Raw genomic sequence first — 72,089 nt, 5'->3', positions numbered from 1 at the left:
ATGGCAGTGATGCAGGAAGTTCTGAAGAAACTGGTACCAGAGGCGGTTTTTCCCTAGGGACTTGCGTTGACAGACGGTCGTCAACTCATAGGATTGCAGAAAGTGATGATTTGAATGTAAATAATAATCGTTAAATAAACATTTCTGTTAATCCAAATGTCCCTGATTCGTGTGAATTAGTACCGGAAGTGAATGTGGATAATGTTAGAACAGAAGTATTAGATATTATGGACAAGGTTAGGGAAGTATCTAATGGCTTTAACCCTGAAGTGAGAGGTAGTTTGAGACCTAACGGTCATAAAGATATCAAACTAAGAGAATGGGAAAAGAATATTCTCGTGCATCAGAACAGTGTTAATTTGGTTAAGAGGGACGACTGTAAAACCTCATATGTGAAATTTAAGTTATTAAACGGGATATATATGGGTTAGCCTTAGTAGATACAGGCAATTTAGTGAAAGGTGCTTTAGTGTCAAGTGAATTCTGGAAGATGATAGGAGGAAAAATGTTAGAGGAGAGTAACAATACAGTAAACACGGCGGAGAAAGGTGGGAAAGGACTGAGAGTATTAGGGAAGGGGAAAGGATTAAGTTCTACTTGGATGGACTGGACCGTAGATTTGAAGTAGAACCGATTGTGATACAAGGTCTGAATCATGCAGTGAATTTTGGTATCGAGTTTTTTCGTCAACAGGAAGTGTCTATATCCTGTACAGAGAAGGAAGTGAAATTAGTTACCAGAAGTAAGGGACAGGAACGGTTAACGAGACTGTGCAGTGCCTATGGGAAACCTTTCCCTTTCATGATTAAAGGCAGGAGAGTAGATAAGGAAACCAAGAAGTATGCGCAAATACTTCCAGTGGTGTGGAAAGCAGAGAGAAGAGAACCGGAAGTAAACAACATTAGTACAGCAGAGGAAGTAGTAGAGAGGAAGTTATGGGCTGCAGAGAAGATAAATATCCCTGCAGGAAGTGCAAAATTAGTCAAGGTGAGAACGGAAGGTAACTGGACGGCACAGTGGTGGTAGAATTGATACTGTTAGGAGATCAAGAGAAGGGGAGAAAAATTCTACTTCCGGAAAATGCCTATGATCTATCAGGAAGTGTACAAGCAGTATATGTAGAAAATCATGCAGAGGAGTGTGTAGAGTTGTGTGTAGGAAAGAAGCTGGGCTCAATTCATAGTATGTGCATAGATAAACAGGCCTGGATTAAGGAGGAATTGAGGGAAAGTATGGCATCAGATTTAGATGAAGAGGAAGTGTGCAATTCTCAGGATTCAGTCAATTCTCTGCAAGAGTTGGATTTCCCAACAGAGGAGAGTAGAAGGAAGTTTATCAAGGACAGTTTCAAGAAAGATGAGAACAAAATTCTGAATAGAGATGCAAAGCTTAAAGAGGAAGTAATCTACCTTTTCTTGGAGAACTATTCTACGTTAGCCCTCCACCCTAATCATTATGGTAAAACAGATTTATTGGAGCTGCGGATAGAATTACAACCAGGGGCAGTGCCAAGAGATCCAAAGTGAGGCCATTGAACCCTGATCAGTGTGTGAATTTGAAAGAACAATTGGATGAGTGGATCCAACAGGAGATTATAGAACCTGCAAATAGTCCCTGGGCATCGCCACTAGTTCCTGTGAAGAAGAAGGATGGGAGGACAAGATGGGTGACTGACCTGAGGCAGCTTAATGACGTCACAATCAAGGATGCTTATCCCCTGACATATATCCAGGAAAATCTGCAAAAGTTGAAGGGTGCAAAAATCTTCACTTTAAGCGACGCCTGCTGGGCGTATCACGCCATACAGATAGAAGAGGGGAGCAGGGTTTGTACAGCTTTTATCAGTCCTTTCGGCATATTTCGTTATATAAGAATGCCTTTTGGCCTGTCAAACTCTGGAAGCGTCTACAGCCGGATGTTGGACCTAGCCCTGTCGCACTTACCTGTGGAGTACTGGCTATCATATTTAGACGACATTCTGGTGTACTCCATGGACACCTGGGACCACTTGAAGCATCTGAAGAGTATCGTGGAGGCTCATACTAAGGCGGGGATCAAGATTCAACCTAAGAGGACCAAGATATTTCAGAAAGAAACCGAATACTCCAGAGTTTTCTTGTTCTCACTCTATTTATATGCTTTACTTGTATGTTTGTTTGTCCGCTTGTATCCATTAAACATCCAAACAGCTGAACCGACAAAGCCCAACATTTCTGAGGCAACTCACATGGCCCAACGGAAAGTTTAAAACTAGTTAAAAATTTATGCAGGAAAAAAACTCAAATTTTATTATTTTTTTAATTCACCAGTTTAAAGCCTAGTTTTTATAAACTCTTATTTACATGGTTCATTTCATCCCATCCTGATCAAATACGGAGGGGGAAGGGGGGGGGGGCATAAGCCTATCCGATGACCCTCTTGAAAACTAAAAACTAATTTGTCAAAAAAAATTGTGGGGAAAATGAAAACTGTAACTGTAAAATAGTCATGATGAACTATAGTGAAATATTTGTAAAAATATAATTGTAGAACTAAATGCATAGTTAATGTATGTCAACTAATAAGTTTTAACTTTTAATGTTTTAAACAGGAAAAATTTACAGTTTACAAAATGGAAACTTGAAATTTTAGGGTTTCCATTTCGTAAACCAAAAAAATTTCTGGATTACTTAACATAAACCATAAACATTCTGGTTTCCATTTGATCTGGAATTATCCCAAAATTCCGGTTTACGCAACAGATTTACAGATCAATCCATTTCCAAAATGGAAATTTTTTTTCCGAAAAATGGAAACCCTAGTCTTAAAGCTTTTGACTCTAGTTTGACCTCACAAATTAAATTGCATTTTTTGTAGCTCAAATATTTTATTCATGCAACACACTTGTTTCTAGCTTAAGTATTAAAGTAGTAATTGTCTAAATATTGCTTGATTTTTGCGTGAGGGTGTGAATATTTTGGTTTGTAGTTTATATTTCAATTTTATTCAAAGAACATATTTACTTTTCTTAAATTCAACAATATTTAACCCAACATCTATGGAGTTTGTTTGAAACTATATTGTTAGTTTACAATCCAAGTTGAATATTACTACATTCTTCAGTATAAGTCGTTTTTAACAATTTTCTCCTGACAGACTCAACAGATAGAAGTTTGATTAGAAGCAATTAAAAACAATGATTTTTCACCGTAAGCCTATACCCCTTTTCATTTTTTGTGAAAACTCCATTTAAGTCTCAAGAGGGGGTAATTTTTGCCCTTTTCATTGAAATAAATACCTTAAAAATTTATTTTTAGAAAAAAGTATATATTCCAAAAAATAGTTGATATTCCATTTAAGGGGGGGGGGGGAACTTTTTTCAGTTAGAGGATAAAAATAATAAAACCTGACTTGATTTCACCCCCCTGTTGGTCCTTTTAGGGTTTATTTGAAAATTAGATTAATTATTTTTCCTAGATGGTTCTTGCTGAAACTATGATGTCTAATAATCACAAGTTTTGGGTGTAGTCCAAGTTTCTTTATATATTCCAGCACAGACACCTAGCAAATAGAATAAGTCATAGATTTATTAAAATAACAAATAAGACACTGTGGGTTTCACAATAACCCTGAGGCAGAAACCGACAGGAAATACACATAGTCAGCATAGAACAGGCTCTGTCTGTCTTGTTTTACCCATACTATGCGTAACTCCTTTGGGCTTCTGCCTCAGGATTATTTAGAAGGAGACACACTGAAATCTTTTAATGACAACATCTAGTGTTCTATAAGTTATTTTAGTTAATCTATGGCAAAAAGTGTTATTTGACATTTAAGGCAATTTTGTATTAAATTAGAACGAGGATTTCCGCACTTGCTTTTTTTAATAATTCAGAAAATTTTATTAGTTTTTCTAAATGTTTGCCAAAACTTTGTGTTTAAAGATTGACTATGAACAACTATAAATCTTTAAACATCAAAAATGATTTCTGTTTCTGCAAAAAAGTTGAGTCTTTGCCAAATTTTCTAGTCCCTATATCTTTGAAACTTAAAGGCGTAAACCCTAAATATTTAAAATTTAGATTATTTGATATAATAGAATTGAAAGTCTGAAATGTCTAAGGTGTGTTGTAAAGATGTGGGAATTAGAAAATTAGAGTTTAAAAAAGACTCAATTCTTTAAGTTCCTAAAATTACTTGAAACCCTCGATCAGTTAACATAATAAAAACTTACTTGATTGGATATAATAATGATGCATCTTGTAAAATCTATAGTTGTTTTGTAGTACAATAATTCTTTCCCATTCTCCAGAACTAACTGTTGATAATCTTCTGAATTTATCAACTGGGCAAATCTAAGAATTTTTTTCATGTAAATTTCTTGTTTACCATTTATTCACAATCTATTGTTATTTTTCAAATCAAATTTAATTACTAGTTTTTTCAAGAAAATGAGTATTTTCTGAAAGTACATGAATAAACTTTAAATGGAAAGCATTTAGTATATTTATTCATAATTATTACAATTTTATAATCTTGTGAAAAATAAATTTATCATACCCTATATACATTATCAGGCATTTCTCTTGTCCCTCTACTCTTCTGCAAAGGTGTACTTTTATAATTTGTGACAAAAAAAAATATTAAAGAAATTGAGCCTTTGCCACAAACTCTGATTTTCTAATCCCTATATCTTTGGAACCAAATGTTGCAGACCTTAGATATTTCAAACTATGAATTATGTTAGATCAAATAATCTGAATTTGAAGTATCAAAGGTTTACAACATCGAGTTCTTAAGATATTGAGGTTTAAATATTTGATTTTGTTCCATAGACTCAATTCCTTTGAGGGGCAAATACAATCCAAAATTAATTGATTACAAGATAATGTTTTTTTTTTTGCTTAAAAATAACGTTTTGGTAGGCAGCCCCATCCAAAGGAAACCCCCCCCCCCCAATAAAAAATTTTCCTGATGAGCCATTTCATAGTGTTTAGGCTATACTGATCTTCCATCTCAGTACAGCAGGCCAGTGCAGGTCCCAGATATGCCACCAGGATACCCAGCACCACAGCTGAACCATGTTTCATTCTTTTCCTCTAGAAGAAAATCTAGATGTAGGGACGTACATTGCCCATGAAAAATAAAACTTGGAAAAACCATAATTAAAAAGAAAAATTTATGCATTTTCTTAGCCTAAGAAAAGAAAGGTGTCATTTGAAAGCTCTATATTTCAGTTATTTCATGATGTGAAATTTTTCTTTTTATGCCTCATACTTTTTTTTGTTACAACCAATTATTTGAGCGTAAAACGAAAATCGATTTCCCGGATTTTTCAATTTTTCGATTTTTCCTGTCTCATTTTCATTAGTTCATAAAGTATGGAAAAATTTAAAGATTTTCGAAACTAAAATTAAAATAATATGATAAAAAAAATTTCGAAAATCTTAAAATTTTTCCATACTTTATGAACGAATGAAAATGAAAAAAAATTGAAAAATAAGGGAAATCGATTTTCGACTTACTCTCAGATAATTGGCTGTAACAAAAAAGTATGAGGCCTAGAAAGAAAAATGTTACATCATGAAATAACTGAAATATAGAGCTTTCAAATGACACCTTGATCGTAAAAAATGAACGAAAACTGTTTCCTCATTTACTAATACCCCTACTGCACAGTTTTTTTTGAGACACCCTGTATATATGAGTAAAGAGCATTATTATAGATAAGATATACTTCAACTATGAACTTTGATATCATTTGAAAGAAAAAAAGTATTGGCCTTGATGTTATTTTAAGTAAAAAAGGTTAAAAATATAAGTGATGATTCCAAATGAAAAATTAACACGCAATTATTACAAACCTCTAAAAATTTCCTTGTTTCATAATATGAACCAGAAAGTTACTGTCTGATTTATTACATACAAAATATAAAATATTGGAACTGGAAATAAGTAACATCATTTTTTTCTTTCATACATTTTTGGGCTTTCCAGAATAATTTTAGAATAATGGGAAAAATAATTTTTCAGTGGAAACCTTAGCTGATGATTCTTTTTCCAGTCATGCACGACTGACCCTTCAGTGAAAGTAAATTCAACCCTAAAGTCAGACCTTGTCAACCTTGTTGCATGAGCTAGCCTTATTGAGTGTCTGCTTTATTTACTCAATACAGTTCCGGTTCCAGTACAAACTGGAACCGGAAAGGTTGACCAGGCTCGGAAATTCAAATGTACTACGACTCCCTGTGCTGTACAGTTAAAGATTGGGCAAGAACAAAAATAAAGTTTAAAAAAAATGTTTTGGGCTGAAGCACTAATGGTTGTGATATCAAAAAATATAAAGTTATTGATTTCTGATCCATGGTGATGCCTGATCTGTAGTTTTTAATCTGGAGTATTTTATTTCTATTTTAATTACATTTTTTTAACTTTATCAATTTACTTATTTATAATTTATTTATGAAACAAATTAATTGATGCATGTATTTAATGCAGAATGAAGATACTCATTTTTTCAATCTTCTTGTTTCTTGGCTGTCCTGTTTTGCTCATTCAATTAGCTGCATATCCCCCCCCCCCAGGGGGGTTAATATGCAGTTTCAAGAGCTGATCAGGCCATTTGTAGTGTTTCAATATCAGTTCTTGATTTTCCATATTTACTCCAGTTGTTTTTGATATCCGCCATCTATGCAGATTTATTGCTGACATTGTTGTATAATGAGAACTTCTCTTTGTCAGCTGCATTACATGTATCAGTGTCTTGCAGTAATTTAGAAAGAAATTAAAAGACCTCCTAGCCTTAACTGCATTCGGCTAGGTTCAAGGTGATTTGGGTGTACCCCCTAGGAAAGGAACACCCATGATACCAATGATGATTTCTCTCACAGAAAGCTTTGATTAAGATTCCACAGCAAAGCAGTTTTTGAGTTCCACTATATCTGCTTGTGAAGTAGGATAAGGTTGGAATTTAGGAGTTAGGCGGATGAGGATGGGGGTGTAAGGGTAACAGGTATGAGATCCTCACTTTTAACGTGTATTCCCACATGGAAAGACTTTTTAAAGAAAAAATAACCCGCTAAGCATGCTGTCCCGTCACTTTAAAACACGGGGAGTGTGTCTTTTGCCTATCATTGTCACAGGTCTTCATGAGTAATCCAGTTTCCATTTTGAGAAGGGTGAAAAACCAGTTTATGGTATTTGATTTAAAGTCTATTGAAGGCTCTGTTCCCCCTTAAAACCTGCATCAGCGTGTACTTCATCCCTAATGTTTTGAGTTTCTGTATTCCTTCTGTACTCTCAACAGGCTTAGAAAGCTCTGCTGACACCCTTCCTCTGGGAGGTTTGGATACACACTGATTTTAATTACTTTGTTTCTTAGGTTAAACCTCTAGATACCAAAGACTTTGCTAATTATAAAGACGAGGCGTTGGAAATTTATCCGACTATTGTGTACGCCTGTACAGCTGTATTTTGACGTCATTGGTTATTTTGGTTATTTGAGAGTCTAACACTCGACATTAAAACCTTAGTTATATAACATAATTGTGAATGGTTTTTGCTAAAAAATAACTAAAATTAACGATATTTATTTGCATTTCAAAATTTATTTAATCATTAGTTGGATATGAGGATCGTCTGGTGAATTATAGCTGAATTTGTGATAAAGTTACGCATCTCTTTTGTATTAAAAATAGCCAATAATTGTTAGTGACAATTTTCAGATGTCTTCAAATATTTTTCCTGAGGTTTTATGGAATGGAATTTTAGGCGATGAAGAACAGAAGGGACCAGAAATTTCGAATATTATAAACAGTAAATAATTTTTTTTGTAAATGTCGTCTTCTGTTTAATCGTAGGCAAAGAAATGATATCGCATAAATTAATGTATTAATCTTACTCTTCAATTAATTTATGGGAATTTTGATTCAAAATATCCACCATTAAAGAAAAAATATCACAGAAAGTTTCGTTAAGAATGCGAATTAAAGGACGACCTTTTACTAAGAAGTCTTTTAAAGTTTATTACAATAGTTTTGAGGCATGAATTATTGGAGGATTTTATAAAGGTTGGAAAAAATAAAACTGGGAAATATAAAGACGACTTTTGGACTCAATTTTTGATTAAATAGTTCAATGAACATAAAATACTGCAATTGAGCAGTGAACATGGAGATTGTCTAAATTTCGTCTTTAAATTTCGGAGTATTATTTATATAAATTCAATGAACAATTCTGATAAATTCAGGTTCGTCGGTGCCACTGCCAAGCAAAGTGTTTATGATACCCAACTGCCAAGCCAACCAAGAATAGGAGAGTCTGCGTTTACAATACCATCAGATCCAAAAAGAAAAAAGTTTGGACGTAGGCTCTTTAATTGGATCATAGGAATTCCTTACAGAGAAATATCCCGATTTTGTAAAAACTATTACATTGATAAATAAATATTATGAAGTTATATTTTTCAATAATTCATTTAAATCAGGTAGAGAGAGAATTCAATCTTGAATGAAAAGTAATGAAATAATTGATTACTGTTGAAAAGTACATGGTTACATGCATACAAGATACGTGACATTAATTTTCTTCTTATAAACACTCACTTAATGTACTTCAAACCAAAAGTAAATGTTCTAAAGGACTGATAGATGTAATTTCAAGTTACCAACCCATTACAGGTCCTATCAACAACGGTACCATTTAAACATTTATCTGGGTAACAATGAGGAAGATATCGTCGTTATTTCAACTTAAAAAGTGATGAATTCTGTAAATTATGTTCATTGTCTTTCCACTAGTCACTTTTACGCAGACTATGGACAAATTAAATATTTCAAGATAGAAAAACTAAAGTTGTTTCCTTGTTTTGTTTTTAAATAATTATTTAATTCCTTACAATTACAAAAGACGACATTTTGAAATGTCAGCATTTCTGGAAAAGACGACCTTTGTTACGATCTTTTCAGTACCCCAGAAAATGCGTCAAATTTGCGTAGATTTTCTGATGCGCTATCTTTAATTAGCAAAGTCTTTGCTAGATACTACTTTAACTTTAGTCATAATAAACACAGCACAATTCTGGTATATATATATGAAAACAGGTTTCAAGGCTTTTAAAGGGACTTAAAATGATCATCCATGCAAAGATGGCTATGACTGATTTATCAGATAACTTTTTTCTGATTAATATTGTGGAAGATTATGTTCGTTTTTCTAGGATTAAAAGCATATTCAGATAACTCACAAATAGCACAATTGAAAATAAACAATTTTTAAAATTCAAACATTGATATCTAATTCATGATTAGTGAGGCAAAGCTGAGAATCTGGGTTCAACATCTTTTCAGGCATGGAGGGCTGCTTGAAATTATGCATATCGTGTTATTAACAAGGTTTGCAATAACAAATGCATGTATAGCCAGGCTTATTGATGCTTCTTGCTGGAGCAACAATCTTCTACTCTTTCAAATTCACTGGTAGTCTGCTTCCCTCGTAACCTAATATAGCTAATTTAAATGCACTTAGTTTGCATTCATATTCAAAATTTTTAAATGCATTTTTTGCATCCTTAATTATAATTTGCAAATACATTTTTATGTTTATATTAATAAATGATAATAATTTTTATTATTATTAAATTTTATAATTAATTCTAGATTTTAATGTTTATTAAAGTAATAATTTTTTTTAATTTTATAAAAAACCAGTGAATTTTTTCTCCGACTGTTGTATCTTCTGTTTATCTGATCATACATCTGTTTTAGATTCTTCTCTTTAAGATCTACACATTCTAATCTTTTGTAGACAAGGGAAAAATGCATTTTGACACATATTTCTGATTATTACCCTCTTGTTTATGTCTGATCTGATTAAGTATTCCAGCATTTCAGGATTCTGCATTCTCAACACTTCTGCTTAACTAACAAGGAAAGCTCAAGAGACATATTTATTACATTCTTACAAAGTTTAAAACTAAAGAACGAGAAGTTTTGACTTAAATTTTAAGTTCATGGTTAAATGCCACTTCTGACCTAATTTAAACCTGAACTTTAACCATGAGGTTAAATATTTAGCCCCGTGGTTAAAACACAGGGTTAAAATCTTGAAATCCCGCAATCCCTATTTGTCATATCATCATTCAGCGGTAAGCGGCATTCAACTAATTACGATATATTTAAAAGTAAAAACCTTAATTTATTAAATTTCACGTTTTAGATTAATTAATGTTTGCACGTAAACCCAAAATATGGTTGTAACTGGAAATACATTTTGTTTTCAGTCACGTAAATAATTTTAAATTTAAAGAACAGTTGATTACCAATAATTACATAATAATTCTCCGTAAATCCTTTTCTCTGATTGGTTCAGATTTTTTCCCAGGAAAAAGGGAGATATTGTAACTTACAAGAAATCATCTTTATTAATTCAGTTTTTTACAGAATAATTGGTGAGGTAAACATGGACTTATCACAAAGTTTTTGAAAAAATGCCCGAAAAATGCGGGAAAAATGAGGGGGGAAATTATTTTTCCTACATTTTGTTGTCAAATTCAAAAACTAGATCACAATTCAGGTCTGCATGCAATAAATCAGAGAGAAATCTCTAGTTATAAAGTCAGAAGGCTTCTTGGCCTTTAGGAGAGGAAAAATGCGGGAAAGGGGGGGAAATGGTATAAGGAGAGGGGGTAATGGATTATAGAGTCCAGAATTGAGTTTCCCGACCCCATGTTTATGACATTAAACACCCCGCATGGACCTAACGCAAAGTTTTTGAAAACTATGACCGGAAAATGCGGGAAAAATTATTTTTCCCCCATTTTGGTTTTTAATTAAAAAACTATCACAATACAGGCCTGCATGCAAAAAATCAGAGAGAAATCTCTAAAAACGAAGTCAGAAGGCCCCCCCCCTTTGTATGGAAATGTGGACATTCCCCTTTAAAATTGAGAAAGTTTAATATTTAAGTAGCTATTCATTATTTTACAGAACTTTTAACCTCAAACTTAAAATTCTCGCATTGTTTAGTTTTAGACTCAGGGTGGAAAAAAATAAGTGGGGTTTGTAAATTCTGATTATATAATAATTAATAATAATAATTAATAATTAAATTCCGAGGATGTAATAATTGAGAACTAAATTTAAATCTTAATAAAATCTTAAAACCCTAGCTTGAAGCAAAAAATTATTGTTTTTGTGGAAATTTTACTTGAGCAAATTTTCTCATTCAAAGTGAGGTTTGCAGATTCAAATTTAATTTTTTATTAAAATGAGCTATATGCTTTATAACAAGCTTTTTCATTCCAAGCTGATCATTTTCATTTCAAAACGATCAATTTCCATTTTTGAAAAAGATTGTTTTGAAAACGATAGTTTCGTTTTTTATTCTTATTAAACTATCATATTTTAGTTTTATCCCTTTTAAAAACGATGGTTTTCAAAAAGATTACTTACTTCTCAATTTTTTTTTTCATCATTAACAAAACGAGACAAATGTTTTGAAAAAAGTTATAATTCCCTATAGACAATTCATGGTCTGTAAGTTAAAGGATATTTGAACACCGCCCATGAAAAAATTGATTCTGTTATGATGGTATAGAGGACGCGAGTCAAACTCTAATAAAAAAACGCATAAAGAACTTGCAGTATATATATTTCTTATAACTTTTTACTAGAGGGTTTAGAACTTGAGTAAATATCGATATCACACGTGTGGATGTTTTTTAGTACAATGCCCCGTATCCGTTCTATCTCATTCTGTTGAATCTTGTGGGATTTGTTTAATGCGGCCAGGCATCGTCTTCCACAATGGATTTCTTGTTGCAAATTAAAGACAAATGGAGAAAGTCAAATATATCCAACAAAACGGGAACAATTTTTTGACTCTTTAAATATGAGAAAATTTTATCTGGTTAATCTTTTCATGAAAAGGAAAGCAAATCCAAATTTACCCCTAATGGGAATACCAAAATCGAACAAAATTACTATCTCAATTTTTTTCAATTTCAAATTATTTTTTAAAACTATCGTTTTTAATAATTGTTTCATTTTCATCTATTTTCCATTTTTAGCAGAAAGATCAAATGCCGTTTTTCTAGGCAGTATCCCTACTTGTATATACATATGTAGTTATAACACTAAAAGTTTTGATACTTATATTATTAAAATTCCTAGCATTAATCATATCTGTTCATTAAGTTTGAACTTTTTATAATAATTTTTTATTGAAAATAGAATAAAATGTCTAAAATGAATGCATTAATTTTTCTTTGGAAAATTTCTGTGTTCCATTCCGTAAATTGAATCGACACATAGAATAGACATCAAAACACATAGAATAGACAAATAGACACATAGCATATAATACATACTATAGAATGAGATACAGATTCATAAAATATAAAATATATATAATGACGCTGGATAGAAATTGAAATGCACAGAAAAGACATATAGACACATATACTATCTAGAGATGTCAACGATAGTGTAACGTAACGTAAAATGTAAGTTTTTGTTCGTTACGTTACAATGAAACATTTGGAAATATTCTATATAATGTGAACGTTAAATGTTAACCTTATGGGATCGAGCTCTTACCTAACAATAATGCTAGAGGAACATACCCCCAATGTTGTATAAGGGTATTCAAGTGCAGAAAATTCATTATGTAACGTTACTCTATGCCATACAATTTCAAAATGAATTTTGATAGGATTAACTATGTTTATATCTATCCATGTTAATCTTTTAATACATACATTCAACTTAAACTACACTGTAAACATGTGTTGGAGATAGCTTAAGTACATTATATCTATCATTGCTAATCTTATAAATGCATACATTAAATATATCAACATAAAACTTGTAATTAGGTCAATTGACCTTAACATAAGATATCTGAAATAAACTAGTTGATATAGAGACTCCTCTTTGATTACTGCGAGATAGTAATTTGGTTTTTGTTGAAACATAAGAGCTAAGATAGTGGTTTGGCATTGATTTGAGCTGGTGTCTGGTTGACATTCATAGCTCATGAAATCATGCCCATTGGATTGACATTTATTGATTACTAGCTAGTGTCTGTGTTGCCATCGATAGCTGACAAGTTCTTGTTGAACCATATGAGCTGACATCATGCCCATTAGTTTGACATTGATAATTTACAAGAGAGTGTCCGCGTTTAGACATTGGCAGCAAAGTGAAACTAAGTTGTACCTGGATAGATATGGATTTTAAGAACCCTTATGGAGTAGGGCATTTACTACATATGGGTTTATAAAATCAGGGAGTTAATATGTCGAATTCTTTGATAATATTTAATTAACCCTACCCGATTGGCCTATTTTTGTTTAATATGAATGGGTTGGGGTGTTTTCCAACTCCCCCCCCCCCTTATAATTCTGCACTTAGAGTTGAGATAGAAGAGTGTGATACATGTTCCGAGTCAAACTGTTAAAGGCCTGCACATTAAAAAATAGACCTCTAACCTTAATGCTTAAGGGAGGATTTTTAAAAAGTTAAAAAGTACAAAGGAAAAATTTTCAAAAATATTAATTTTCACTTTTGACAAATATTAGTTTGTGACACATGTTATTATATCCAATTTGCAAGACATTTTTTTGTTACACCGACCCGAAGTTTGACCATTTTAGCAATATTTGTTTACAACTATTAAGTTGAAAAATTGAAAAAGTTTTAGCGTTCTAATGTAAGCTGTTTTAAAGTTTTTTAGAAAAAAACCACAACAGGGTGGGACCCCCTTCTTTCCCCCCCCCCCCCCAATGGTGATAGATTTAAAAAAATTTATCTACACTATATAGAATGAATTTATTATTGTTTTGAAAATAAATGTTAAGAATAATAAAAATAAACATTATAGACTGGACGCATAGTTTTTCACAATAACATTTCGTAGATATACAAACATATAAAATCGACAAATAGAAACATATAAAAGACATAAAAAAGATAGGTAGAAATAAAGACACATAAATAGACACATAGAATAAACATATATAATAGAATATATAGAATATATAAGAATAGAAATATTACACATAAAATAGACATATAAACACGTATAAACCTTTAGAACCATTTATTAGACAGAATGGCATTGGAGAGACATATGGACGCATATAATAGACATATAGACACGAAAAATAAACATAATTATATTAGATAGATATAAAGGTCCATAAAGTAGACATATAGACACATATATACACATAGAAAATCCATATAACACATAGACAAACATGTAAAGCTGCACTCCTGCTGCAGCTATTAACCATATCTCTGCTGGAGTACTTGAAAACCAGGATATGCTAGGGGGGGGGTCAATTTGACCCCCCCCTCTAAATCCCATGTTTGATGTCCAAATATGACAAATGATACATCATTGGAAAGCTCTTGTGCTCTACTTTTAGAATCTGCAAAATAATTTGCAAATTTGCAAAAATTGAATTTTTTATCGCAAAATCCAGTTATATAGTAAAAATCTTTGCAAAAAAAAATTTGTCCAAAAAATGAAAAATTATACATTTTTGAAAAGCCCTTGACCATGCCATTTTAAATATGCAAAAGTTTTTGCAAAATTTTTAATAACCTTATTCTTAATCAAGAAAAACTAATAATGTGCAAATTTCCTTTGACAGGTTGTTTGCAAAAAAATTGCAATTTTTTTCGCAAAACTTGTGCAATTCGTTTCTTTATGTCAAAGGGATTCCAAAAAGCTAAATTTTATCAAAATAAAAACTAAATAATACAGTTTACATGGATCACATTTTAAGTTTCGTAGTTTAGGTGACATCAAAAGCTAAAAAAACAATTTGTAAGATGAAAAGCTATAGGATAGAAAACGAAATCGCAGTACATTGCATAATTAGATATACAAACAACAACTAAAAAATTTAGGATTTTGAAGAAGTTAAATATTCTAATGCCTTCATCTTTGCAACCCAGGCCAACAAAAGGCTGGGGGGTCTGAATCTATGTACAGGCCCCCCCCTAGAAAAAGGCCTTAGAGAATAGGTATAAGGTTAAAATGAATGTTTATAGCCAAATTTTTCAAGGCCAGCTCAATGAAAATTTTTTTTTGTGATCTAGATATTTATTATCTCCGTGTCGAGATTATGTTAATTTTACAAAATTGTTTACATGTAACACAAATAAAAATATTTTACAACAATATCGTTGTTGACTTTAAAAGTCAATATAATAAAATAAAAGAGATCTAAATGGATATTTCTAACATTTATTTAATAAAAACGAAAGTTTTGAAATAGTTTCCCAAGTAGGGTTAAAATTGGTTGGTTAAAAATGAATAAAGAAACTATAAATTGACAAACATCAGTAGCAACTTCATGTGAGCTATGTAGAACTTCATGTTGGTAGTGCAGATCAACTAGAACTGTAACAACAGGTTTCTGCACTCTCCAGGCTCTCGTAGGATGTATAATCCCCAACAATATTTCCAGGTTCGATTAGTAAACTCTTTAGAGTTGAGATTATCCTCTTGTGGAGGAGAGTGGGTGAGTATCCTCTTGTGGAGGAGAGTTAGAACTCTTGGAACATTTTGATGGGCTGGATGTAGGCATCGTCTGCTGCTGCTTAAGTATCTATATTAACAACATGCAGGAGCCAGGGTAGCTCTCTGAGACTGAGTTGTGATCATCTCAAGTGTTTTTGGCTGACTGAGTACCGGGAGGTGTAGAGAGTGGCGGGGGAAAGCCGGAAAGGCGGGGTGACATGTGGACTACTGCATGTAGGAAAAGGATTCATAGATTTATAGACAGTATGGCTGCATATATATACTACACAGAATGTCGTCTTCCTTTTATTTCGAATTTGTGTTAACAATCGTGTACATTCATTTTTGAAAAACGAAATTAAGAAGAGAACAGTTAAGTTACGGATGCGTTTTTTTTCTTTGTTTTTTCCCGCCAAATTTAATGATACATTTATATTCAAGTATTGGTGAGGCAGCAGTTCAAGAGAAAAGAAAAAACAAAATACATTATTTATCATGTGATAGTATATCTGTATTCAATAAAACTGAGGGTTATTACTAACACACTTTGTGTTGTCGCATATTAGAATGTGCTAAAAATAAATTTGTGCATGTTTTCATAATACATGCACAGGAGCTAGTTTTCTTTTTTGAATAAAAAGAGAATTTATGTTAGCTCATTAGTTTTGAGACTGCATAAACTGGATAAATGAAGGAACAGTATAATTAAAAATCAAACCAACGAGGAACGCTTTTAAATTTAAGCAAAATTATGCTAACTCGTTAGTATTGAGGCTTCATAAGCAAGGTGAAAGAAGGAGCGTAATAATTAAGAAATATACTAAATAAGAACATTGATGGTTCATCGTTAATAATATTGAGGCTTCATAAGCAAGGTGACCGAAGGAACATAATAATTAAGAAATATACTAAATAAGAACATTGATGGTTCATTAAAATTAGACCGATAACTTTAATAGTTTGGGTGCTAGGGAAAGTTAAAAAAAATGCCTAAAAAGGGTCAAATAAGTAAAAAAAAAACCTTTGCTTAAAACAAATATCAAAGTGTGACACAAGTTTCTAAATGCATTTTTCAAGGACTTTTTATAAATATATATTTTTTAGATCTGTACCTTTAGTCACAAAAAAGTTATGACTATTTTAGATTTTTTTCACAGACCAGACTTTTTTCCGCCCTGTGATAGTGTCAAAAATGAGAGTGATGGGACAAAAAAAACTACAGGGTGGAGGGGGGGGGCTGTTAAGGGTTAAAATAGTTTTAATATTTCAAAGGATTCTTTATCAGGGTAACTACATAAGTAGTCGTAATCTTAGCAATATTCCCACTTTAAGGTTTTCAGATTGTTGTCCACTTCTGTAGCGCACCAATATTTGAGACCTTCCCAGGCTGAACAAGTTGTAAATAATTTTCCTCTAGTATCTCGGAAAGGAAAAACGCATTTATTATTAACCTTTTTTCTGTATTGTTTTTGACTACCGCATGTCTTAACAAACTCCAATTTTCTCAAAACATTGTGATTGTCAACATAAGTAGCACACCAATTATTATAATCCTTATAATAAATTGGACTTGTGTACCATTTATTCTGATACATGAATGGGAAATGGCAAAAATTGTTGGTAGTTGTTAAGCATTGGATAATTGGAGTTTCAGCTTGTATAAGGCCGACCAGAAATCCCAGCATGATATACAGCAGTCTCAAAGTATTCTAAAATAAACAAATAGCATTATCAATTAGATTTTAAAGGAGCCAACATTAGAACTCCTTCAAGATAATTACTTGCATACAAGTTGCAAAAAAGTTCATAGAGGCCCAAATGCAATTATTGCGCAATTATGCACGGTGCAACCCCAGCGATTGTTAACGAAGGGTAATTTTTAATAGTTTTTAACAGTCCTTAATGGTCGTTAAAAAAAGACCAACTAAAGCAAGAGGAGGACAACATTTTTAAGAATTAATGAAATTTTTCGTAAATAATGTGTTGTTCAGAAAACAAACTAACGATGGACTTGGATCGTTTAGAAATGGAAAACGATAGATTTTTAAAAACGAATTTTAAAATACAAAACTAATGATTTAAAATTTGTGGAACAATCTTGATCATTCATGAATGCTTTAGTTCTTTGTTACCAGAACGAATGAATTTTCTGAAAAATTGTGAAAAAAAAACAATATTTTTAACTAAACAAAAGCTTTTTCAAACAAACTTTTAAGATAATTTTTTTTAATAAAATAATGTTTTTATAAAACAAACAATTTTATTAAACTATTAACAAAAATGGGTTAATCATTGACAATGAATAAGCGAAATGAAAAAATCGAGCGTGTTTATTTCTAACTAACAATTTGGCATCAATTTCTACGTTTTTAAATAAAAAAACCCTGATCTTTTCAAAAAACCTTGATCCTACTCATCTCAAACCTTGATCCTACTCATCTCAAACCTTGATCCTACTCATCTCAAACCTTGATCCTACTCATCTCAAATCTTAATTCTACTCATCTCAAACCTAAACCCTAATCATCTCAGTTATGAGAATGGAAGGTTTAAAAAAAGGTTTTAATATGTTTCTAACATTATTCCGTATGCAATCCGTAAACCGTAATTCTGATTATGTAATTTGAGATAGATTAACATTCCTGCCCAAACTGGGAAAATCATTATTTCAGGTTCCATTTAACATGGTCTTCACAATTGTCAAGTTTTTATTTTATATTTTTAGGGCACGGACAGGCCAATTGGTCAAACGGGATTGCTCTGAAATAAAAAAGGTTTAAATTTTTAATATTATCCCCGCCATTATTTTTTAAATAGGTTTTTAGTTTTAAGTCATTCATTTCTTAAAAATTGAGAAAATATTGGTAACCATTAGATTCTTAAAAATTTGAAACATTATTGATATGAATTCTTTACATTCCTGCAATTAAGTGACAAAATATTTCTTTAATATTTTTTTAATTCAAACGTGTAGATTAAATACCTAAAAAATACAACAATCGCCGTGAAAACATATCATCATCAAACTTATCGAAATATTTTTGAAATTACGAACATGATGTTAATACTAAATTGTTTATGTAAACTGAAAAGTTTCAGACACTAAAATGTAACCCTTAAAAGTTCAAATCAACGAGGTTATAGTGTATAGAGTGATGATGTACACTATTCCTTTACTAATTGTATTGGCCATCAACTATACCGAGAGTGTACTGCATATTTGTTTATTATAAGCAAGGTTATAATGCAAGGAAAGTTATTTCAGAAGTGTACGCATCATTTGTACTGCAGTGTACTGTCTCTGGGCGGTAATGTAAACACAAGACGGATGTCAAAGCCTGACATGGGATCCATCTTTCACATAAAAAATCAATGAAATATTCTGGCCATAGGGAATTAATATGTGAATTATCAAAATTATCAAATTAATTGCTTTTAACCTCCTCAGATACTAAACGAACACTGATGCATCTATTCTTGTTTACAAATTTCACCCAGAGAGAACTGGTGTTAATATGTACGCAAAGTATATGCAACTGCAATTAACTTTCCTTGCATTATAACCTTGATTATAATTTGATTCTGGCCTAACTTATCGTATATCAATATAAGTAAACAGTTTTAAGTGTACAGTACAGCTAACTGAGCACACAGGTAGAGAACTATCATCCCCCCTGGCTCAAATACACTTGTGAAAAGGTTAGTCTTTATAGTATGCATTGACAATGTAATAAAAACAACCATATACCACTGGAACAACAAATCAAGCATTGTTTTTAAAAAAAATGTTTGCCTGCGCCTCGTCTGGAAATATCCTAGCTACAGCCCTGGCAGAAACTTTGGTTGCTGAAGTAACTATAGGCTACTACAGCAGGAACTATGGTTTCTGAAGTATCTATGGTTAAAGTAGGAACTATGGTTGCTGAAGTAAATATGGTTACAGTAGGGACCATGGTTGCTGAAGTAACTATAGGTTACTACAGGAGGAACTATGGTTTCTGAAGTATCTATGGTAACAGTAGGGACCATGGTTGCTGAAGTAACTATAGGTTACTACAGTAGGAACTATGGTTTCTGAAGTATCTATGGTTACAGTAGGAACTATGGTTGCTGAAGTAACTATGGTTACAGTAGGAACTATGGTTGCTGAAGTAACTATAGGTTACTACAGTAGGAAATATGGTTGCAAATATAGTTACAATAGGGACCATGGTTGCTGAAGTAACTATGGATACAGAACGAACTATGGTTGCAAATATGGATACAGTAGGAACTATGGTTGCAAATATGGTTACAGTAGGGACTACAGAAGTATCTATGGTAACATCAAGGACCTCCAAGGACAAACCTCTCTCTGCCTTATCTCTCTGAACAAGTATAAAGCCTGGATGTACTGTATTCTCTCTTTACTCTTACATCTGGACTGGGAGAGTTTGTATCAATCTAATATTATACACATGGGGGACATTATTAAACATTCTTTGTCATGTATGGAAGTAATTATCTTCCACAGCTAGAAAATTTGAGAAAGAAAGTTTATTTTAGAAATTATAAACAGAACTTTAAAGAAACTTTCCTAATTTCATAAGTGATTTTTTCTAAACTATTTCTGGGATCAAAGAAACAAAACAAATTTAAAGCTTTAAAACGCCAGAGCCATTTGCAATTTTTTTCTTTGGTCTAGGGATTGGTGGTTTCAACTTTTCTTTAAACGAACTGATTATTTCCAATTACGGATCAAAAAAAACAATTGTTTTTAGAAATGGGGTTATTTTTTAAAATAAATAACTAATAAGTGTTTTTTCTTCTCAAATTCATCGTTTTGTTATCTGGATCACAAAATTAAGAAAAATATATTTCCTGGGCTGAAAACTGCAGATTGGTGGATATCGAGATTAATGCTTGATCGTCTCTTTTTCTTAATATCGAGACTAACTTAATCTTGTACTTGTATCCTAAAAAGTGTATAATTTCAACCAATCAGAGTTGTGTATATGAAGTTGATAAATTTGAAATTTTGCGCGCCATTTAAGATTATATACAGAAACTAGAGGAACTCTCTAATTTTAAAAACCGGTTTTGATTTTTCTCTACTATATCCAAGAAAGAACGGTTTAAGAAGAAAATTAGAAGTGTGTCCATTGGATACTCAGATTTAGTAATCGGGATTCCAGATATCTCATTCTGAAGTTTTCAGCTCTGAAAATATAAATTTTAAAATGTTTAAAAGTAGAATTAACTATTGAGTGGAGATCCATAGATAAACTTCAGTCTACGTCTTATGGAAAATAAGAAATTTTAACTACACAAATTCAAGAAAAAAATATTAGAGCTATATAACATTGTGAACCATACCCCTAAAATTACCCTGTTGTAAAGTCATCTCTGACAAACTGTACCTCTGTTGGACCCTCCATCCACTTACCAAACCAAACATTTCCAAGGCTTCTGCGTAAATATAAACAATAACCTCATGGAGCTAATAAAACTTAAAGTGCATCAAAAGAACCTATTTAAACATGATTTTCAGTGAATCATTTACCAATAAACAGTGAAATTACTTTAACCAGACAAATTTTTATTTTCAGAAGAATTAAATTGCTTTAGACTTCAGTTCAAACAACTTTTCGCCGTACCACAGTTTTCTAGATTGTAAGTTCCGTATACCTAATTCACAACAGTACCTTTTAAAACCTTTATTTATCGATTCACAACAGTAATAAAATATGATCTGCAAAACCTGCAAAAACCTAGAGTTTCCAAATCCTGCTAAACCTGCAAAAACCTAGAGTTTCCAAATCCTGCTAAACCTGCTAAACCTAGAGTTTCCAAATCCTGCTAAACCTACTAAACCTAGAGTTTCCTAAACCTGCTAAACCTGCTAAACCTACAAAACCTAGAATTCCAATACCTTTTAAGCCTTTGTTCAATTCTCAATGGTACATGTTTCTAAACCAATTGTTCGATTCACAACAATACTCATTTATTGATAAAACCCTCAACTGTTTAATCTTTATTAACAATTATTATTTATATGCATGTACGCCAATAACAATTTGTATTTTGTAGGAAACCTTCGTTACTGTGATATACATTTTCAAGAAGTTGTTCTCATCTATGTATGGCCGGTAGAAAAGAGTGTTTCCCTAGCCAATTCGCCTTATTTCCCTCTTTTGAGTATTATTCCTTTTGTTCGGCTCACAAACATGTTTCTGGTTCACACTATGTGGACGGTAAAAAAAGGAGTTCTGTATACACGCAAAACCTGTATCATTGAATGAAAAATTTCCGGCAAACAGAATTTGGAAACTGGAAATTTTGTTATTACTTATTTGTTTTTTCTTTTGAATAAGTTCAAGATGTTTCTAATGTTCTTCTGTAACGGTTTCCGAAAGTTTTCAAAACGTTGCAAAATTCTGGAACAGAGTTCCGGAAATTTCTAGTTTCATTTTGGACATTTTTCATTAATTGCTTCATGATTCAATGACTTCATGACGATTGACATTAGAAGTTACTCCAACTACAGCTAAACCAGAGGCCCAATTTATTACATAATTTATAACTTACTGCTTTTTTCCCATAAGTTTAAGATGTTTCTAATGTTCTTAGAACATTGTTCCACAACTTTCCGGAATGATTTTCCCGGAACTTTCCAAAATGATATTCAATTCGGAATGTTCCAGAATTCCAGAATAGAGATCCGGAAATTTCCGGTTTCTGTTCTGTAAACTGGACAAATGTTCAAGCTCCGGCTTCCTTTTCATCCGGAAATGTCCCAGAATTAGGGTTTCCAGTCGTAATTACGCGTAATTACACGTAACACTCTCTTTCACTTACGGAGAAGCATTGCGCAAAATTAAGTAATAATTACAAAAACGAAAGAAAGTCTAGTTTGGCGTAATTAAGGCGTAATTACGCGATATTACGTAATACGAAACCATTCCGTAATTAGTACAGTACATATTAATTCGTCAATTCTAGCGATATAATAACCATCAAAATCGATGTTAAAATCCACAAGAAAATAAACAAACAAAAAAGATGGTTTGACATTTTTTTAATGGGCTGTCTAATTGACAAGAGGGAAACGAACTCAGATCATGAGATTGAAAAAAGATAATTTGCAAATATTCACTTTTTAAAGAATGTTTTAAGAAAATTATTATTCCTTGAGATTGTTTCTGATTGAAAGATTGATTGATTGAAAACAAACTGTTTATTTTATATGTCAAGTTTATAAAGTGGTGGTAAGGGTCGATCTAATTAACGAACTTTTACGTAAATCAGGGGGGGGGGCGGCTTTTCTAAAGAGGGGTATTTGAACCTTTTAAAGAATTGGAAATAAACAATACTCTTTTTTAAATAATGAATTATAGTTTACAATTTAAAAAAAAACTATTTTTCTGTTCATTCTTGTGAGTTCAGTCAAAAAATCTTTGATGTATTTAGATTCTCCTGGAAGGTTAAAATGTTCTCCTGTCTAGGTTGGTTTGTATGGAGGTTTCACTATTTAGGCGTAATTATTGCAACATTTGGTAGAAATAACGCGAAATTACGCAAAATTATGTTGTAGAAATTACAAAAAATGAAAATTATTTCGCGTAATTTCACGTAATTAAATAATCTGTTACGTTGGAAACCCTACCCAGAATTCCACTTTATGGAACAAATTTCTCAAATAACGACAACGAAAAATAAAGTAAAAATTATACAGTATTCTAATTAGATAGTTAGAAACATATTTCTCAAAAGAAATTTGTTATTAAATCAAAGCTAAAATCGATTACTTCGTTTTTATTATTATATTTGATTTCTTATTTTCTTTGCATTTATTCGCAGATTTCTTCAAATTGTTCAAATATTGTCTTTTCAACGATAATTCTAAAAAATACGCAAAAAAATCTTTGTGAATAATGAGAAAATAGAAACTAATAATTAAACAAGATTACTTATTTTTGAAGATAAGATTCATTTTATTTTTTCAACATGTTCCTACACATGGCGTCTGTAGTTTATTGTAGAACTTTTTTACATTTTATGTCGTCGTTATTTAATAATTAAAAAAAAACTAACTCTGAAAACGTATCCACCCCCAAAGTAGGAGTTTTGAATGTCGAATTTGCGCGCAAACTCAGGATTTACAGATTTTTAAAAAGTTTAATATGTCTCAAATGAATCCGAAAGAATTTTTCCACAACACTGCCTACTCAGTTCAACTACCTTACATAGCCGGTCACTCCCTTTAAACCGATCAAATTGACCAAATGAGCATAAATAGTATACGCTAAATTTCAAATAATTTCAAATAATTTCAAATATTTATTATAATGAAAAATTATTAAATTCAAATTAGAATTGGAGCGTACCAAAGCTGTTAAGGCTCCTCCGGGTTATCGTAATTTTCAGATTTATTGCGTATTTGCTGAATGTAATCTGTTTTGAATTTTGATCTATATACAACATCTCATCATATACTGGGTTACCCACACAATATGAGACTGTATATACGACTTAAAAACCTTGAAATATGACGATTTCAAGGTTGCAGTAAGTCTTCTTCTTAGAAAATAGTCTTTCAAGAAATAATTAAGTTTACAGTTACAGGGTACAGTCGTACCATGAATTTAAGGAAACAGTAAATATTTGTGAGCTATTACTAAGTTATACTCTAACTTATATTAAACCAGTTATACACAGTGAAACCCTTAATAACGAATACATCGAAAGATATTTAGTATTTTAATTAAATGATTATATGGAACTCTTTAAAACTGGTCCCGCATATTCATGGCTTTTTATTTATTTTCGCAAATACTGAAATTTACGTAATATAGTATAAAACCCATTGAAAAATTGTCAAGACGACATTTGATAAATTCTTCCGATGTATTCGTTATGAAGGGTTTCATTGTAAGTGTTTTTTCAATCTATCTAATTTCAATCTTTCAAACTGTATAAAAAGAATTCTAATTTCAACTTTTATATGAAATCAGGTTCTTGATCCTGTGCGAATCTTTAACTCCTTATTTAATACTAGAAATTCAAGGCGCTTCGCGCCCTTCTATCTCCTAAATTAATTGTGAACATGTTCTCTTTGTGTACATCGTAAAACAAAACAAAAATAATTCGCGGATTTTTACAAAAAAATTTCGCGGATTTTCAAAATTTTTAAAAATTTAATGACGATCGAATTTTGATAGAGACAAATATTTGAAATTTTGATTTTTCATAAACCTTCCCTGGGGTCCCTAGATGTCCCACAAAAAATTTGGGCCCGATCGGTTCAGCCGTTTTGACGTTTATTGGATACAAACAAACAAACAAACAGACAAACAGACAAGCCAAATTTATATATAGATAAGAGAACCTTTTACGTTATTTATTTAAAAGACTCAAGTGCAAGGAAAGATAAAAAAAATTATAAATCACAAATCTAATCAATTGTTAGTATCAGGTTTCAAAGATATATACCTCTATTTTCAATATTCTTAAAACTAACATATATGTATATATGTATATTTAAGTATATTATTTTTTAGGTTAACCCTTAAAAATGGAGGAGTACTGGAATTGTAGAAACTACACAGTGGAGAGTAAACTTGGTGCATATCCAGGAGTTTTCATCATAATGGCAATCTTCTTAATCATCGGTACCTTCCTCTTCTGGGTTCTTTGCTGCTTCTTCAACAGTATTGAAGAGCACAGGATGAACATCAACATCTTTCTCAACAAGAGGATAACACATATTATGATAGTTACAATCTTCATATTGGTAAATATAGGATTTGAATCAAATAAGTCTTCTTTAGATATATAGATTCTTAAATTATATTCTTATGATCATATTTAATCAATTAATATTCTGGTTGTCTTCCAAATAAATCTTTCAAAAATGATAAAATTTAAGGGAACGTTGAAAGTTGAGTTTATGAATTCTGTAATCAGAAATTTTACAAAAGAAGATTGCCAAAGAGATCTAATAGTTCTACACTATATTTTAGTGTATAACAATCATGTGGAGCAGTATCCAGGGACCAATACCACTAATCATCTGCAAGATTATCAGATACTTCAGCATCATTTGTTCTTTCATCATCGGCAATCTGTTCCTCTTCATCTCAACCTTCAGATTCTTCTTAGTTTATCAGGTTCTATAAACATAAGCTTTAACTACAGTGTCGGCGTTTATATCAATACAATGAATACAACTTTTTATTACTAATGCTTTAATCACTAACAAAAGTTTTTATATTGCAATTTTACATGGTATCTGTTGTTAATTGACAGCTTCTCTTTATTTGTATATTTCTGTGTCTCTAGCTACTGCTTGGAATAATTAAAAATTGAAATATAAAGTCGTCAATATTCATGCAGATAACTATATCATATAGGTTTGTTAATCGTTTTTAAAAACGATCGTTTTTTGTTTCTGTTTTGTTTTTGTTGCAACCAGGATGATTCACGCCTAGCTACAGCCTACAGGGTGTCCCAATAAACACGGGAAATAAGACACAAATACTAAATCATCTTTGTTGTTGTTTAGTATTGTATTATATCATTTCACTGCAGTCAAAATAAAGTAGCGCCTGCTAGAGTTTAATCAATGTAAATGGTAAAAAACTGTTTTTTCTTAATCATGTTGTACTGTTCTTTAATACACTACTGTAAAGAGGAACAACTGTACTGTGTTTGTAACAAGATTTTTTTTAATTTTTCAACATTTACAATTGTTCAACATAAAAAACAAATCTGAACTCTAGCTGACGAAACATCTAGAGCTTTCCTAAATATCTAAATGATCTTCAAACAGTTAAATTTCTATTTATATTTTTAAAATCTCTCCAATTTGGAAGTTTTTTGGTATTTAACCATGGATTATGTCCATTAACTTAAAATCCTCTTAAAATAATTAGTTTAAGCTTCTATCTTTCACATAAAAATCAAATTATCGTTTGTTAGTTTTAAAATTAAACATTTTATGCCAAATGTAAAAGGAATAGTTTTAGATTTTTAATTGTTTTCTTTTTAAAACAAAACAATCTTAAACGAATTTTCAACTTTGATCTTAAACTTTAAAATCGTTTTTCATAAACGATGGCCTTTTTCTCAAGAAATATTATTTTTTTTTATAAAAGCATATCTGTTTGGCTTTTTTTTATGTGTTTGTTTAGAATAACTGGATAATGGAGTTTGATCAAGAGAAGATGGAAAGGAAGTGTCTTTACTCTACCATTCTTCTTGGAGTTCTTATATACCCTGGGTTCCTGTGTGCAGATATTAAACGTGGTAACTTTGATCAAATAATTTTTCATCAACTTAAAGGGACTGTAAGCGTAATTTCAATTAACCCTAAATGCAAAGATGGCAATGCCCGACGGAACCCTTGAAACCTTAAAAATGTGGAAGACACCATCGTTTTTCTGACTCGAAAAGTGTTTATTTCTGTAAGTTTCTCCATTGAAAATGAATAGTTTTAAGAAACAAAAACATTGATATCTAAATCCGGAATTTTCATCTTTGAATTGAGGGTAACTTGAAATTAAGTTTATCTGCCTCTTTCAGGAAACCATTTTGAAATATACCCATAAGAGGTTTAAAAAATTCATGGAAAATAAAACTTTTTTGTAAAACATGATTATTACCCTGATCAAACCTGGTCGGTAATTCTGTTGTTAGATTTAACAAAATCTTTAAAATAAATAATAGTTTTTTTATTTTAAAACTTAAAAGAATAAATTTTAAAAATTATTATGAAATAAATAATTATTTCTTTAATTAGAACTCTTTTAGGCACTGTACATGCAATGGAAACATTTCCAAGCAGATGTCCTGTAACTGATGAGGAAGATTCTGTTATGCTTGCAAATACTATCATTGTCAGTGTATACCTTGCAATCTTCATACTTTCAAACACCATTCTAAAATTTCTTTTTAGAAACGAGAACCAAGACAATGTCCAAGGCTTTCGATTAAAAACCATGACAATTGGGATTGTGTTTGTAGCAGGACTGTTTGTTTTTATTGGAATAGTTCATTTCCTGCCAAACTCTGATTTTGGCCTAAAACCAGTCTATGTACTGACAAGTGTATTTATTTCAGCATTAGGTTTGTATATTATCAAAGAAAATGAGTTCACTTTCCCTTTTCTTGTAAACCTGTTCCTATGGGTTAAATGTACGGATGCCATCGGTCCTATCGTTCCGGCATACCCCATACAGGAGCTGAATCCTAGAGTACTAGAAAACAATCAGGACTGTAGGATTATAGATCTGGAGGATGATGGAGGAATATATATGGGATGAACCTTGCAGGATCAGAATCCTAGAGCACTGGAGAACAACCAGACCTAGGATTATAGATCTAGCTAGAGGATAATGGAGGAATATTTATGGGGTAAACCTTGCAGGATCAGAATCCTAGAGCACTGGAGAACAATCAGGACTGTAGGGTTGTAAATCTAGAGGATTATGGAGGAATATTTACGGGATGAACCTTGCAGGATCAGAATCCTAGAGCACTGGAGAACAACCAGAACTAGGATTATAGATCTAGAGGATTATGGAGGAATCTTTATGGGGTAAACCTTGCAGGATCAGAATCCTAGAGCACTGGAGAATAATCAGAAATGTAGGATTAAAGATCTATGGGATTATGGAGGAATATTTATGGGCTAAACAATGCAGGAGCTGAGAATTATTGATGCCGATGGAGACTTTGCAGGTTCGTTGAACCTTGAATGAGCAGAGTCCTAGAGCACTGGATATGATTAAGGAATGTTGTAAAATATTAATCCAATGCCTACTATAGACTTGATTCTATAGTAGGCATTGGATTAATTCAGAAGTAAAAAGCCAAGATTGAATGAAATAGCAAAACATGGTTGCACACAAACTATATATACATTATAACAATACAAACGATTAGTGTTGGAACAACTAAAGTTGATCTAAATACACACAACATTCGCTGGAGCGAATTTATTTAAATTCAACTCTTCAGCTCAGACTGTTTGTTCTAACTGCCAAGTCTTGGGGGATCTGCACCCATCTGCTCTTCATCACCCATCTACTCTTCATCTGCATCCATCTGCTCTTCATTACTGATCTACTCTTCATCACCCATCTACTCTTCATCACCCATCTACTCTTCATCACCTATATACTCTTCATCACCCATCTACTCTTCATCACCCATATAATCTTCATCATTCATCTGCTCTTCATCAACCATCTACTCTTCATCACCCATCTACTCTTCATCAACCATCTACTCTTCATCACCTATACACTCTTCATCACCCATCTGCTCTTCATCACCCATCTACTCTTCATCACCCATCTACTCTTCATCACCCATCTACTCTTCATCACCTATACACTCTTCATCACCCATCTACTCTTCATCACCCATCTACTCTTCATCACCCATCTACTCTTCATCAACCATCTACTCTTCATCACCCATCTACTCTTCATCACCCATCTACTCTTCCACCAGTAGAATAATTTGGGTTTAAAAAACTTTACCATGGAAACAACATTTACAAGTATATAAATTATATTTCTGAATTATAAATTAAAAACCTTGCTCCAATGCCTCGATGCTAACACTCTGCAGAGGTCACATAATTGAGAAATCAAATATTAATCCCTGAATTCAAAAGTGTCCAAGTAGATATCTAGATCAATCATTTAAGATTTATAATAGACGAATAAAAGTTCCGATCTTTGAACTGAGTGAAGATTTTATTTCAAAGTCAACGAATTTTTTGAAATTTCTCTAACCAGGCTGTCAGGGCGTTTCGCGCCAATCTTCTGTTTCAACTTTCTATTGTTGCTCAATTTTTTAGCTCATTCTCTTCGAAAATTAAATTTTGCTGTTTCCAATTTTATGTAATTCTGCATCCATAAACCTTCCTTCGGGTCATGTGAGGTCCCAAAAAATGTGGGCCCGATCGGTTAAGCCGTTTATCGGTAACAAACAAAACACCCAGACAAGCAAAGTATATGCATAGATATATAATATATGTTATAGATAACACCATAGTTTTAGGAAGAAGTAATTATTTCCTTTTACTGATAGCGCTGATTCAAGGATTTATAACTGTAATTGGATAATGAGATAGATAGAAAGATAGATGTTACCGCCATACTATTTCTATTAGTACAGAATAGACAACAAACACATGACTTAACCCTGATTGAAGGATTCATATCTCTAATTGGATAATGAGATAGATAGAAAGATAGATGTTACCGCCATACTATTTCTATTGGTTCAGAATAGACAACCAACACATAACTGAACCCTGATTGAATCAGGCGCTAATGGACACGTCATACAGGAGTGATAAGTGTACGTATATCAACTGTTTCCTGTGATTACTACATTAGGTTTTTTAAATATTAATAAAATCAACAAATATTTTTCTTTTCAAGAGCATTAATATCAAATTCCAATGCTGAAAAAAAGAGTGTGTAATATTAAATTAAGAAAAATAATTTTACTTTTTTTTCAGAATTAGATGTTTTAAATATTTTACGGGCAGCGAGAGGCACTGCATAATCTAATATTTATCTTAACATTCAAATAAACTTTAATCAGATTTTTTAGAGAAAAACTATTTAGACAATAAGAAATATAAGTTTTCCACGTTTAAAAATAGGATTGTAAATAATAAAGTCAAAAGTAAAATTTGTATCTTGTATCTTAAATACAGTATTACTGTGTAAATGTGCATGATTAAAAAGCAACATAAAGTGCAACCTCATCCAAGTCTCTAAAGTTGCATTCTTTGTGGTTAACCCTGTATGATAGATATATTTACTCCTATTATTAGAGGCAGGTGCAGTGTGCAGCTTAATTTGGCAGTGTTCGGTTTGTAACACCACTTTTTTACAATTTGTGCTACAGTCAAACCCTTAATAACGAATACATCGGAAGAATTTATCAAATGTAGTATTCTTCACTTTCTGATAATGGAATGTTGCAGATATTTAGTTTTTTACTTAAATGATGTTATGGAACTCTTTAAAACTGTTCCCGCATATTTATTTATTTTCGCAAAAACTGAAATTTACGTAATATAGTATAAAACTCATTGAAAAATTGTCAAGACGACATTTGATAAATTCTTCCGATGTATTCGTTATTAAGGGTTTCACTGTATTGTAATGGTAGTGATGCTGAATGCATGTTGTATGTTACCAATGTCTAAATTTAATGAATTTAAGCCGCATCTTAAATCCCCCAAAAACCGGTTTTATTGAGCGCCGGCTTAAATCTTGAAAAATTTAATACAATTTTAAGCCGCGGCTTAAATTCTTTAAATTCGACCTCAACCTAACTTTTATTTATGCTGTCAAGCCACCATTTTCTCCCTACGTTAAATAAACACATACAAATTTCGCAGATTTTTCTGATTATTTTGTTAGATTTAAATCTGGATTTTTGGGAGGCGAAACTTTTTATGTCTGAGGTGTCATTATCCTTTCCTTGAAAAAGAACATCTGATATCATGAGATGTGATTTGCTGAGAAAAATATATTCAATTGTAAAAAATCAAACAAAATTTTTAACAAAGGAAATATATTTGATATTTATGATGTGGTTAAGATAAATATATCTAATAATATAAATGGAGGGTGTACAATGATAAATCTCTGTATTTGGAACTTGAGGACGACATTTAACGCAGCCGGAATTGGAGCTCAAATCGTCGTAGGGAGTGTAAAGAATTTGGCATTTTTTTAAATTCTGAAACATGAACTGATTGTTTCCTTAAAACGAAAAAAGTAATAGCGAAATAATCGTTTTATTTATTAAAACTTATACATGGTCTTTTCGTTTGTCGTTTATCAAAAGTTCTCTCTGTTCATTAATTTTGTATTTACCGTTTTTTTCAAATAACGAAGGTTTTTTTTAAATTTTGAAAATTGAATACATTTTGGATCTAAATTTTGTTTAAAAAGTATATAGTTTGAAATATTGAAGGTTTACACAATCAGGTTGCAAAGATATGAACTAGAAAATTTGAGTTTGTAGGAAGACTTAATTTCTTTTGCCTTAAAAAATAGACTTTATAATGGTGTAGATAGTACCTTGACTCATAAAATTAATAAATTGGAAGACGACATTTAAACAACTTTATGTTTATTTCATGTTTTAGCAAATAATTTTTAAAATCAACTTTATATGTATTGAGTCAAATGGGTCTGCAAAAACTGCTATATTTTAAGAACATAACTAAGTAACTGAGTAACTGAGTAACTGAGTAACTAATTAACTGAGTAACTGAGTAACTGAGTAACTGAGTAACCAAGTAACCAAGTAACTGAGTAACTGAGTAACTAATTAACTGAGTAACTGAGTAACTGAGTAACTGAGTAACTGAGTAACTGAGTAACTGAGTTAGAGTTGTTTTACTATGACACGATGCTACCACAGTATCAAATGGCAAGGGAAAAAAAGAAAAAAAGAAGGGATGAAACCTAAAACTTTTATCGTTTAACTGTATCTCTGTATTTTCTGTAGAAATTAATAAATCTTATCATATTTTTCAATTTTAAATATAGTTTAGATACATGGCTCATCCCCTACCAAAGAAATGCTGCGCCAATGCCAGGTAACAAAAGACGATCTTAGCAGTTTTTAGCTATAAAGGGATTGTTCAGTCATTTATAGAATAAAAATATAATACAGTGAGACCCTTAATAACGAATACATCGGAAGAATTTATCAAATGTCGTATTGACAATTTTTCAATGAGTTTTATACTAAATTACGTAAATTTCAGTATTTGCGAAAATAAATAAATAGCATTGAATATGCGGGAACAGTTTTAAAGAGTTCCATGTAATCATTTAATTAAAAACTAAATATCTGCAACATTCCATTATCAGAAAGTGAAGAATACGACATTTGATAAATTCTTCCGATGTATTCGTTATTAAGGGTTTCACTGTAATTAAATAAGCCAGAAATATCATATTAAAGGTAGATGACTTTATTTATCCTTAGAATCGTCAAATTCAAAGAACTTTAGGTCGTCTTTACAGTTTCATCCTTTGTGGTTAACCCTGTACATAAATGCCCTGTTCCCTGTCTCCTCTTTTTCTGCAATGTTTTTACTTGATAAAAAGCTTAACTTCTTCTGATAATTTGAAAGTCTTGAGTTAAAATACGTATATTAAATAGTATTTAAAAGTTAAAATTTAAGGTTTATTTTAAATTATTAAGAAGATTACTACAGATATTGCATTTACAAACCAATACAATGAAGACGACTTTCAATTTCCATTTGTTATTTTTACCAAGCTTTTATAACCATGGATGGATACACAAAGAGAAGCTGTCAAATAATAATTTCTCTTTGTTTAGTTCATTGTATTGATAAAAATAAATAACAAATATTGAATTTAGGAAATCGTGTTGCTGCTCCACTCGATACATGCTCACCAAACTTCGAAACACAGGTATCCAACCCTCGTGCTGAAGATATTACACAAAAAAGTGCAAAAAAGCGATTGTTTGCAAATCCTATCCTTACATCCTTTATTAAAAATAAAATGGTTTTTGGTGAGTTTACATTTTAGTTTTCTTGATTGATCAAATTTTATGACCTTTAATTGTTTTATTTTGTTTTGATTAAAAAAGAGTAATTAAAAAAATTATGTTTTTTTGTTAAAAGAGAAATAAATACCTTTGTTTATTTTTGTTTAGGAACAAAAGATTTGCTTTTTTAGAATTAATAATATTTGTTTATTAAGGATCAGAAAAAAATTCTAAAAGATAGTATTTTTGTTTGTTTAGGATAAAGATGAATGTTTTGATATGGTTCATGATCAAAATTCAGGTTTGTTCAACATTTAATCCAGGGGGGCTGTGTGCTGTGTGCCTGAGTTTACGATTGGGGAGGGGGGGGGGGGGTTTTCCAACCCCCCCCCCCAGGTATTTATTCAAAATAACTTAGCAACGGCTTTCATTAGAACGCTAAAACTTCTTCACTTTTTCAATATAATAGTTTAAACAAATTTTGCTCATTTTTTTTTTTTTTTGATGCATAGGGTATGTTGGAGGACGGTTAAACGACGGGTAGGTGATTAAAAAAAATCAGAAATGGTTATAACTTTTTTTAATTAAGCTACAGGGCTAAGACTTAAATATTAAAATATGGATATCCGTTCCTTACCCTATCCATTAAATTGATGAGAAGGTTGAAGTTGGACTAAGGACATCTCCCCTATCTCAACTCTAAGGGCAAAATCAATCTCAAGAACTAACGACGGTGAACCCAGACCGAAATATATTTTGAATAAAATGAGGAACTAACATTTACTAGTTTACCCTACAGAGGTTTCTTGCATCATATCACCATCACAGAGTTTTAAAGTTCAAAGCTGGAGGGAATCTTAAATTTAAGAAAACAGACAGTATTAATTCCCTGCAGTCGTCTCTGAAGTCTCATCCTTTGTGGGTAACTCAGTAGTAAAATAGAGGGTTAACTGCAATGTAACTTGAATTATAACAGGATCACTTTAAACCATTTTTTGATTCCTTCGGTAACAATATTTATTACTGTATATTATATTTTATATTTAGAAATTTACGTAATTTTATTAAGAAAATTATATTTGGTGTTTAATTATAGGAAAAGTTAATTTAACGTTGAACTGCTGTATATGGAATGAACTCATGTTTAAAAAGGTAAAAAATATCAAAATAAGAAAAATGTTTTTTCATAGTTTTATTAATTTTAGGACAGTTTGATTTCAGCAAACGCTTTCAGGTGTGAAATCTTGGTCTGCGAGGAAAAGGTGACATAATTCTAAATATTATTACTAAACAAAATTAACTAAATATATTCTTTTCTTAATAATAAAACTGCCCAGAATTTTATAGTTCATTTAACCCTATCAAATGGGGGGGGGGGGGGTTGGGGGTTACTACCACCCCTGTGGTTTCTTCTACATACTTTTTGAACTTTTTAAAAATCCTTCCTTACACCCTAACCATTAAAGTTAGAGGTCTAATTTTTTAATGAGCAGGCCTTGAAAAGTTGAACTAGGTACACATATCACACTCCCCTATCTCAACACCCCACCCCCCACCCCATCCAATCAATTTTAGACATAAATAGCACAATCGGGATAGGGTTAATATTTAAATAGTTAAAGCTCAGAGATAAATGCATTAGATATACTCGTCTTCAGTTGGTTTTCAAACCCGTAATAAACGAGTAACAAGTTGGTTTACAAAACCGTAATGAACAAGTCACAAGTTGGTTTACAAAAGCTGTATTTAGATGAACGGTCCTGGAGTTGAAATAGTTTCTAAGCATCCTGTTTTTACAGAGGGAAAACAGATGACTGGTTGCTGCCTTAGGGTAAATATTTCTCTTTTATATCGCTTTTCAAATTTAAGAACATTCCTTTTAATATGTTACAGTGATATCCAGAAAACTGTAAAATAGGAAGACGACATTCAAGCAATACTGAAGTGCATTTCATTTTGTTACAAGACAAATAGCTTTACTGTAGCAAGATATCAAATCACTTATAAAGTAAAATGGGTCTGTTTACGTTGCACTAATGCTGTGCCTCATGTTCATTGGACTTCCAATTCCGGAGTTTTCTGGTTATTCCTGTATTATAGGATGGAGTAATGTACAAGCCAGGAGCCACATTTTTCGATGGAAACCTTGAGAAAACATTAGTTTGCTGTTCAGGTAGTAATATTAAAAAAGGAAACAGGGAAGACATAAAGGAATTGAGTTTTTGCCACAAACTCAAATTTTTAAATTCCTATATCTTCACAACCTGTAGGTTTAAAATTTTGAAATTTAAAACTTAGATTATTTATTGTAACAGAATTTAAATTATGAAATATCGAAGGTCTACGAAGGTGGGTTGCAATGATATAGTGATTTGAAAATTTGAGTTTGTGACAATGACTCAACTCCTTAGGGAATATGATGCGTTTACCTGTATCATACAACGTTTCGAGCAATTTACAATTTGCGATTTCTAAAGTGCAAATGACGTTATTAGACCAGTGAGGGTAAAAATTCAAACTTTATAAGTAGCATAATTTTACAATTTTTTAATTTAATAGTTTTATAGTTTTATAATTCTATAATTTTATAATTTTATAATCTTATAATTTTATAATGAAAAAAAAATAATTTCTTGCTTTTGAATTTCACTGATACACTGTCGTTCAATTTAACAATTTACTAATTTGAAATACAGGGATACCCACAAAGGTTGAGACTGCAAAGACGACCTAAAACTACTAAAATATAAAGATCCCAAGGTCGAATTAGGTCTTCTTCCTTTATTATAGTATTTTAATAGCTTATTAAATGATTTAGCACAGAAAGAAACAAGATTAAAGTTACAGGAGTCATGTATATAAAGAAACAGACTGTGTAAATTCTGTACAATTGTCTACGAAGTATTATCCTTTGTGGGTAACCCTGTAATATTCACAATTACATTGAATTAAACATTCAAAATGGCTTCCTAAAATTCTAAAATGTCGTTTCTGTTTTAATATTTTTCAAAACTGTCTTGTAAAATCGTTTTTTACAAATTAAAACTATGCCTGTAATATGATAATCATATAAAAGGCTGTTTGAAGGATTTGAAATTTTTTATTTTTCTAAATTTTCTAAATTTGATCTTCTCCATTTTAAAGTTTTTTTTTCATTTTTCATTTATTTTCTTATTTTGTTGTTTAAAGGTGATGTGTTTGCGTTATTGGAAGAGCCGAAGGTAAGATACAGGGTGTCCCACGAAACATGTCAAAGAGAATAATAATAAATATTTTATGGCATCCATACTCCAGTAAAATTGATTTCTAAGCAAAATATATTTGAATAAAGTTTATTTAAACTAAATAAACTGCAAAAAGTCTTTTATATTCAATACAGCATATTGAAGAAGACATTCAAAACTATTCACCAACTGTCATGTTTCGTGGGACACCCTGTATTTAAAATATATACAAAAAATACATTTTCACATTTATTAACGTTTTAAATAAAATAACATTCTGCTACAGTAATAAGAAACCTCTGGAAAAAGGGAGTTGACTTTTAGACTCAAGTTATGACTTAAAATCGTCTAATGAACTTAAGACAATGTGCAGTGTAAGAAGACCCATTTTACTTAATAAGTGATTCAATAATAGTAAGGCTTTTGGCTTTTTAAACACATCAAATACACTTTAGCTATAATGTCGTCTTCCTAATATACAGTTCTAAGATTATCACTGTAGGTAATGTTTTTGCGAAATCAAAATCCAAACATCCCTAGTTATACAATGATTTGGATCAGTTAACAGCTTATTTGAGACATGGAAAATTTTCGGTTCAATGAAATTTTGAAGTTGTAGCTGTAACATTTGTGAATATAGGGTTACCTATGAATGATCAGAAATACTAAAAATGTGACGATCCCAAGTATTTTTATCATGTATCTATTCTGCAGGGTAATGTTGATCCGCTCTACCGCCCATCCGTCCTATTGCTCAACCGCTATACTGCATATATGACCTACTGCAACTTCCGACCTACGACAGCTGTTATTTTTGTGTTATTTGAGGGTTAGGTTAGGTTAAGAGAATTTGTGGGCCGAGCGCTGCGGCTAGGACAGGCTACGGGGCCGGGCGCTGCGGGCAGAAGTCCATCTAGCAGCTTTAAAACCATGTGCTAGTAGGTCGGATGGGCAGTAGGACGGATCAACGTATGTCCAGAAATACACCATCATTCTGCAGCCTCAGATATTGTAATCTAATGCAGCTTTTTATGATTTGACAAGGAAACATAAAAGTATACGTTGCAAGGAACTGTATTTAAGGAAATTGTCAGTATCCATTTCGTACAATCATCTCTCAAATCTCATCCTTTGTGGTAGATCCTGTATATTAATTTGATAATAATAAGAGAAATTTTATTTCACTAAAAAAAGTCACCCCTAAACGATTATTTAGAGCGTTACCTTAAGTATTATTTCTCAGACTACTTTAAAAATAATTTTTATCCAAGTTTGAATTCAATGAATTTTGAGAATTAAAGAAAGTTTTTATTTCTATCAAGCTTTCAATTAGTTTATAGACACTTAATAATGGAAACAAAGCGGTCCATTAACATATTGTTTTAATGTTTACTAGAAACTTGTAATTTAAAAAAGCTTGTTAAAAATCAAATCCTCAAAGGGACTGCAAGCCTGATTACGAGTGACCCTCTATGCAAAGATGGCAATGCCTGGTTTACAAAGGTATCTTTGTGACTTCGATCTGATAAAAAATGTGGAAGAAACTTTCGTTTTTCTGACTCGAAAAGTATTTAATTATCATAATTTCCCGTTGCTTCTCATAAGCAAGAAATGCGGAAGTCACTTTCGTGGAGAAACCGGAAATGAAAATAAACAGTTTAAATTAACAAGGATATAGATCAGAAAAACCTAATATAAGAGTACAACTGGACCATGACTTGCTATTTAGTAATTCTATCCACTGATTAACAATTATAATAATTCTATCCACTGATTAACAATTATTATAATTCTATCCACTGATTAACAATTATTATAATTCTATCCACTGATTAACAATTATAATAATTCTATCCACTGATTAACAATTATTATTAGGCCCCTGAGCCAGTTACAGAGGAAAGTGAACTGCTTTGTCAAACCTTTAATTGTGCCAGCGTGAATGGATTTCAGTGCAAGGTATTAATTATCAACTATTCATCAGACATTCACTTTTAAATAAAAAATTAAAACATTTTTGCTGTCAAATAAGCTTTTCTTTGGTTCATAATTAAGTGTGTATTTCAAATATATATTTATTGCGTCCAAGGATGTAAGGCAAGGAAAGTCATTTCAGAAGTGTACACATCTTTAGTACTGCAGTGTACTGTCTCTGGGCGCTAATGTAAACACAAGACGGATGTCGAAGCCTGACATGGGATCCATCATTCACATAAAAAATCAATGAAATATTCTGGTCATAGGAAATTATTATGTGAATTATCAAAATTATCAAAATTTAATGCTTTTAACCTCCTCGGATACTAAACGAACACTGATGCATCTATTATTGTTTACAAATTCCGCCCAGAGAGAACTGGTTTTAATATGTACACAGAGTATACACAACCGCAATTGACTTTCCTTGCCTTACATTCTTGATTGCGTAAATGAATTTCATTGTAGGATAATTACTTAATCTAAAATTTACCTTTAACATGTTTTATCAATTATTCATCGAATTGAGTCTCTGTCAACAACTCTAATTTTCTAATCCCTTTTTTTGCAACCTGATGTTGTAGACTTTAGATATTTTATATTATGAATTCTGTTTGGTCAACTAAACTAATCAATGTTTTACACCATCAAGTTGCAAAGATTTAGGTAATAGAACATTTAAGAATGTGGCAAAGACTCCATTTCTTTTAAATGTTTAATGAGAAACTTGGAATCGAAAAAAGATAAATAATATTTTTTTTGTTAGAAATATTATTAAGGTTGGTCGAAGAGTGGATAAACTAAAGTTAAAGAAAACTGAATATGCTCTGTTCCCCTCAGTCATTCACCAGGTTCATAATCTATTTATATATGTATGTAAAGTAGTATAATTTTCGTTGTCCGATCATAACTCAGAAACCCCATGACCGATTTGCCTCAAATTTTGATTGGGGAACTCGGGGGAACCACGGCACCCTGAACGAACCTCTTCCTTTTGTATTTAATCGTGTTTTGTTCTATAATTCAACAATATTTAAACTTTAAACTTTAAACTTTAAACGGAGTGGTCTCTGTTAAAGTTTTTCAGGTAAAACGTGAAAGCCGACAAAAAAGTATTAGAGGGAAAAATCTAAAAGTTTATGTTAAGTAAATAAAATTGTGGTTTATAATCCCAACATAAGGACCGAACAGTTAAATCCGCGTGACAGGAATGTTCTTAGCTTAAAGATTATAAATTCGAGTTTCAGCCGAGTTTTGTTCGTTGAGATTTTGACTGGGGAACCCGGGTCAACCACACTTGAATACCCTTTAAACATTTTTGATAACAAAGCTCTCTATTTTGAAAAATGCACAATACGAAAGGTAAAGTATTGGAGGGGGGGGGGGGGGCGCTTTATAGATTTATAGGGTTAGGTTTAATTATATTTTGTCTAGGAAGGGTTTACAATGAATATGTACGGAGGCAGGGAGAGTTTACAACGAGACTGCCATGGACATTATTTCTTTGCTTCTAATGTCAAACTGCTCAACGATAAGTAAGATATTTAGTTCATAGAATTTTATCATAATTTGTATGTTTGCATTTACAAGGTAATCTGTTTAAATTAAATTATTTCCAGATTCAAAATCTGTTGAAAAAAGCACAAAGGGCTCATTGGTAGGCGACTATATCAATACACCAAAGTCGACTTTTTTATTAAAGTGTTAATAATGTAAACAAGATTTCTTCGATTTTTCAAAAGTAATCAAAAAAAAAGCTTTATTAGTTGACAGCTTATCTTAATTCTTGGCTTCTATGTTTATATGTATCAATGCTGTTTAACACCTTGATATAAATCAAAATTCGTTTTGATTGTATTGCTATAATTACCTACCACTGTATACATTTTAATACAGTGAAACTTAATAAAGAATACATCAAAAGAATTCATCAAATGTCATATTCTTCACTTTCTGATAATGGAATGTTGCAGATATTTAGTTGTTTTTAATTAAATGATTATATGGAACTCTTTAAAACTGTTCCTGCATATTCATGGATATTTATTTATTTTCGCTAATACTGAAATTTACGTAATATAGTATATAAAACTTATTGAAAAATTGTCAAGACGACATTTGATTTTTCTTCCGATGTATTCATTATTAAGGGGTTCACTGTATGTATACCCAGCATAAAATGCCCGTTCAAAGTAATTGAGATTTTTCCACAAACTCTAATTTTCTTATCCCTATGTCTTTGCAACCCTATGTAGTAGATATTTTAAACTATAAATTCTATGATATATCAGAGACTGCAGCAAAGGATTAGAATATTATTGATTTTGCAACAAAGACTCCATTTCTTTGAATCAACGATTAAAAATCCTTCCTGAATATTTAACTTTGAATCGGTGGTTCCATTTTGAAATGGCTGTAGAAAGTTCATCGACGTAGCTCAAATTCATTAAATTCGGTCTCTGCTAATCATAATTTATTAGTATTTTTTAGGGAGGATTTATCTATACCGTTCATGGGTTTAGAAAGGAAACATAACCTGCAAGGATTCCTTCTCAAATTCACCCCTGGCTTTAGACAAGCATGGGCTAAGGAATAGATTTTTAGATTATATTTACGAATAATCTTTTCTTGCCACAATTTGAAGGTTTGAATTTTTAACCCAGATCAAATATTTATTTTTTAATCTACAACCTTTGACACCAATAATTAAAAAAATGATACAGTTAAACCCAGAACTTCGAAGTCATTAAAAGAATTTATAAAATGTAGTCTTGACATATTTTCAATTGGTTTTATACAATTACACCTAAATATCAATAATTGTAAAAGTACATAAATAGCCATGAAATATGCGGAGACAGTTTTAAAGAGGTCCGATTTAATTTTAAAAAAATATATATATATCTGCAGTATTCCTTTATCAGTAGGTTTAGAAAACAACATTTTTAAAATGGTTTCGGGTTCTCCGTAGTTCGGGTGCATATAATACATATTATTCAAACTTTTTTTGAAAACCACTGTACATGACGTTAGAAAAATACCATAAAAAAGGGATTTTATCTTTAATAATTCATTTAATGAAAAATGTATGTACAAATTAAAAATAAAGCTTACCAAAATGTCGGATTTCCCTTATTAATAGATGATAAAAAAGTCCCAAGCAAAAAATATTGTATCTGATTTTTAATGTACATAACATGATTTCACAAGTCATTTTCAAAAAGTTGTGATAATTGTTTCTAAATTTACACTGAAATGAATATTTTTAATCGACCCTCCATGTAGAAATGGTCTTGTCTGATTCACAACGGTACCCTTTGTCTGATCAAGTATGAATAAGATATCAACGTATATCAATTTGAAAACTGATTATTTTTAATGGTGGTTTCTCTTTTAAAGTGACTTGCACATATCTACTGTAAAAAAAAAATAGACATTAACAGAATTAAAACTTTTAAAAATCTTTGAATATTGATCAGATAAAGGTTTTTAAGGGAACCAATTTTTAACGGGCATTTCCATCTTTACTTGAATTTACAATTACAATTTTTAAAATTTTTAATTTGTAAAATCTGACAAATTCTATTTTATGGATTTGAAGATGATAGATGTAGAAGGAGGTCTCAATCCAATGATAAAAGATACAGCTCTGGACTCCCGTGGAAAGTTATTTTTATAAATTAATTAAATTCAGTTTTTTTTTCATCTTCAAAGGAATTGAGATTTAGCCACAAATTCAAATTTTCTAGTTCTTAAATCTTTGCAACAAAATGTTGCAGACCTTTGATATATTTCAAACTAAGAATTTTTATTTGCAAAATATTTAAGTCTCATTCCTTGTGAACAGTACATTGTATCACCTCTTTCCGAAAACCTGAGTTTTTTAAGTTTGATTCAATTTCAAAACTTCTAGGATACATCTTCGCTATGATCACTTATGAGAGGGAAGACGGTATTCAGGTCCAAAGCGTCATCATCAAAATTTGTAACAACTTTTCCACGCCTGAACTTTGATAGTTTCCACCTTTTAGGCTGAACTCCAACCTTCGAGTGTGAGAGGTGGGGAAGACTTCACTGCAGATTTTACTGTTGTACATGGCCACTTTTTCAACAATTTTCAATTAAGTTAGTATTTATTTAGGGTTAGGTTATGTTAAGACACTTTCTGGGCCGAGCGCTGCGGCTAGGACAGGCTAGGGGGCCGAGCGCTGCTGCCACGGGTTAGGTTAAGTTATGACACTTTCTGGGCCGAGGGCTGCGGCTAGGATTCAATCTTGATCTACAAATGTCATCCCCCCTTAATCATGCTTTTAATTAAGTGTGGCAGTGAAGCCTTCCCCACCTCGCACACACGAAGGTTGGAGTTCAGCGTCTGCCTACTTTTTAAATCACGGAATCTTCACCATAAGCTTTATTAAAAAGTGGGCCAAAAAAGCTTATTTAAAATCAATCTTTTCATTTCAGTTAATATTTAACATGTTTTCTTCTATAAATTATTTTTAAGGACAGCCCAGAATTTAAAAATTATTAATTTTGTATACGGTTAAACTGATATTTAAGAAGACATTGGAAGAATTTAAAGAATTTATATAATGTCGTCTTGAATTTGAATTTGAAGCTTGCTTGTATTTTTTCAAACTGTCAAAGCTTTCCGCTTGCAGTTTTACAAGGATATAGTTAGGCGCTAATTTACGTGTAATATCCTTCATCTATACAATAAAACAAGACACTCATATATATGTTGCGTTTAGCCGGCCAAACGGCTTGACCAATTGGGCTGATTTATTTTGTGGACACTCATGGGTGGCTGGGGGGTGTTGTAGGCTGAAAAAAATCGAAAATGTTTTTTTACAAAAATTTTTTTCAAAAATTTTCTTTTTTCAACGGGCAATGCCGGGCCTTTCAGCTAATATTATATAATTATCAGCGGCAAAACACAGTAAAAATATTTCTAAACGACCTTTTAAAAGTTCTTCCAATGTCATGAGATGCAGTAAACCAAAAATAACTTAATCAGTTTTCCTACAGTTAGACCCTAAATGAGCCAATCATCGAAAGAACTTATCAAATGTCGTATTCTTCACTTTTTGATAGTGGAATGTTGCAGATATTTTAGTTTTTTTAATGAAATGATTAAATGGAGCTCTTTAAAACTGTTCCTGCATATTTATTTATTTTCGCAAATACAGAAATTTACGTAAAATAGTATTAAACCCATTGATAAATTATCAAGACGACATTTGATAAATTCTTTCGATGTATAGCTCATTTAAGGTTTAACATTAAGACAAAAGTTTTGAGGACACGAGTGCCAAGCCCTAAAAAAATATTAACGTTGATGATGATGATGTATCTGTGTGTCTGTGCCCCCTGCAGGTATGTTATTATATGTATATTTCTCACTAAGTAGAAATACATATGATCAATGTACAGGTTATGAGAGTACAGAGATATGATCAGTGTGGAGAACTAGATTCAGGATCTGATGTTAAACCAGGTAAATGAATAAAGACGGTTTTAAAAAGTCGTCTTTGATCGAACAGCATTCAACACATTGTTTACAGTGAGAATACAAATAAGTTAAATTTGATGTGGTTATTAAAATATTTAAAAAAAATCAATCTTTAAATGAAAACATTGTGCGTAAACTACTCAATTCTGCGTTTTATTTAAATGTTCATTGAACTGTTTAAATAATTTCTTGAGTCTAAAAGTCGTCTTCCTAGTCCACAGTTCTTGGTTCAACTGTACACAACTATTTAATATCTACAAAACGCGTACAATTAATTTCTGAGATGAGATTTTAAAAGCTTAAACCTGAGTAAAACCTGGTCTTTTTGTCTGCTTAGACCCAAGTCAAGCTCAAGTCAAGACCCAGCCTGTCAAATTTTATTAATTATGTAAAATAAACATACTATGAAAATAATGTATCTACTTAAAGTTTGAACTTTCAAAATTTACATCTCCTTGTCACAGCTGATCTGACGGCATTATGTCTGCTACAGAGAGAAAGCTTGCAAAACAGTCTCTCATTGGTCGAATCAGAACCAATCCTGACTTAGGTTCTATCTAAGCCCGAGTTTGGGTTTTACTCGGGTTAAGCTTTTAAAATCTCATCTCTGTTTATATCTTGTAAACAGTTCTTTATTTCAGGCACTTTCGCAAGCAGAGAAGCATATCTTGGAATAGATAGCAAAGACGACATTGTTGCTTTTCATAGTTTTTCCAATGGGGGACAGGTTAGCTTTAGTTACAGATTTGATTTATATGTAAACGATAGTGTATCTTTCGATCTACGCAAATCCGCTATACTTCACTTCTTACCTACGCCAAATCCGCTATACTTCACATCCGACCTACTAGCATGTGGTTTTACAGCTGCTAGAAGGACTTGTGGCCGCAGCGCCCGGCCCCCTAGCCTTTCCTAGCCGCGGCGCTGTTCCCGCATATTCCATATGGTTATATATTTATTTTTGCAAATACTGAGATTTACGTAAAATAGTTTGAACCTATTGAACAATTGTCAAGACGACATTTGATAAATTCTTTCGATGGCGCATTTAGGATTTAATTGTAATTTATTCGTAGAATATATAAAAACCCGATTTAATCCATTAAAGAAAGTTTATTTACGGAACACAACTATATTCTGAAATACACTATGAACTCGGTTTTGGTGGTTTAAAACTGGTTTAAAGGTCTGTTTACATTCCATTTAATTAGGCTTATGTCGTAGCAATAATTTACACTTTCGACATGAGAGGGGACAGGTGTTTTAAATAAATATTTAAGAATAATGAATTAATTTTCCTAGTTCCATTTTATCTTTTTATGTGTAACTTTATAATTCTGGACTGCGACTACGGTTTGAATACTAGGTTCGATTTCATGTTTCAGTTATGGATGAGTTTGTTTATGACACAGACTACACAGACTGCTTATCTCCTTTCACAGGGTGGGCTACGAAGGCCTAAGTTGACCTGGCAAGACATGCTACGTTTTTGCCATCTCACGGCCACTTGTTGAACATAACACCCATTCAGGGGTTAAGTTTTACGACTTTAATTAAAATACTCCAATTTTTTAAACACGAAACATAACATTTATGAATTCAGTCTTTTTTGAAGATTTTGTGTTTCATATCCAAAGGATCCTTAAATATCCCAAAATACAGATGTTTGCTGATTGGTCGTGTAAGTACTTGTGCACAATAGAACATGCTGTGGAAAATATTGCATATTTTAGCTGATAAGCAATCTCTGGAACTCTCTTATCTCTGGTTTACAAGAACCAAAATACAGTTGTACAGCAACCGACAATTAGTCCATTGTATATTACGCAATTTGGTGTTCTGAGTACAAATTATTCTTTTACCTTACCTTGCCTTTATAAATCTTGCTCTTTGCTAGTTAAAATTGCATTGTTTAATTTCCCTATGATTTGTAGAATGATGTCGGATCTGGTCCTAATCCCTGCCATCTAGTGAAACTAAAGGGAAACAACATGAACAGTGTGGACTGGCAGGTATACAGTCAAAACAAGATCAAAAATCATCTTTATTATACTTTTTAATAAAAATTAGTTTCTAAACTTATAAAATGAAAATAAATTCGTTATAACCCTTAGAGCTCAACACATCTTTTATACTTTAATACTAAAGTGCATTTGATAAAACATTATTCAAAGGGTCAGGCTGTACAAGAAGTTTAAGATTTACCAATATCCTTGAAACTTAATCCGATCCAAATTGTGGAATATCACATCGTTTTTCTGATTCGAAAACAAAGTGTTTGTTTCTGTGAATTTCTCCAATGTTTCTTTAAGTGTAACAGGTCAAAAAAAATCCCCATAGAATCGTGGGAGTCAAAGTGGTCAACCCGTTTTGACGCTTATTATTTTATTAACAACAAAAATAACAAAGCAGATATCGGAATAAATAACTGCAATTTATTATAATGATTGCACATAACATTCAACAAAATGTTAAAACACAGTTGCTGCGATTTAACTGATATTTAATGGTAATATATTCAGTGTTATGTATTTACCAAAGGCATTTTTCCAAATAACTTCCCAAGTGACAACTTCTCAAATGTGCAATTTTACAAGTGCGGCAAGTTTTCAAAGTTTAGGCGGCAAGTTCCCAAGGGTATATTCCCAAGTGGCAACTTCCCAACTGTTCAATTTCCCAAGCGGCAACTTCCCAAGTCTATCCTGGCTGTGGAACTCGGCGCCCTAACCTTTTCTAGCCACAGCGCTCGGCTCTTTAGGCCATTCTAGCCGCAGCGCTCGGCCCTCGTAATCGACCTAACAGCAAAGTAAATTAAAATACCCATGGGAAGTTGGCGCGTGGGAAAAGCCCTCAGAAAGTGCCTAACATATAATATTCATGTTGTTTAATAACACATAAAATGTTAAATTCTTTTTTGTTCAGGATGAGATCACGGCCATAGAAGGCGAAACATCCTGTATGCCAACAGGGGTTAAGGTACAGACAAAGACGACATTACAAATCAATATTAGAATTTTCTTTTGCAACGCTAACTTTTCTGTTATACGGTTATGAAGTTTGAACTTAAAACTTCTAGCGCTTATATCAGGCTTAGAATACAGTATGTTTTGTAAATATTAATGTTGACAAAGAAATAAACAAACTCAGAGCTTAAAGGTATACCATAGATGTATATCTCTGAATTCTCATCCTTTCTGGGTAACCCTGTAGATCAAACTTGATATTCAAACAGTTTTTATGCACTAAAAATTGTCACAAGCTCATACCATCAATGTTCATACCAAGGTTATAATGCAAGGAGTGTTAATTTTAGTTGCGTATACTCTGCGTACATATTGAAACCAGTTCTCTCTGGGCAGAACTTGTAACAAGAATAGATGCATCAGTGTTCTTCTAGTATCCAAGGAGGTTAAAAGCAATAAATTTTGATAATTTTGATAATTCACAAAATAATTTCCTATGACCATTTCCAATAATTTTTATGGATCCTATGTCAGTCTTCGACATCCGTCTTGTGTTTACATTACCGCCCCGAGACAGTACACTGCAGTACAAAAGATGCGTACACCTCTGAAATAACTTTCCTTGCATTATAACCTTGGCTCATACATTATGTTTTTTTTTCTTATGCCTTCTTTCTAATTTTATGCACCCTCCTTTAAACTAGGTTGATTGCAATGATAACATCTATATAACTGGGTTCATGGCCAGCAAAAGGTAAAATTTATGAAATTTTTCAAAAATATTTAATGTCGACAAAAACAAAAACTTAATCTCACATTTCATGAACGTTTTAAATTTAAACTTGATGTGTAAATACAGAGCGTTCCACGAAACATGCCAGTTGCTGAATAGTGTTGAATGTCGTCTTTCACATACTGTGTTAGATATTAAAGACTTTTTGCAGTTCATTTCTTTAAGAAATATTAAGAAATATTATATATATTTAACTATGAAATCAATTTTACTATAAAATAACTGTCATATAAAAAATGTTATTATTCTCAAACAACTTATCAAATTATGGAAGAAGACATTTTACTATTCACCAACTGTCATGTCTAATAATTATGCCAAGATTGTTAACAGGGAAGATAAATTTGTTTATGGCTTAATATCAATTTACGTTTTATCCTTATTTTAAACTTCTGATTACTGGTTGGTTCGTTTTTTGAGAACTTTTAAGTTTTTTAGACTTTTAAAAGAAACCACAAATTTTCTATTCTAAGAGAAAATAGATATAAAAATAAACTTGGTTTAAAACAATCGTTTTTGAATTCAGGGTCAAAATTTAGCCTATTTCAAGGAAAGCAAATGTTTAAAGAAACAATGTTTGAAAGATGAAAAATATCTCAGATTTTTGTTAAATCTTTTCAAATTCCAAAAACTTAAAAAAGAACCAAGGCCCATCACATTTTAAATAATATAGTCCTGCAGGCTGCAATATAATATACTATAATTTGATAATATATATAATATAATAATATAATATACTCCTGCAATGTCTTCAATCATAGATAAAGAGAGGAACTGACACAAACTGTAATTTTTAACCCCTATATTTCTAGTTATATTTCTAACACATAGATCTAACAGAATTCAAAGTTAGCAAACTAACGGCCTACAATTAATCAGATTGTTAAGGTTTAACAAATCTGAATTTGTGACATTTTTTCAGAGGATTCATTCGTAAATACAGCAAGAAAGGAGAAATACTGTGGACCAAGGCAGATTTTCAAGATCAGGTGCAGTATTTACTAGCAGAGCATCAGAATATCTATAAAGATAAAGTAGTAATCTCTGTTTCTTTGTTTGTATGTCTGATCATAACTCGGGAACCCCTTAATTAGGAATTCGGTAGTACCATGGAATGTTTAAAGTACTCAGTTTACTAGAACAGAAAGTTTTCGGGCAAAGTTGGGTTCCCAAGCTAGTTTATAAATATAAGTGTAGTTATGTGGGTGAGGGATTGAGGGATAGTGTGAGTGAGTGATTGAGTGAGAGGGTGAGTGAGTGAGTGAGTGAGTTAGAGAGTCGGTAAGTGAGTGAGTGAGTGAGTGCACTACTTAGTAAAAAGCAAAAAAAAGATACGATTGGTTTTGAAAAAGATTCAATTCGTTAACGAAGTTTTGTCGTTTGATTAGTTTTAAACCTTCATTTTTCATAAAACGAAGGGTTGTTAGTTTTTTTTAAATAAAAAGCGATACGAAAAACGAAAATTGTTGCTTGTTTTTTAAAACGATTAACACCCTCTACCTACAGCCGGCCAAAATGTATCACTTAGCAAGCGAGATGTAATTTAAACATAAAAAAAATGTTTTTAACTCAATAGTATTGGTGCTGTGACATATACCATAGTTTCAATGCGCTAAAAATATTAGTATTAGATACTGATATTTCTGATATAATGAGACCTAATTTAATGAATATTAAGAAGTAGTTCAACTCCACAAAACATGTTAAACCACTTCATGTTATTAGCTATTTTGTTTGATATTTTGAACAGAATGTGAGATATAACTTTTTATGTTCATGTAACATTGAGTTGGAAATAAAATACATATTCTGAAAATTTTGCAAAGTATTTTCTGTTTCATGCATAGTATATTAGTTATATGGAAAGATTGATGAGTGGATTTTGTTGAAAAGATAAATATTTATTGAACTATTAGCAAACTTTACATATTATGATTTATTATTATTTTTGCTAAGGAACCCGTCTAATTCATGAAATAATTAGACGGGAAGCCCGTTTAATTTATCAATTAATTAGACGGGAAGCACGTCTAATTTAAGAATTAATTAGACGGGAAGCCCGTCTAATTTAAGAATTAATTAGACGGGAAGCCCATCTAATTTATGAAATAATTAGACGGGAAGTCCGTCTAATTTATGAATTAATTAGACGGGAAGCCCGTCTAATTTATGAATTAATTAGACGGGAAGCCCATCTAATTTATGAATTAATAAGACGGGATGCCCGTCTAATTTATGAATAAATTAGACAGGAAGCCCATCTAATTTATGAATTAATTAGACGGGAAGCCCATCTAATTTATGAATTAATTAGACGGGAAGCCCGTCTAATCTATGAATTAATTAGACGAGAAGCCAGTTAAAGTAGAAGAATGAAAACTATCTTTATTTTGGAGAACAACAAAAGTTTAGACAACCTTTGTTGTATTTCAAAATAAAAATCGCTTATAGTTAACAAAAAATCTCTTAATTGGCAGCAAAAGTTGTATAACTTGCGTCCAAATAAGTGATTTTTTTGTTAAACATAGGCAGTTTCTTTCGCTTATTTGGCAACCATCCAACTTTTGTTGCTATTCACGCGATTTTTCGATTTTGTAATATCAAGCAATTGGCCTTAATTCTGTAAACTATGTTTCGAGGATTTTTTATCTAAAAAGGATTTGATCTAGGTTACTGAAGTGATCTATGATCCCCGGCAGGATGTCCTTGTAATAACTCTTAGGTAAACAAATAAAAGAAAACAGAATATTCTCAAAATTGTAAAAGACTGAGATAATTTAATTAAGATCGGAAGTTTCTTTTTTTGATCATATTTTTTTTTTAAAAACCTAATCTAATTTAGAATTTTTAAAAAATTGGACATTTGAATGAAATGGGGAAAAAAATGAAACAAGAAAGAAAATATTGTCTTTTTTTGTTGGGGAGGGTTAAGGGAATGGAGGGGGGGGGAACATTCAAAACATATAATGCATTATATGATTATATCTATAATAAATTGTCATTGCATATCCAGATTTTATATTTATATCAAATTGTTCATTTTTTCTTAGTCTTAAATTTTCATCATATATTTTCAATTATTTGATAAAAAACACATTATTTTGTAAAAATGATATTGTTTAGTACTGAACGAATGATATTGTTTAGTATTGAACAAATGATATTGTTTAGTACTGAACGAATGATGACAATCTCCGCAGACGGGAAGGAGCTAAAATCACTTGATATAAAGTAAAAAAAGATTTATAATTTTTAAAAACCAAAACATTTACATTATATTAAAGTCCATATTGTTAAAAATCACTTGATATAACGTAAGCAAAAATAAAAATCTGTACAAATTTAAAAAAAATACTACTAAATAAAAAGTTTATTTTTCAAAAATTGTGAATTTGAAAAAATGTTAAATTGTGAAACACTAATAATTCTCTGGGTGATGATGGATACTTTGTATTTCATTGGCTCAATGGAGAACATAAAATAGGATATCTTTCGGAGGTAATTCAAAACATTTTACCCAGTTTTGGGAAAATTTCGCAAAAAAATCCCAAGGATCTCTAAAATAAATTACCCAAATTCTAATTGAAATTGGTTGTGAAAAATTCTCTGAACCAGGTCACTACTGAAATTATTTGGGGATAATCTCAAGAATTTCCAGAGAAAAAGAGAAATCCAGAAATTCTACAATAAAAAAGAGACATCAACGATTCAAAACTATATTTTAAACAATTTAACTTCATTAATTTTTTTGTGTCTTTCAGTCTAGCTTGATTGTGTTTTCAAAGCATTCGCAGTCGCCATTGATTTTTAAAACAAAATTTACAAATTTTTTTACACTAAGTTCTTCTGGGAATAAATTATTTGGTAGTCTGAGTTTGATCAAATTTTGATTAAAAGTCAAGAAGTTTCAGCGTTTTTTTGGGCAATAGAATCCCCCCCCCCTTCTCCTGTAAAAGGTTGTTTAAAAAGTTCATTTTAATTTATCTAAGCATTCTTTAAGAAATAAAAGTGGGTATGGACTGATATCGAATTGAATTCGATAGTAACAATCAATATATGCCCCCTTTATTCATTTTTGACGAACACTCCCTTCAAATGAAAACAATTTTTAAGGATTTGGAATTGGTGAAAGATTATGATATCTCTTGGCAAGACTGGAAAAGGTAAAAAAAAAACGAAGAATAAACACATTTATTAATTTATGTTTTTGTTTAAAATCTCTAAAACAAAAACTCCCTAATTATAATGCATTTGTCTTGTGTTTCGAGGTGAGAATGGATAAAATGAATATATTCTGATAATCTTTTCATTTACAAACAATGTATTAATTGTAGCAATTGCATTGAATAGTAATGATTTCAATTTGTAATTACTCTTCCCATTCATAAATTTATCCTTGAATGGATCCTGTAAACCCGCAATATATTTAGATGGCGTCTTTGTTGCAGAGAACTATTTTGGAATAAAAACATATAATTTATAACAAAATTACAAGTAAGCACAGGGGTTTTGGGATAATCTAAAGATATAAATAGATTCCAACAGCCATATAGAAAATATTTATGGGAGTCGACAGCACGCCAAAACCTTGATTTAGTCTAAGAAGCAAGTTGAAAAATCCTATTTTAAGAGTTTTCAATAAAATAGCGGGTTTTCGGTCAAAATTCTTACCTAAGCATATCATTTAAACAACTTAAAGACTTCATCCTATTACTATTTTAATCATTCTTGAAAATGTATTCAATCATATATTTACGGTAAATCAAAAGATTTATTATTTCTATTTTTCGTAGAAGACAGAAAACAATTGTAGAGCGATAATTTAATAATAATTATTATTTTGAATAATATTTTTCTTTCGTTTTTTGGATTATTTTGGTTCTTTTTTTTGTGCATATATAATTTCTAGATAAACAAATATTGTCTTTTCTTTACCTATGTCACAATTTGACCCTAACAGAAATTATAGACAACAACTTCAGAAAAACGACCCAACTGAAGCATAATCCTTAACCATATTATAATCTAGCATTGCTTGGTGTGATAATCTTGTTCCTAACGTGTATGGAACAGAAGTATACCTCACTTGTTCTTTAAATGATGCGCAGGATGTTATCATTTTCCAGGTACTCATCAAGTAGGGCTGGGCATTTTTTGGGCATTCCAACTTTTTCTAGCCGTTTCTTCAACAGTTAGTTCCAACTGTTAAAAAATTAAAAAAATTCAGTTAGCCGTTAACTGAAGGTTTGTGCCGTTTACGACATTTTCCTTTTTTTAAATTACCGTTAGTTAAAGATCTCAATTTTATTAACAGCATTAACGGAAAATGTTCAACAATCATTAACGGCTCTAGCCGTTAATGATATCGTTATTACAAAATTATCGGCGTTTACGGGATGAAGCGCCAAAAAAATGTTATTAATGGTTTTAAAAGTCCATATCGGCACAGCGGTTAACGGTGAAAAATTTTTGTTAGCGGTTTATAATACGTTTTACAGTTATCATTGTATTAGGATTAGAAATACAGGGTGTCCAATTAAACATAATAGTTGGTGAATAGTTTTGAATGTCTTCTTATATATACTTTATTAGATGTAAAAGACTTTTTCCAGTTTATTTAGTTTTAAGAAATCTTTTACACAAATACATTTACCTTTTCTTTGGTAAAAAATAACGTATTATGAAAGAAGACATTTTAAACTTATCACCATCTGTGATTTTCGTGGGACACCCTGTAGTTTTGACAATGATTTTCAAGACGACCTTTTTAACCTTTTTTTGGGAAACTCATGAAATATAATACATTTATATATTTTACATTTTCTTATTTCTTGAATTTATAGTTTCACTTAAAAACTGTCAAAATGTAATTTCAAAAAAATGTTAACGTTCGTCTCTTAATATTATTTTTATTAAATACATTAGCAAAAAGACTCCAGATTTGCATATAATAATAAGATACAGGGTGTCCCACGAAAAAGACATTTTGAAGTATTTACCACTGTCATGTTTCTTGGGACACCCTGTAGTAGAATGAAATTTCATGCTAAATTTAAATTGCATCGGAGATGATATTTAATATTTTTTTAAGTAATGGATATTAACAACTTTACAAAGAACCTATATCTTATATGTTTCAATTAGTATGAAAAGTTTGTCAAATTTTCTTATTTTCAACTACCAATTTTATATTTTCTAAACCATAAACATTTTCTAAACTACATGCTTACCCAGAAAGAATATGACTTTACTGACGATCTTAAATTGTTCAAAAATTTGAAATTTCAAACTAAGCTTTCAGGGAGCTTTGCGCCCATCTTCTATTTCAATTGTGAACATGTTCTCTTTGCATACATTGCATATTTAAAATAAAAAATAAAAATGATTTGCGGATTTTATTTTAAAAAATGGGGATTTAAGATTTTAATCGTTTAAATGAAAATACCAAAACTGAAAAGGTATGTCATAAATTTTGAAAATTACTTTTTAGACAAAGCTTGGGGGAGAGAAAACCTATCTTGGTGCAAGAGCAGATACATCAGAAGCTTAGAAAACTATCGTTATATATATATTGAAATATAAAACAGATTTTTAATAATCTTTATTCACGAAACCTCTCAGTTGGAGGAAAATCACGCAACCTCGTTTATATCGTTTAAATTTACGAATAAGTTAATTTAGTTTGTTTGCTGGGTTAGTTTGTAAAGTTAGCTAGCTAATCATATTAATTTACAAGGTTAGTTTAGAAGGTTAGTTTTTGAGATTTGTTTATAAGATTAGTTCTTACAGTTGTTTTTTGAGGTTTGCCTTTGAAATTAGTTTGTAAGGTTAGTTTGTGAGATTAGTTTGTGAGATTAGTTTGTAAGGTTAGTTTGTGAGATTAGTTTGTAAGATTAGTTTGTAAGGGTAGTTTGTGAGATTAGTTTGTGAGATTAGTTTGTGATATTAGTTTGTAAGGGTAGTTTGTGAAGTTAGTTTGTAAGGTTAGTTTGTAAGATTAGTTTGTAAGGGTAGTTTGTGAAGTTAGTTTGTGAGGTTAGTTTGTGAGGTTAGTTTGTGAGGTTAGTTTGTGAGATTAGTTTGTGAGATTAGTTTGTGAGGTTAGTTTGTGAGGTTAGTGTAAGGTTAGTTTGAGAAGTTAGTTTGTAAGGTTTGTTCGTCAGGGTAGTTTGTTAGGTTAGTTTGTGAATTTAGTTTGTAAGGTTTGTTTGTGAAGTTAGTTTGTAAGGTTAGTTTGTAAGGGTAGTTTGTGAAGTTAGTTTGTGAGGTTAGTTTGTGAAATTAATTTTTAAGGTTAGTTTGTGAAGTTAGTTTGTAAGGTTTGTTTGTCATGGTAGTTTGTGAGGTTAGTTTGTGAGGTTAGTTTGTGAGGTTAGTTTGTGAGTTTAGTTTGTGAGGTTAGTTTGTGAGGTTAGTTTGTGAGATTAGTTTGTGAGGTTAGTTTGTGAGGTTAGTTTGTCAGATTAGTTTGTAAGGTTAGTTTGTGAAGTTAGTTTGTGAGGTTTGTTTGTGAGGTTAGTTTGTGAGGTTAGTTTGTTAGTTTAGTTTGTGAGGTTAGTTTGTGAGATTAGTTTGTGAGGTTAGTTTGTGAGGTTAGTTTGTGAGGTTAGTTTATGTGATTAGTGTGTGAGGTGATTGTGAATTGTGAGGTTGGGTTGTGAATTGTGAGGTTGGGTTGTGAATTGTGAGGTGATTGTGAATTGTGAGGTTGGGTTGTGAATTGTGAGGTTGGATTGTGAATTTTGAGTTTGGATTGTGAATTGTGAGGTGATTGTGAATTGTGAGGTTGGGTTGTGAATTGTGAGGTTGGTTTGTGAATTGTAAGGTTAATTGTGAGGTTGGATTGTGAATTATGAGGTTGGATTGTAAACTGTGAGTTTGGATTGTGAATTGTGACGTGATTGTGAATTTTGAGTTTGGTTTGTGAATTGTGAGGTTGGATTGTGAATTATGAGGTTGGATTGTGAATTGTGAGGTTGGATTGTGAATTATGAGGTTGGATTGTGAATTGTGAGGTTGGTTTGTGAATTGTGAGGTTGGATTGTGAATTGTGAGGTTGGGTTGTGAATTGTGAGGTGATTGTGAATTTTGAGATTGGATTGCGAATTGTGAGGTTGGATTGTGAATTGTGAGGTGATTGTGAATTGTGAGGTTGGTTTGTGAATTGTAAGGTTAATTGCGAGGTTGGATTGTGAATTGTGAGGTTGGATTGTGAATTGTGAGGTTGGATTGTGAATTGTGAGGTTGGGTTGTGAATTGTGAATACTTAGATTTCGTGATATTACTTTTTTAATATTTACTTTTTAGTGTTTATCATTAGTTTAACTTTGATGATGTATAAAGTTTACTATTACTAAACAGAAAACTTTATTTTAAATTCTGAAATTTTTCTCAAAGTGTATTAACAAGCTATCTCTCATAAAATTTCCCCCTAGCACAGATAGATAGATAGATAGACGGACTTATACCTGGATAGATAGATAGATTGTTAAAGGTTGGCGCCTAGCAGACGGACAAATTTCATTAATAATTCAAAAAAATTCCTAAACTTAAAGTTTTTGCATTAAAGGATTGAATTTAAAGAACCTGGTATTTCATGTGGATTCCTCTTAAAATATCAAATAAAAACAGATGAGAAGAGATGGAAAAATAATGAATAAAATAATTGCAGGAAAAAAGGGCAAAACAAATTTAGATTTCAATTACTTGTCAGTAATATAAAGCATTTCAAGTACTGTAACTCGCTGGTAACTTTTCGAAATAACTACGAGAGTTTGATCTTTCAAAATTTGACAGTTTGCTGCTTCAAAAGCATTTTTATGTTTCAAAGACATTTTGATATTTCAAAAACTGGTTTACTTGTCGACGACAATTTAATATTTCAGAAACAAGTTTGTTATTTTTTCACAGTTTGATATCTCAAAAAAGTTTTAATTTTTCATGACAGTTTGATATATCAGAGACACTTGACCTTTTGAAGATATTTTTATAAAGTGTGAATACTTATTTATTCTTTCGAAGATCTTGTCTGATCTTTCAAACAAGGCTTTGAACATTCGAACATAGTTTGGCTATTTGAAAACCGTTCGATCAAGTTTGTCTGCCTGTTTAGGTGTTTGTTTGTTAGTCCTATCATAACTTAGGAACCCCTGGACCGATTTGCCTCAAATTTTGATTGGGGAACTTGGGAGAACCACGGAAATGTTCTAAGCCTGATTTTGAGATTTTAAGTTGAGTGGGTCGACTTTTATTGGTTAAAATAGGTAAGCAAACGCTGGGTTCTCAAGCTAGTCAGATGTATCTCAAAAAAAGTTTAATTTTTCGAAAATAGTTTGATTTAAATGTCTTTGGGTTACCTTAAAAAAGGCTGTAGGTCTGATCATTTTCAAAAATGACTGCTCAAAAGTCTTAATTTGAGAATCCTTGACTTTGAACGGTGTTGCGCGTCTAGAATTTCATGTTTTAAAATATTTCTATTGTCCTGATTATTTTGTTGTTTTTGAAGGAATGTTTCTATTATATACAGGGTTAGTTCTTGGAACAGATTGAATGGATAAACTTTCTAGGCGCCAATACTCTTCAAATACACTTTCCACTCGACCAAACAATTTAAATCAAATACAAATTCTTAATATAAATCAAAAATGTTATAACATTTAAAAGTGTACGCGTCATACTGCATACTGCATACTGCATACAGCATACTGCATACAGTATACTGCATACTGCATACTGCATACTGCATACTGCATACTGCATATACTGCATACTGCATACTGCATACTGCATACTGCATAATGCATACTGCGTACTGCATACTGCATACTGCATACTGCATACTGCATACTGCATACTTCATACTGCATACTGCATACTGCATACTGATATGCAAATAAAATGTCCAGGTCTCATGTGCATTGAACTGCAACTGCAATAAATCAAAACTAACTAATTTGTATAATTTCTTTGCTGGTTTATGAATTCACAGAAGAAGTGACTAAAAATTCAAAACAATATTTTTTTTAAACTAATTGATAATGATAAAGATATCCCACAGTAATCCAATGGTTAGCTCTTGCACAAAAATCCTTAAACGTTTTGCCAACTACTAGTTAAAAACTAAGGTCAAAATCAAATGGTTAAAGGTTCTAGAATGTCTGGCAATATGAAAAAGTAAAAGTGAGTTAGTTAAATAAAATTCAAGGTCAATGCGTTGGAACGCTTTAAAGTCAACCCAGTCTGAAAATTGATGCAACTGGAAACTTTTGTGTAGGATACCCATTATCCCGATCGTTTGATCTTGATATCCATATTAGGCAATTATGAATTTTACGCAGAATCTGCTTGATTTTGGATAAATGCAAGGTTTCCTGCCTCCTGGCTTCTGATTGGCTGTTTATTTTCCACAGCCTACACTCGATATTTACGGGATAAAGTTTTAATCTACAAATTAGCAATTCTTGATCTTGATATCTAAGCTACGATTCAATAGTTTTCAGCTCTGGTTATATTGAAAAATAAAATTGAAAATTCTGGGATAAAATATAAAATATTTTTATTTTAATTTCAAAAACCGCGAAGACATGAAATATTTACACTGCAAGCTTGAAGTTTGCTTGTTTAGCTTTCCACAATTGTTGACACAAACACACAGATTTATCTGTGATGATCAGACAATTTTCTACAGGGTACCATTGTGCATTATACGTGTCAGAATATAATTCATGTTTGATTTGAAATTACGTTTACACTCAACAGTCCCTTTAAATGGGAGAATATGAAAATACGATAAAAGAAGATTTATATGTTTTTGCGTTCAATTTCTAATCAAAACATTAAAAAATTATTCCACCGAAGTATTTGTATATAATAAACTAAATAAACAATTCTAGTTTAAAACTATTTTGATTAGAATAACTTCTATGAAAGAATGAAAGTTTTGATTAAAATCCATCATGGTGGAGCATAATAGTGCAATGCCGCGAAACAAATTCCAGGAATCGGAAAATATTCCCGCCATAAACCAGTTTCTTGCATGACCAAAGCAGCCTGGAATTGGCGCCAAAATTAATAGAATTCCGTTTTAAATTCAATTTGTTTGAGGTTTGACAGTAGTGTACAACCACAACAATATTGACTAGATGTGAAGACAGCTGTCTATTGTCAAATGCGAAAATATATTTTTAAGAAGTTGAATTTTCTTTTGAAATAAAGACATATTTCATGATCGGGATTAAATTGCATGCGAAGAAAGGACAGAGTCACATCCATTAGTAGAAAAATATTTGAAATTTAAATACGTAGCAATTAAAATAGTCTGTGAATATCATTGATAGGCATGCAACTTGCAAGGTCTTTATACATAATAACAAGAAAATTAAGAAAATCAAATTGTTATTTAAAGGGAGTGACCGGCTATGTAAGGTAGTTGAACTGAGTATGCAGTGATGTGGAAAATTTCTTTCGGATTCATTTGAGACATATTAAACTTTTTAAGCCTATTAACCCTATTCCTGTAGTTTTTTTTACATAGCTCAAAAAGTGTTGGCATATGGCTGTTGAAATTTTCTGACTTTTCCTACATACCCAAAGCTTTCCCTTTAGGCCTAAAACCGGGCTTTAATACTAACTGCCTGAGTCCTCAGGCACACTGCTTGAATGACTGCTTTTTCCTGTAACAAACTAAATCTTTGTTTTGACCCACTTCCACTTGTCAGATTTTGATAAAATTTAGCTTTTTGGAAAGCTTTTGCCATAAGGAAACGAATTGCAATAAAAAATTGCAAATTTTTTGCAAACAACCTGTCAAAGGAAATTTGCACATTTTCAGTTTTCTTGATTAAAAATCAGGTTATTTAAAATTTTGCAAACATTTTTGCATATTTGAAATGACATGTATAATTTTTTTGCAAACATTTTTACTTTATAACTGGATTTTGCGATAAAAAATTCTATTTTTGCAAATTTGCAAATTTTTTGCAGATTCTAAAAGTAGAGCACAAGAGCTTTCCAATGATGTATCATTTGTCATATTTGGACATCAAACATGGGATTTAGAGGGGGGGGTCAAATTGCCCCCCCCCCCCAGCATATCCTGGTTTTCTTGTACCCCAGCAGAGATAGGGTTAAAGATCAGTAAATCCTGAGTTTGAGCGCAAATTCGACGTTCAAAACTCCTAATTTGGGGTGGATACGTTTTCAGAATTAGTTTTTTTTAATTATTAAATAACGACAACGAAAAATAAAGTACAAATTAAACAGTAATGTAATTAGATGGTTAGGAACATATTTCTCAAAAGAATAAATCAATGCTAAAATCGATTATTTCGTTTTCATTATTATATTGAATTTCTAATTTTCTTTGAGTTTATTCTCAAATTTCTTCAAATTCTTCAAATGTCGTCTTTTCAAAAATAATTCTAGCAAATCGGCGAAAACTTTTGTGAATAATGAGAAACCAGAATAATGAGATAATAGAAACTAATAATTGAACAAGATTACTTATTTTCGGTTATAAGATTAATTTTTATTAATTTTTATGTTCCTATACATGACGTCTGTAGTTTATTGTAGAACTTTTTTACATTTTATGTCGTCGTTATTTAAGAATTAAAAAAAAATAATTCTGAAAACGTTACCACCCCCAAAGTAGAAGTTTTGAACATCAAATATGCGCTCAAACTCAGGATTTACAGATCTTTAAAAAGTTTAATATGTCTCAAATGAATCCGAAAGAAGCTTTCCACAACACTGCATACTCAGTTCAACTACCTTACATAGCCGGTCACTCCCTTTAAGAAACTAAAACTGCTCATACAATAGTTCTATTTTTAACTAACGGTAACTTTCTAGTCATAACGTAAGATAACTCATCCCTGCATACCAATTTAAGCAAAAAACTTAAAAAGGAATTGAATTTTTGCCAGAAACTCTGATTTATTAATCTCTGTATCTTTGCAACCTAATGTCGTATACCTAATAGATCAAATAGTATAAGTTTGAATTTTAAAGGTTTACACACAGTCAGATGGAAATAAGGATTAGAAAATTTGAGATTGTTGCAATGACGCCATTTACCATTTTAATATTCATGTGTGTTGAATGTGTAAAAATAATTAAGTTAAATTATCTTAAATAATTAAAAAATTAAGCTATATATTTGTGTCCCAAGAATAAATCTTTGTGAGACAAAGTTTTTAAAAATAATTTACCATTACTAACATTTATTTAACTAAAATCTATCTATCTATCTATCATATTCAAAATTAAAATTTTTAAATAAATTTTAAATAATTTATTTTCTGAGTCCAAAGCGGGGCACATTTTTTCAAAAAGTTGAAGACTTGGGGATTTACCCTATTTAACCTGACGTCTGGTTTACTAACTGATCAATTTTTCCCCGCCCCCCCCCTCTATTTTCTTATTGTGATATAAATCTATAACATTTGATACGTTTTTGGAAAGCCCTTCAGCTCTACTTCAATAATCTGGAAAAAAATGAAAAATTTGCAAAATCAAAATATTTATTGCAAAATATAGTTATTAAGCAAAAAATGTGCAAACAAAAAATTGCGCAAATCGCAACAAATTATTGTGTTTGAAAAGCCCTTAACACAGCAAATTCATTAATGCAAAAATAATTGCAAAATTTTAAAGGCGTCTGTGCAAAAATCTGTGAAATTTTTTTTTGCAAAAATTCTGCAAAAAATTTCCAAAGTCAAATACGATGTTAAAATCTGATGACTGGAAGATTGGTCTAAATATAGATTTATTTGTTTAATTTTTATAAAAAAAACCCATCGTTTTTGAAAACAAAACAATCATTCTGAACCTTTAGAAAACGAAACAATTTTGAAAAGATGTTGCAAATGAATTTGAGTTTTAAATTAATTAATTTGATTTTTTTAGGAAGATAATTTTATAAATGTTATCTATAGAGAAATAACTAAATGAATAATACTTTCTGACCTAAAGATATAGAAAAAGGATTTTTTGAACAAAAAAGTATTTTGTCTTAAAAAGGTCGTTAACGATTGTCAAAAATTAAAAACGACCTACTTTTGTTAGTGAATCGACGAACTTTTTTTAAATTGATCGTTTTTGAAAATAACCATTTCCTTTTTCGTTTTGCTTCGTAGTTTTTTAAAGTGAAACAATCGTTTTAAAAATGTTAAAACGATCCATCCCTATGCATAAGAAGCGTTTTTTCTACTCTAAAGGGACTGTTGCGTAATTTTTAGTGACCCTGCGTGCAAAGACGACAATGCCCAATTTACAACGATACCATTAACAGCTTTGTCGCATCAAGTATGAATTAGATATATTGCTTACATAAAGCAATGGAGAGATTATCATATTAAACAAAACAAAAAACATATTTTTGATTAGATTGTAAAATTGTAAATCTTTGCATGAAGGATCACTTGAAATTACGCCAACACTCCCTGTAAGTAATGCTTCTCCATGTTGTCTAAACGTTTGGTTCACCCTGTAACTGGTTGAAGTGAGTTGATTCCCTGACTGTTATAAGACCAGAGACAAAGCAGAGTTTTCATATTGAAGAAATGGTGAACTGGATTCGAACTGGACCGACCCGTTGTACCAGCCTTAGTGACGCTCGCGCGTCACGGCAAGTACCAGCGCGCCCAACCTTATCCTTATCCTCGGTTTTTTTTTACTTTTTTTAAGTACTGTGTCTATCATAGGCCTACTTGGCCTATCCCACTAGCTTAGTTTAATGTGAAGATTGAATATTTAGTATTTACATTATATTGTAGGCGAGATTTGAACCATTCAGGTCACAGTAATTATTAATATAATCTTTCTTCATATTGAATTAGGGATTGGGACTTGGGAGGGATTACATATTAAGGATTAAAGTATGTTATATTAACAGTTATTTTCTTTAACCAATCAGGAGTGAGAAGCAATATAGTAAGACAATGAAATCAGTGTTAGCTGGGGCTGAGCAAATTTCCGTTAATGAAACGGAGGTTTTTAAACGAACGGCATAAACCATTAATTTTTAAATGTTAACGAAACGGATTAGCGAATTGAAAATGAAAACGAAACGGTCGGGTTTTAAAAAACTGTAACTTTTGTTCTTTTTTTCAGCTAAACTTTCATGAAAATTGCACCAAATTTTTGTTTTGTTTTTATGTATTTTGATGTTTTGAAATGTCGTTATCAGTCCCGCAATTTGATAAACTGTTATCTTTTTGATTTTTTTGTTAAATCCTCCACATTGAAATTAGAGGTCTCATTTTTTTTAAGGAACAGGCCTTGAACAAATAGACTAAGGACATGTATCACACTCCCCTATCTCAAAATTATGGTCNGGGGGGAATAGCCCAGCTGGGATAGGGTCAATTTTTAAAGTTGCATGTTGGATTCTCAATAATTGACTTTAAAGGATAAACGCTGTTTAAGAATCTGATCTATTAATCTTTTGAACTATAGGAAATTTAAACCTTTGACTGTTATTGTTCTATTACTAAGTTGATTTTGAATTGTGGGTTTCTCCAAAAGAGACATAATGTGTAAATTCATAAAGTAACTGAAAGGGTTGTGTTTTGAATCTAAAACGCCACTCTTTAAATTACATCTGCAGTCCCTTTGACTTTGATTTTGACTTTGAGTAGTCTCCCTTTTGTCTTTGTTGGAAGAAAAAATATTGTTTCTAAAGTTTTGAAAGGTTCTAACGATGATTCCAAGAATTCGTCCAGCATTCAACACTTTTCATAACAATTTTTTAGTTTCTCTTCAGATCTGTAAACATCCAATACTTTTACTTTAAAGACATCTTGAAAATTGCAACAGTCATTGTTGGATCTGTCAATAATAAATGCACAAATGTCTTTCATGGTAAATCTGTCAAAATAAACTTTTTCTGACATCAACTGTTTAAAAATTCTCTACACTTGTCAATAATCCATGTTTATTTTATACTTGCTTCAGTAAATTTTACAAAGACCATTTTTTTCTTTAAATTTTTTAAATGGCTAGTAATGATTCATCATATCATCGAAGGTATCGTTAAGTTCGTCAGCTGTACGCTTAATCTTGAGTTTCTCTCTGTAAATTTCATCTTCAATATCATCAATTCTATGATTGAGCTTAGTAATGTTCATCTCACCATACTCAAACCTAAAATCAAATGATTTTCGTTAAGGGAGTGTTAGCGAAAAATGTTAGGGGGGGGGGGGTAGACTGAATCTTGATCAAATTTGAATTTGATTGCTACAAGGTTTCGTTCTATACATAAATAGTGCATCTATGATGAGAAATTTATTGAAAACGCTCAATTCCATAGAGCGTAGAAATAAGGTAAATTCACAAAAGAAGCCTCAATTGACAGCTTCTCTTTGTTTATTTGTAAACTTGTAATTTGAAAAACCTTGGTCTCTAGGTGTCTCTTGCTGGAGAAATCTGAGAATTGTCTCCTTATAGACGCAAGTTTCATTGTAACTGATCAGAGTGGTCAAAAGATTTTTAACTCGTGCCCAAATACCTATAAATTGTTATGCCGGATGCAACAGATAGAAGTCAAATTAGTAGCTATATAATCTGAATTCAGCCTAACAACCTGCTTTATTTTCTGTGTGGAAACTAATTATTTTTTTTATGGAGAACATTTTTTTTAAATGGCTTTATTTTACCTGGCCTCTGCGGCCTTAAATTTCTGCTGGAACTGAAGAATTTTATCAATAAGCTTCTCCTCACGCTCCATCGCCTTCTCAGATGATTTCTCAAGAACCTTCATGTTCTCCCCCACTCCTTCCAGCTCATCCTCAACCTTCTAAACAAGGGGATATACATGAAGAGAGAATATAGAATATATGTAAATAAAAATGCTCTTTGCTCATGTGTATATCACGGGCAGTACATTTGAATTTCCGAGCTGGGTCAACCTTTCCGGTCCGAGTTTGTACCGTATTTAGCTCTATGGACAGGACTATCCGGTGCAACAAGGTTGACGCAGTCAGACTTTATGCTTCATATAGGCTGAATTTACTCTTACTAAAGGGGCAGAGGTGCATGATATATTTATAATCGTTATAGCTGGACCAAATTGGTTTAATTTTTTAAGGAACCCATTGATACCACTGGGGTCACATAGGCTATACATATTTTTTTTATTTTTTTTAATTCTATAGGGAACTTCAGCTGAACCCATATTTTAAAACCATGCGAGGATAATTGACGGGAGTTACTTTAAAAGACTGAGCAACGTCAGGTTCGCCGGAGAGAAAAAATATTAATCTCACTAGAAAGGATCTTACAGTCTGCATTCCAGAAAACAAGAATTTATGGTGATTACAAATTAAGGTAGTGATGATTCCATATTGAGGAAAATGGATACTACAGGGTGTCCCAAAAAACATGGGAATTCAGTGACGAATTGAATATCGTCTTTGTTATGAATTAGCATTGTAATACCTAATTTCAAACGCCATAATATTATTGTCTTCTAGAGTTTATTTTATGGAAAGGGTAAAAGACTGTAAAGGTGTGTCTATAATGTCTCCGCAAGATGATCAGTTAAGACGGACAAGTTTACTCTGTTTGTATACTGCAATTTTCTTGTTTTACCGTATGCAGTAAAAACATAAACAAACAAAATGTGAACATAGCAGACGAAACTCTTACAGATTACAGCTTTCTCTGTAGGTATCAATATACTAAATCAAAGAATTATTTATAAAGACGATATCGAATCCGTCACTGAATTCCCATGTTTTTTGGGACACCCTGTATGAAACAAATTTGGGTGTGGCATCAAATTAAGGTGGTTTGGTGCATTTAAAAATAACAATAAAATGTTATTAAATTGTACCTTGAGATTGCTCTCAGCAAGTTCAGCTCTCTCAATACCACGCTTGAGTTCTCCCTCCTGTACACCCAGCTTTCTAGACAATTCATCCAGCTTCTGTTCATTGTCTGATGCCATCTTAGTGGTGGAGCGTAAATTTTTGTCAAGCTCTTCAAGGGTGGCTTCATTGTTCAGGCATTTGCTTTCAACAACTTTTACGCCTTTTAGGATGTTGTCAGCATCTTTGGAGCAAACAGCAAGCTTGGTGACAGTTTCAGCCAAATTTGTTTCGGATTTCTTCGCTTCCTCCTCCATGAGCATGATTCTACGAGAGAGTGCTGCCACATCACTTTCAACCTCCTTATACATCTTCTCCTTCTCCTCCAGGGACTCGGTAGCTTTGAGTAGTTGGTCGTTGGTTTCATCAAATCCAATCTCAAGCTGCTGAACCTTTTTTCCATAATCTCTCAGATCACAGTCAGCCTATGAAAACATTTAAATGGCAACCTTTGTAAAATAAAACATTACCATTGAAAAATCTCACAAGAAGGGATGATTCATCTAGTTTGCTTTCCTTTTGTAAGGATATATGTGTGCTGTTCAAGTTCGGCAGAGTTTTCAGTAATATGGTTTACCTGATCAGCCCTTGCAACAAACTCCCTGGTGGCCTCTTCAAACCTTTTAATGGTGGCATATAAGGTGTCCGTCTCCCCCTTCAAGCTCTGCATCTTTTTCCTGATAGCATCCATGCTTTATCAGAAGATCTAAACAAGGAACTTAAAAATGTAATACCATTAAAACATATATCCCTTTCTATTGATACTTTTCTATCTATCTTCTCGCTTACCTGTCTTCCCGCCTACCGGTCAACCAGTTTACATGACTACCTGTTTGCCTATTTACATGTCTTCTTGTCTACATGTCAACATGTATACATGTCTATGTGTCTACTTGTCTACTGGTCTACTTGTCTACTTGTCTACTTGTCTACTTGTCTACTTGTCTACTTGTTTACTTGTCTACTTGTCTACTTGTCTACTTGTCTACTTGTCTACTTGTCTACTTTTCTCCTTGTAGCTACTAGTCTGCTTGATTACTTGTCTACTTGTCTACTTGTCTACTTGTCTACTTGTCTACTTGTCTACTTGTCTACTTGTCTACTTGTCTACTTGTCTACTTGTTTACCTGTCTACTTTTCTACTTGTGTACTTGTCTACTTGTGTACTTGTCTACTTGTGTACTTGTGTACTTGTCTACTTGTCTACTTGTCTTCTTTTCTACTTGTCTACTTAACTCTTATCTACACATCTACTTGTCTACTTGTCTACTTGTCTACCTGTCTACCTGTCTACTTGACTACTTGTCTTCCTTTCTACTTGTCTACATGACTACCTGTCTACCTGTCTAACTATTTACCTGTCTACCTGCCTACCTGTCAACCAGCCTATCTGTCTACCTGTCTACCTGTCTACCTGCCTACCTGTCAACCAGCCTATCTGTCTACCTGTCTTCTTGTCTACCTGTCTTCTTGTCTACCTGTCTATCTGTCTACCTGTCTACCTGTTTACCTGTTTACCTGTCTACCTGTCTACCTGTCTACCTGTCTACCTATCTACATGTCTTCCTGTCTACCTGTCTACCTGTCTTCTTGTCTACCTGTCTACCTGTTTATCAGTCTACCTGTTAACCTGTCTACCTTCTACCTGTCTACCTGTGTACCTGTCTACCTGTCTACCTGTCTACCAGTTTACCTGTCTACCTGTCTACCTGTCTACATGTCTACCTGTCTAACTGTCTACCTGTCTAGAGGAGGAGTGTAGGTGGAGAACTGAACAAAACTAAGAATACAAACAATGTTTAACCTAGAATACTTTAGCCCGTAAATGTACATTTCTTAAATACTTTTAGCAGGAGTACATTTTATAGCTCTTTAAAGGAATAATTGCCCCCCAATGCAGATTGATGTGTTTTAAAAGGGGTTGGAAATAGATCATCTACTGGGGGGAGATGGGTTGCATGACATTGTTTAAAAGATAACACCATGCGTAGATTAATTATGTATTTGTTAACGGCGCCTCCAATTAATTTTCTAAAGTTTCTCCGCATCCACAGCTTTGAATGAAAATATTGAGTAAAAATATCTAGATTTTATGCAAAAGTTGAAAAGACTGAATAAATAATGGAACGAAGGCGCCACTGTATCTGTGCACTTCGTTGTCAACTTGATTAAAAAAAAAGTATTTGATTGGAATTTTTAGATTTAACTTTTCAATTTTCAGCTCACCATGTATACACATTCAATTTAGAGTATATTTACAGGGTGACTTCAAAAAAACATGTTTTAGAAATTAAATGTTGTGTAGAGCTCCATATCTGAAAAAAATACTAAAAAGTTTTTAATCTGTAAACACAGGCCACAGGGATACCCACAAAGACTTTTGAAAGGAATTGAGTCTTTGTAAAAAACTCTAATTTTCTAATACTTATATTTTTTCCACTTGATGGTGTAAACCTTTAATATTTTAAACTTAGATTTTTTCATCTAACAGAATTCATAGTTTGAAATATCTAAGGTCTACGGCATTAGATTACAAAGATATAGAGATTAGAAAATCATAGTTTGTGACAAATATTCAATTCCTTTGTTGAAGAAATAAAGAAATTTATAGCTGCATGGGTTCATTATGTTTCTTATTTTTTTTTGTTTAACCCTGTCTAATGCATTATTTTCTCCTAGCATATTATTTCTTAGCAGTTTAAGTCGTTAAACTTTTATGATCATGCACAGCAGCAATTGTGCAGAGTAAACAAACCTATTTCACTAATTAGTGATTTATAAAGTTTAATGTTAAGCTATTTGCATGCATCATGAAATTCACTTAAGCATTGTTATAATGTCGTCTTCCTTTTCCATAGTCTTCCTGTTCTCACTCTGTATGTGCACTTATACTAAATCTTTCAAAGATGTCATTTTTTTATATAATACCCGGATTTAAAATATTTCCCTATGACCATTGACTAATATTTCAACAAAAAAACGTATTTTGGAAGGATCCTTTTTATTATTGTTTTGGACATCATCGCCTATTAACACAGATAACAAATATATTAAATAAACTCAATGCACATCCGTCTGTTAAAATTATTTTCTGTGTTTTTGTCGAAATTTCTACGTCAGAAGATGTAATTGGACGTTTTTCATAAAATATATTACATATTCAAAATTTACTGCAATTATAATATTCTGAATTGAAACCAAATGTTCAATATTAATAAAACATCAGTATCTATATTTACTTTACTTGTCTGTCAGTATGTTTGTCTGTTGTCCATAAACTACTTTATTCGGAAGGATGGTATTTTTTACCATAAGACATTATATTTAGTATAATTTCTTCATTGGACTTTCAGGAATAGTAAATAAAATTCAGAACAATCTTTAAGTGATGGCTAATTACACTCTAGTCACTCCAGTAAATCTGAGATATAGTAATTAACACTCAAATCACTTATTACTCCATCTTTAAGTGGCGGTTAACTACACTCAAGTCACTCAAGTCAATCTGAGATATTGTTATTAACACTAAGATCACTAATTACTCCATATTTAAGTGATGGTTAATTACACTCAAGTCACTCAACTCAATCTGAGATATAGTAATTAACACTCAGATCACTTATTACTCCATCTTTAAGTGAGGGTTATTAACACTCAAGTCACTCAAGTCAATCTGAGACATAGTTATTAACACTAAGATCACTAATTACTCCATCTTTAAGGTGATGGTTATTTACACTCAACTCACTCAACTCAATCTGAGATAAAATTAATAACACTAAGATCACTAATTACTCAATCTTCAAGTGATGGCTAATTACACTCAAGTCACTCAACTCAATCTGAGATATAGTAATTAACACTCAGAACACTAATTACTTCATCTTTAAGTGATGGTTATTTACACTCTAGTCAAACAATTCAATCTGAGATATAGTAATTAACACTCAGAACACTAATTATTCCATTATTAAGTGATGGCTAATTACACTCAAGTCACTCAACTCAATCTGAGATATGGTAATTAACAATGAGTACACTAATTACTTCATCTTTAAGTGATGGCTATTTACATTGTCCACACTAAGGCCACACTACTACTCCATCGGAAGGGTGCTAATTAACACTCAGAACACTAATTCCTTATTTATAAGTGGATTTTTACACTTTTACTCTATCAACTCCATCGGAGGGATGGTAATTAACACTAATTAATTCAACAGTAATTAACATTCAACATATTAATTACTCCAAAGGAAAATGTAAAATTCAATTTTGTTCAAGAAAATCAATATCAAATTAGTCTTTTTTCGCGTTAAAATTTAAAATATTGACTTGCATTATTCGAAAAATTCGTTTAAATGAATTAACTTGAAATTTATTTTAAAAACTTTATCGAGTATTTGTCACAAGCTAAAATTGTCTTATCCATATCAGAATTTGTGGCATATTAGAATCTGCTGGGGTACTTGAAAACCAGGATATGCTGGGGGGGTCAAATGACCCCCCCCCCCCCCTCTAAATCCCATGTTTGATGTCCAAATATGACAAATGATACATCATTGAAAAGCTCTTGTGCTCTACTTTTAGAATCTGCAAAAAAATTTGCAAATTTGCAAAAATTAAATTTTTTATCGCAAAATCTAGTTATATAGTAAAAATGTTTGCAAAAAAAAAAATTGACCAAAAAATTAAAAATTAGACATTTTTAAAACCATGCCATTCCAAATATGCAAAAAGTTTTGCAAAATTTTAAATAACCTGTTTTTTAATCTAGAAAAGCTAAAAATGTGCAAATTTCCTTTTACAGGTTGTTTGCAAAAAATTTACAATTTTTTTCACAAAACTTTTGCAATTCGTTTCCTTATAACAAATTGGCTTTCCAAAAAGTAGGAGGAATAGGGTTAAACTGAGACTTTTTCTTCCTATTATAAAGTAAGTTAAACCTTTCTTATTAACAGATCCAATGATTTTCAGTCAAAGTTAGAAACCTACTAAAAGATTACTCCAATAAACATTTCTCTTTGAGTACTTATTGACTCATGTTGATAATATGGAATGGGTTTAATTTAAAGGTTTCCGTTGTGCATGGAGGGTTATTTGAAACTACAGGGTTACCCACAAAGAATGAGACTTCAGAGAAAATTGTACAAAATTCGAAATCAGAAACCAAAAATCAAGCTTCAAACCTTTCACTATAGTTTCAGTAGAAGTAAATATTTTCATTAACTGATAGAGCCGATTGAAGAATTCATCTCTAATTGGATAATGAGATATATAGAAAGATGTTACCATCATACTATTTCTATTGGTTCAGAATAAACAACAAACACATGACTGAACCCTGATTGGATCAGGCGCTAATGGACTCGGCATACTGAAGTGCTTTAAAGATGTTTTCATATTTTCTATCTCAAAATTTGTATTTAGGCTTTTCCACCCTTTTAAAGATTTTTGAATATAAAAGTTTTCAAGTTGTGTTGGTTAAAGAATAATTGATAAGGATCAATGCAAAAACGTCCAGTTTATCAAATTGAAAATATTCCTTGATTTAATATTGACATTTTCAATACTTTCTGACGTTTATAGATGGACACAAGTTGAGAACTTTCAAAGCTTTAAAAAAGGTTAAAAAAATTCTTATTAAAAGATTATCTTTTCATCCTTTTTATTTATAAATGAAAATTCATGAATTCAAAAAAGAAGGATCAAAGAAAACCTTTATAAAAAGTTTCTTTTTAAAATTTAAAAAAATTAAAAAAACAACTATAGAAATTATTGTCCAGAACAGTAAGCTTAATGTGAGCTTTTACTGATTATAGAATGGCATGTCTGATTCACAAAAGCTTTTTCTAATAAAGAATGAACAAGATATTCATATTTCAATTTTTAAAACTAATTATTTTCTTCAAAAGTTACTTATGCATTTCTTTATACAGAAAAAATGCTGTTTAATTTTGAAAATTAACGCTTTGTAAGTTAGAAAAACGAAGATATCTTCCACATTTTTGATCAGCTAGATAAAGTATCAAAGGTTTCCTGTGTTGAATTAAATAATAGATATTTTGAAATATAAGAATTCTCCTTAATCTTATTCCTTGAAAGGTTTGAATGCCAAGATTGACGAGAAAATGCCAAAGAATAACATTTCAATTTTGTTTAAATCAAGATTAGCTTAAAATGTCTTGATATCAATTATGCAGTGCACATTTACAAAACTGTACTCAAAATAGTCAATATGAAAGAATGCAGCGGGAAAAAAAGTTTAGGTCTTAATACCATTGCATTCTGCAATTCTTACTTTTTAAAGTAAAAATTAAGATTCCCATTTTATGAAATCCGAATTTAGTCCACTGTCAACAAATTTCAATAATTGTATTTTTTTGATAAATTTTTTATTTTTGAACCCCCACCAACATTTGTAAAGGCATTTTTATCTAAGAATTGTTAAATTGTTTTAACTATTTATAGGAATAAACATCTATAATGATACCTTTTGCTGCAAAGGATATGAATGACAGAAACATTTTATCTTTGAATTGCGATTTTTCAAAAAGAGAGACTAATGCAAAAGAGACATTGAAGTAAGTTCTTTAAAATTTGTCTCTTTTCAGACAGAATAAATATGACATCTTCCATGGAGAAAGGTTTGACACGGCAGCCGTAGTAAATTTGAATATCCAA

General features: G+C 31.6%; 2 protein-coding genes and 1 long non-coding RNA gene across 4 annotated transcripts; 2 read left to right on the top strand and 1 right to left on the bottom strand.

The window, feature by feature from the left end:
- Positions 1–32,054: 32,054 nt before the first annotated feature.
- Positions 32,055–50,797, top strand: LOC111709154 (uncharacterized). 2 transcript variants are annotated; one of them, XM_023482765.1, is made up of 22 exons: positions 32,055–32,137; positions 32,935–32,987; positions 33,325–33,367; positions 34,163–34,218; positions 34,272–34,328; positions 34,817–34,897; positions 35,167–35,239; positions 36,256–36,287; positions 38,169–38,249; positions 39,047–39,118; positions 39,702–39,802; positions 40,758–40,857; positions 41,869–41,929; positions 42,181–42,227; positions 43,701–43,764; positions 44,421–44,506; positions 45,714–45,791; positions 46,702–46,755; positions 47,447–47,496; positions 48,458–48,524; positions 50,205–50,257; positions 50,707–50,797. In XM_023482765.1, exons 1-22 carry the CDS (start codon positions 32,131–32,133, stop codon positions 50,768–50,770), a joined length of 1,380 nt encoding a protein of 459 aa, XP_023338533.1. In that variant the 5' UTR covers positions 32,055–32,130; the 3' UTR covers positions 50,771–50,797. The 2 variants fall into 2 exon arrangements, with proteins under 2 accessions (XP_023338533.1, XP_023338532.1); XM_023482764.1 differs by having other exon boundaries at positions 50,659–50,785.
- A 164-nt stretch (positions 50,798–50,961) lies between these two features.
- On the top strand, positions 50,962–54,130 carry LOC111709155 (uncharacterized). The gene is made up of 4 exons (XR_002766794.1): positions 50,962–51,033; positions 51,649–51,698; positions 52,565–52,661; positions 54,026–54,130. It is a non-coding gene; the product is annotated as an uncharacterized LOC111709155 (long non-coding RNA).
- A 9,328-nt stretch (positions 54,131–63,458) lies between these two features.
- LOC111709151 (tropomyosin) lies at positions 63,459–67,233 on the bottom strand. The gene is made up of 5 exons (XM_023482759.1): positions 67,147–67,233; positions 65,983–66,111; positions 65,372–65,830; positions 64,194–64,333; positions 63,459–63,681 (listed from the first exon to the last, which is right to left on the bottom strand). Exons 2-5 carry the CDS (start codon positions 66,094–66,096, stop codon positions 63,537–63,539), a joined length of 858 nt encoding a protein of 285 aa, XP_023338527.1. The 5' UTR covers positions 66,097–66,111; positions 67,147–67,233; the 3' UTR covers positions 63,459–63,536.
- Between the last annotated feature and the right edge of the window lie 4,856 nt (positions 67,234–72,089).

This window comes from Eurytemora carolleeae, unplaced genomic scaffold (genome assembly GCF_000591075.1).
Source record: "Eurytemora carolleeae unplaced genomic scaffold, Eaff_2.0 scaffold220, whole genome shotgun sequence".
Classification (NCBI taxonomy): Eukaryota; Metazoa; Arthropoda; class Copepoda; order Calanoida; family Temoridae; genus Eurytemora; species Eurytemora carolleeae.
The sequence above is the reverse complement of the archived record's forward strand: the minus strand, read 5'-3'. Positions and strand labels throughout refer to the sequence as shown.

Bases quoted from the DNA above. Each gene is read 5' to 3' on its own strand.
- LOC111709154 (XM_023482764.1), top strand. The intron at 45,792-46,701 runs GTATACAGTCAA...TTTTTTGTTCAG, and splicing joins TGAACAGTGTGGACTGGCAG to GATGAGATCACGGCCATAGA. The intron at 50,258-50,658 runs GTAAACAAATAA...GATATTGTTTAG, and splicing joins GTCCTTGTAATAACTCTTAG to TACTGAACGAATGATATTGT.
- LOC111709151 (XM_023482759.1), bottom strand. From the start codon at position 66,096: ATGGATGCTATCAGGAAAAAGATGCAGAGCTTGAAGGGGGAGACGGAC. The intron at 65,831-65,982 runs GTAAACCATATT...ATGTTTTCATAG, and splicing joins TTGTTGCAAGGGCTGATCAG to GCTGACTGTGATCTGAGAGA. The intron at 64,334-65,371 runs GTACAATTTAAT...CCCCTTGTTTAG, and splicing joins TTGCTGAGAGCAATCTCAAG to AAGGTTGAGGATGAGCTGGA.